Genomic DNA, 72,089 nt, shown 5'->3' with positions numbered 1-72,089 from the left:
GAAAAAGCCCAAAGGCAAGTGCTATCATTGCAAGCAACATGGGCATTACAAGAAACAATGCCCTGCCTATCTGAAAAAGTTGAATAAGCAAGGTAATTCAAATTTAAATGTCGTTAAAACTTGTTTAGCGGCTGTTTCTACCATATTTTGGTGTGTAGATTCGGGAGCCATTAATCACATCTACACTACTTTGCAGGGGTTTCAGGAAATGCAGCGGCTAAGTGAGAATGAAGTTTGCATTTTTCAAGCCAATGGCGAGCCAGCACCAGCTTTAATTTTGGAGATATTAGAGTTTCGTTTAGTAGTGATATAGTTTTAGTTTTAAAAGATGTTCTCTATGTACCTTCTATTAGAAGGAATTTGATTTCGGTTTCGAAAATAATGGATGCTGGTTATAATATTTATTTTGCTAATAACTCTGTTGTTATTAAGTTTAATAAACGTTTTATCTACACTACTGCTAGAGTACATGACTTTTTTATTCTTGATATATCTCCCCATGTGCTACAACAAACAAAAGAACTAAATAGCATTAATCTACCACATAAAAGAAAACGTATTTCTGAATTGAGTCAAACTTATTTGTGGCACTTACGTCTAGGTCATATAAATCTAAATAGGATTTCGAGATTGGTCTTTGATGAACCTTTGAGTTCATTGAAAGTGGAGTCACTACCAACATGCGAATCCTGTTTAGAAGGTAAAATGACCAAGAGACATTTCCCTTCAAAATGAAATAGAGCCAGTGATAAGCTAGAATTAATTCACTCTAATTTGTGTGGCCCTATGAATATACAAGCAAGATGTGGTTTTGAGTATTTTGTGACATTCACAGATGATTACTCAAAATATGGATATATTTATCTATTGTGACGTAAGTCTGAATGCTTTGAGAAATTCAAAGAATTTAAGATGGAAACGGAGAAACGACATGATAAGTATATCAAAACATTGCGATCTGATCGTGGTGGTGAATACCTTTCTGCGGAATTCATAAAATACTTATCAGATAATGGAATTACATCTCAATTATCTGCCCCAGGAACACCACAACAAAATGGTGTGGCAGAAAGAAGAGATAGGACCCTTATGGAAATTGTTAGATCAATGTTAAGTTATTCTGATTTGCCTTCTTCCTTTTGGAGATATGCTTTAGAAACAACAAACTACATTCTAAATTTGGTTCTTTCAAAGTCAGTACCTTCAACTCCAGTAGAATTGTGGATTGGGCGCAAGCCAAGTTTATGTCATATTCGGGTTTGGGGTTGTCCAGCACATGTGCTGAAAGGGAAAGCGGATAAATTGGAATCAAAGACAGAAGTATGTATTTTTATTGGATATCCAAAAGAAACTAAAGGCGTTTTGTTTTATTGTTCCAAAGAAAAGAAGGTAATTGTTACGACAAATACAGATTTTTAGAAGAGGACTATCTAACGAACCATATTCCTAGAAGTAAACTAGTTTTACAGGAATTAAATAATGGAGTAACTAAAGACTCATCTCTAGAACATATCCCGAAAGCCAATATTAACATACCACTGAATTATCGTAGTGGGAGAAATGTCAATAGGCAGTAGATTGCACAAGTGCAATTGCCTGACATCTCACTACCCCAAAGTAGTGGGAGTAATATTGAGCAACCTCAGATTATTGAGCAACCTCAGATTGTTGAACAACCTGAAATTGTTATGCAGCCTGCACTCCAGGAAGAAGTTAATAATATCCCAGCACCACAAGGTGTGGAGGATAACATTGAGGCTTCAGTTCTAGAAAATAATGTTGTGATTCAACAAAAATCAGCCTCCACCTGTAGTGACTAGTCGTAGTGGGAGAATTATTAGAAAACCTCTCCGGTTTGCGCTCTTGGGAGAATCTTATGAAAGAATCCCTGAAGAGCCTAATACAGAACCTATTAATTACGACGAAGCACTACAGGATACAAATGCTGATAAATAGTTTGATGCTATGAAATTTGAAATGGAGTCCATGTACTCCAATCAAGTTTCGGATCTTGTAGAACCACCTACTAGAGTCAAACCCATATGTTGTAGATGGATCTATAAGAAAAAAAGAGGATTGGATGGAAAAGTGCAAACTTTTAAAAGCTAGGCTTGTTGCAAAAGGGTTTACTCAAAAAGAAGGGATCGATTATGAGGAAACCTTTTCGCCGATAGCCATGCTTAAATCCATTAGGATTCTCTTATCCATTGCTACTCATTACGACTATGTGATCTGGAAAATGGATGTCAAGACCACTTTTCTAAATGGAAGTCTTGATGAGTGCATCTATATGGCACAACCAGTTGGTTTCATAAAAAGTGGCAATGATCACATGTTGTGTAAATTAAAGAAATCCATTTATGGATTGAAACAAGCTTCTAGGGAATGGAACACTTGTTTTGACGCATCTATTAAAACCTTCAATTTTGATCAATGTAAAAATGAGTCTTGTGTCTATAAGAAGTGGAATGGAGATAAAGTTACATTTTTGGTTTTGTATGTAGATGATATTTTGCTCATAGGAAATAATGTGAGCATGTTGAATTCAGTAAAGGAATGGTTGTCCTCACGTTTCGATATGAAAGACTTGGGACATACAGCACATATCCTTGGGATCAATCTTATGCGAGATCGCAAGCAAAGGATATTATGCTTGTCCCAAGCACTTTATATTGATACTATTCTCACCAGGTTTAGCATCCAAGATTCCAAGAAAGGGTTTCTCCCTTTTAGACATGGAATCTCTCTGTCAAAAGATCAGTCCCAAAAAACGACTGATGAGATAGAAAAGATGAAGGTGGTCCCTTATGCTTCTGCTGTAGGGAGTCTTATGTATGCTATGCTATATACTAGACCTGACATCTGCTTTGTTGTTGGCATGGTTAGTAGATTTCAGTCTAACCCTGGTCGAGAACACTGGACTGTTGTTAAGCATATAATCAAGTACTTGAAGAGGACTAGGGATTGTATGTTGGTGTATCACTCACGTGATCTTGCACCCATTGGCTATACTGATTCAGATTTCCAGTCAGATAGAGGTTCTAGAAAATCTACCTCAGGATATGTTTTTACCTTAGGAGGTGGAGCCATAAGTTGGAGGAGCATCAAGCAATCATGTGTTGCTGATTCCACCATGGAAGCCGAATATGTGGTTGCATCTGAGGTAGCTAAAGATGCTGTTTGGCTCAAGAACTTTCTGAAAGAGCTTAGTGTGGTTCCTTCGGTTCAAGCACCGATTGTACTTTATTGTGACAATAGTGGTGCAGTTGCAAACTCGAATGAACCAAGAAGCCATAAAAAGAGTAAGCATATTGAGCGTAAATATCACTTAATTCGGGACATAACTCAGAGAGGTAATGTAAGAGTGTTGAAGATTACGTCAGAGGACAATTTGGCAGACCCGTTTACAAAGAGCTTGACACAGAAGATTTTTGACAAGCATGTAGAAGGAATGGGTGTTAGAATAGTAGACGCATGGTTATGAGTCTAAGTGGAAGGAATGGGTGTTAGAGTAGTAGACGCATGGTTATGAGTCTAAGTGGGAGATTATTGGGATATACTATTAACCATGCGGTTTAGACATAGTATTATATTTTATTCTTTATGAAATAATTATTTATTTAAGTTATTCAATTCAATAAAATACTATTTTAAATAGATCATTTGTTACATGTGTGTCCTTTTAGTTATGTAGTAGACAATTTAGTGTATGGAGTCTTAGCTCATGCACAGAAGATTAAATTGTTGGTTCTCATAATTAATAAACCATGTTCACAATCAAAGATATTGTTGAACAAAATATCTTGATGATTGCAGCACAAGATTATCGTATAATTTATCTTGATTATGGGAGTAGTTTTACTCCAATTTCTTGTGCTAGTATACTCAGTGTATATTAAACGGACCAAGTAGAGAAAAGATGTTTTTGTACTGAATATATAAAATATTTTCTCTAATTCATTAAATGAGCTTATACTCCTAATCTTGATATAATTATTATGAACAACGTAATTTGTTTATTGTTTTGATTTATCAAAAGGCACGACTCTATTTAGAGTTAGCGTATGACTAATAGATTGGACAATAACGAATAACATTTGTGAATAATAATTAGTTGATAGAATCCATGACTCGGTTTTGAGTTTGATGATACCTCTTTATGTAAGCTTATAAGTTTTCATGTAAAAACCCGGCCGATGTATTTTGTATCCGTCAAATGAAATAGTTTAAGCGAAATTGTAAAGGATTTAATTAGTTGATTAAATTAAATTTTCAGTGATTTAATTTAATTAACTGATATTTGAGATCTTAACCGGGGGAGTTAAATAAGTGTTATTGAATTTTTGAGATCTTAACCGGGGGAGTTAAATAAGTGTTATTGAATTTTCGAAATTCATATTGAGGAGTTCAAATGCAGTTTTTTAGTGGAATAAATTGCAATTATTTATAATAAGAATTAATTCATGCTAATTTCGAATTAATGCTATAATTGGTAGCCTCTTATTATTTCTGTGGTCCCTGCTGTACCTAATAAAAACCTGGACAAAACTTGGGTAAAAAGTGACTTGGGAGAAAAGTCATCTAATAGAGTTGGAGTAGGATTCCACTTGTAGAAGGAGAATCCTACACGTTTTTGGAGCACAATTTCGGCCAAAAATAACTCTATTAAAGCAAGATTAATTTCACTCAATAACTCACCTTTTAGAGTTGTATTGTTCTAGCCCACCCAAATGCAAAATCATCCGAGGTTTTACTAGGCAAATAACAGAAGACTGCAGCCCTGTATTCTTGCTATTTGGAAGATTTGTGCAACTATTTCAAGAGGTTAGTGCTTCTAATCTTGTTATTATTGCGTTGTCTAGTTTACATGTATTTGATGCCTGAATTGTATGCTTGCTTCCGCTGCGCATGTTCTAATAGCAGCAACTTCATAACTTAGAGACTCACTATTCACCAACAAACAAAAGTGAGTTAAATCATACAAATCTTTTCTTACCACTTTCATTGTTCCATACAAGTCATGGAAACTTCTAGTCTTCCGAGGCACTTTACTTGAGCTCGAACTTGATTCCCCCACTTCTTGAACTTGTGATGGAGATATTGGAGGTGGTGTAATAGGCTGCTCCAAAGCTTCTTCATCATCTTCACTGTCAAAGAATAGACTAAAAAAGTAATCTTGCTCTTTTGATTTCCATTCCCGAGCACTATATTCATCAAATTCAACATCTCTATTTATGTTGACTTTGTCATTTTTTGAGTTATATAATTTATAATCTTTAGAATTTTGATCATTGCCAATGAAAACATACCTCTCGCTTTTGTCATCAAGCTTAGACCTCTTTATAAGAACTCTCAAGGTTGAAGATTTCGAGATTAAATATAGATCAAGGATACAGAAATTAAAAGGAGAATTTCAAAATTAAGGGGGATCGGTAAAAAGTAATTTTAAAATTCTGAAAAATAATTATTAAGCACATTTTAGTCTACCAAGATGGTCAAGTTCATTGCAAATTTTTAGATATTCTAGGTGCACGATCTTTGTACTTTCTAGGTGATAAATCTAATCTAAATATGATTCTAAAAGGTGAAATCATAATTTTTCTCCAAATGTTGCATAGAATGTGTTGGACTAAATATCTTGAACCTATAATGAAGGTTTTGTCTTTCTAGTGATTGAATTGCAGAAAACAGAGCAGTTGCTGGTTGTTTGACTTCGCTTATGAATACGTGTCTCAAACTTCCAGTGTAGGCATGTTTTTGGGATCATGCTCCCCAACTGTTACTATAAAATCAGGAATAAAACAACTCATTGTGAGAATTCTCCCCCATTAGACAATATATAACACACTGTGCAGAAAACTTTAGGTGAAGAATTGGTAGGGGCCGCGCGAACGCAGGCCTCCGCTGTAACAAATTATGACGTAGGCTCGACCACTTGGATCGACCATAAGCGGGCACCTCTCCAAAGTGCAATAAAAGTCACCAACCTAGGCCATGGGTCTTATTGATCACCCATTGACCCCGGCCAGGTAAGTATGTTTCCTTGAAGATCCTCCCTATGGTTTTATATCCCTCAAACTCCTGGATTTCCTTTGTATCAGCCGATATGGGACATCTAGTGCTTAATCTATCCTCCTTATATTCTCTCCGAAACAACTGAATATTGTTTATTTCTGGTATAATTAAGATGCTTATCCATATACTAATAATTTTATGTACAAACATACAAACCCCATGCTTTCCTTTCTTCCCTTCAATTTAATATAACTCAACAAGATATGAACCGGGCAGAATTAAATTAGATGGAGATTAATCTGGTTTTGTTTATAGGTACAAGTTAACTTTAATAGAAAACTTTTTGTAAGATTGTACTAATATAATTCCTAATATTGCACATGAAAAGGCTATTTTAACTCTGGTTGCTTCTGTATACTTTCCTAGTGTTAAACAAATACAAGAAAAAGATTAAAACTCCAGCCATCTTAAAAATTAACTATCTTTTCTCTTTTCAGTTCCCCTTATAGGTAGCATTTTTCGTAAAATGTCATACTCTCAGCTGGTAAAATTTTCTCCCTAGTTATAATATGAACAAATCAAGTGATCCATCTTCAATGACAAAGTCAAATGACTATTACTGTGCTGCATTAAGGGTGTTTATACCCATCCTAGGATTAGAAAGAAAAAAAAACATATGATTACTGCAATAGTCACTAAAACTCAAAAACTCTTAACAAAGAACAGAGTACGATATAATCACTATCCGACAGATTAGGGAATATCACGTGCACTTGTATCCCTATAAAACGTTAAAACTAGCTTAACCCAGGTAGAACCTTTTCGCCTAGGGGGATTCAGCTCATAGTTCCGGATAGAAATACTCCCAGTAGAACCTTTTCGCCTAGGAGGATCCAACTCATAGTTCCGGGTAGAAGTACTCTTCGCTCAGGTTGTTTTTACGCAGCTTAACCCAGGTAGAACCTTTTCGCCTAGGGGGATCCAACTCATAGTTCTAGGTAGAAGTACTCTCGCTCATGTTGTTTTTATGCAGCTTAAACCAGGTAGAATCTTTTTGCCTAGGGGGATCCAGCTCATAGTTCCGGGTAGAAGTACTCTTCGATCAAGTTGTTTTTATGCAACTTAACTCAGGTAGAACCTTTTCGCCTAGGCGGATCCAGCTCATAGTTCCGGATAGAAGTACTCTTCACTCAGGTTGTTTTTATGTAGCTTAACCCAGGTAGAACTTTTTCGCCTAGGGGGATCCAACTTATAGTTCCAGGTAGAAGTACTCTTCGCTCAGGTTGTTTTTACGCAGCTTAACCCAGGCAGAACCTTTTCGCCTAGGGGGATCCAACTCCTATTTTCGGGTAGAAGTACTTTTCGTCCAGACTTAGTTTTCATAACTTAACCCAGGTTGAACCTTTTCGCCCTAGGGGATCCAGCTCCTATTTCCGGGTACAAGTACTCTTCGCTCAGGCTTAGTTTTCATAGCTTAACCCAGGCAGAACCTTTTCGCCTAGGGGGATCCAGCTCCTATTTCTGGGTAGAAGTACTTTTCGCCCATGCTTAGTTTTCACAGCTTAACATAGGTAGAACCTTTTCGCTTAAGGGGATCCAGCTTATATTTTCGGGTAGAAATACTTTTGCCCAGCCTTAGTTTTCATAGCTTAACCCAGGTAGAACCTTTTCGCCTAGGGGGATCCAGCTCCTATTTCTGGGTAGAAGTACTTTTCGCCGATGCTTAGTTTTCACAGCTTAACCTAGATAGAACTTTTTCGCCTAAGGGATCTAAATCATATTTTCAGGTAGAAATATTTTTCGCCCAGGCTTTGTTTTTACGCAACTTAACCCAGGTAGAACCTTTTCGCCTAAGGGATCCAGCTCTTATTTCCGCATAGAAGTACTCTTCGCCCAGTATTCGTTTTTGTAGCTTAACCCGGGTAGAACCTTTTCGCCTAAGGGGATCTTGCTCCTATTTTTAGGTAGAAGTACTTTTCGCTCAGGCTTGCTTTTCGTAGTTTATCGCAGGTAGAACTTTTTCACTAAGAGGGATTCAACATTTTTTCCGTAATACAGGGTGCCAACCCCTGGTTACATTCTTTTTCCGTCATATAGTTTACCAACCCCTAATTACATTTCCTTACCAGTATAGGGTACTCCAATTCCTAGCTGTATTTTCCAACATAGGGTCTCCATTCCCTAGTTGATTTTATTTCAGACATAGTGCCACTACTCCCTAGTCTCCTTACCAATATAGGGTACACCAATCCCTAACTATTTTTTTTCCAACATAGGGTTCCCCACTCCTTAGTTGAGTCGAGTTTAAATGCAGGGTATACCACTCCCTGGTATCTTTGTTAATACGGGGTACACCATTCTTTAGCCATGTTTTTCCAACATAAGATACACAAATCCTTAGTTGAGACACCATTTAGACAATCGGGATACACCATTCCCGAAGAATCATGTTTTTCTAAGGTACACCAATCCCGACACTTTATTGCGTTTAATAAAGTAGTTTATAATTTTATTACAATAACTCACGAAATTTTCCTAGATAAAACTGGGGCAGAAATTTTTTATTCGTTTGTTTGTTTTGGTGCCTGAGCAGGTCTTACCTCAAGGTACAGGGTTCGAGATGACCAAAAGAAGTATCAAAATGGAGAAGCAGATGAAATAATGTGGATTGTTCAAGACATGACTGAAGTCACGAGCATTGCATTTTTTCGTTTTGATCAGAAGAAGTCGTAGAAGAATAAATTAGCACCTATAGCTAGCAAGCATCAAGGTTCAAATTAGAGTCTGCGTGGAGAACCAGTTAAGACTCAAGGACACGTTTTAGAAGACTCATAGATAGGAATCTTGTAACTCATAGCTGATAGGCTTGTTTAGTTTTTTTTTTGATGTAATAACAGACTTACGGACCGGAGCCTTGACGGAGCCTCACTCGACTTCTCAACTCATCATTTCACAATTCTCTTTGAATGACACGCGACCTGATTCCCCTATAACCCGTGATATGTAGTCTGTCCAAAACCAAGACTCGATTTCACCATTTCTCTTTTATCTTATCCTTATTTCTTCCATTTTAAATAAAGATATGTTCAAAAATTAGTCACATGACTCACCTTATCTTTGCCTGAAAACTCTTCATGTTTACAAACAAAGAGGGGCATGCTGTGAGTACCTAATTTTTGACCACGCTTATCATTTTTCCACTCATCTTACCAACTCCCTCACGTCACACAGTCATAACCTATTTTTCCCGTCATCCTCACATCACACACTCAATTCCCCCATGCTTTGTCCCCACTCCACTTTCCCTTGTCCCCCGTACTTATCCCCACACATGTTCCCCACTCTCCCCTCCTCATTCTCTCTGCTTAAAAAATACACACACAAACGGAAAAGAAAAAGGACAAGAGGAGGAGAGGGCAGAACCTCATAGAGCCGAAAAGCTTCATCAAAAGCCACCTTTAAACCAGCCCCTATTTTCTGGCCATAAAACACCATGAAAGCGGGTCAAAATCAGCAGTGAAATGCATCCAAAACACCCCCAAAAACGTCTTCAAATCAGCCACCAAAACATCACTAAAATGAACCCAAATCTCAGTCAAAACAACCTCTAAAACTCAGCTGAAAATCAGCACCAAATAGTCCCGAAACTCGGACAAAAACGCAGCAGCTATTGCCTATTTTTTCCCTCCCAAAACAGCCCAGAAATTACCCCTGAAAAGCCATGAAAATCGTCCTTAAACAGCTCCAAAAAATTAGCTGGTAAACATCGCAAAAACCATATCGGACAAGGTCCGTTTGAGCTTCTGTCGAGTTCCCGTCGTCGACGTCGAGAGTTCCAATTTTGGTTTGTATATGTGCCGTCATTGTTTAACTTGAAGGAGCTATTGCTTTGAGGTTCAATTTCTCACCCATTTCTCGTTAAGTTATAATGCTTCATATTCATGTGTTTCTTTCAAATTATTTTGGGATTGTTCTGCCATGCCTCTTAATCTTGAGTTGGTAACCATACTTGAATGTTTTAATAATTTAGTTTTGTGCTCAAATAAACCTAGGACTATCAGCTCTTTATTTTAGTGATATAACATGAGTTGAATAATTATCAAGGCAAGTGAATATTGTTTGTTGGTTGTTAATATGAGATTGGCGTTTGTGATAATTGTAGAACTGCGCGAGATTGGTTTTATTTGCTTTTAATTGAAATGGGCCGTAGGTAATAAAGGATGTGTTAGGTCTGATTTTTGAATACAAAGCTCACCCATTTTCCTCAGTTATTCCATAACTCCGGACATTCACATGAATAAACCGTGTTTAGCCATGTGTTCATACTCGTTCCTTGGTTTAAACACACGTGATAAAAAGACTTTGTGTGCTTACACGCTCCTAGGCCGAATTCATTAAAATTCGATTACTTATTAAGCGGTGATAGACAATAGTAATCTAAGACAAATAAATCACCGTTTATCCAAAATTAATTTAAGCCAAATGTGGTCAATAAAGCGACCGTGCTAGAACCAAAGGACTCGGGAATGCCTTACACCTTCTCCCCGGTCAACAGAATTCCTTACCTGATCTTTGTTTTTGCAGAACTATAAAAAATAGAATCAAACCTTCTTTTGACTAGGGATTCAAATAAAAAGTGACTTGGAACACCTAAAAATCAATTCCAAGTGGCGACTCTGTAAATAAAATAATTCCTACTCAAGTTTGTCACTTTAATTGGAAAAACTCTTTAACCCACAATCCATAACACACATTATCTTTTGGAGGGATAAAAAAGGGATGTGGCAAGCAGCTGGTAATTATTTAGTCAAGATGCGCACAAGCAAAGCTTGTTTGGACAAAATGGTTGTAGATCATTGCATCTCTTTTACCATCTTAGGTTGGCTTTACAAGTGAATTGAGTAGTGTTAAAGGAACTTGTATAACTGGAGCTATGACCTTGAAATCCAAGTAAAATGAAAGATGCTCCAGAAGAATAATATTCTTCTATTTATGAGTAAAATGGCTCTATAAATTAATCGATAATGTGAATTCAATTGTTGATTTCAGTATGTCCATTGTCGAAATTGTTATAGCTACTGTTTTCCTTAGAAAGTATTTTCAAACAACCAACATACTACTTATTTTCTCAAAAGTATTTTTCTAAAGATATTTTTCTCATACCAAATACACAAAGGAAAGATGATACACAATTTTCTTTGTTACTAGTTTTCTTTTGTACATACGTTTACACTTTACATTTAGTAAATTGTTAATGTGCAAACATCTATATTTAGTAATGTTATACTTTCTTCTAAAAAGGAAGTACTATTTTTGGACGGTAACAATAAAATAGACACTGTGTCATATTTTTTCAAGTTTTTTTTTTTGAAACAACGATCATCTTAATTATTCAAATCAAAATTTAAAGCATCTACAATAAAGGATGGAGGGCTAGCATTCCACTCCATCGAGCCTGACATAGAATCAGCCACTCGTGCTAATGCATGAGCAACCTGATTCGCAGACCTTCGAACAACAGACAGAAACTGAAAACTTTTTAAGAGGTTTTTACAATCAGAAATCACGTCAGATAAATACGAGTATGGAACGACAAATAAATAAACTTTCTAAGGACCCGTTTGGTTATAGATTTTGCCAAAATAAACTTGGGTTTTATTAGGCAAACACATGTTTGACCATAGATTTTGCCAAAATAAACTTGGGTTTTATTTGGCAAACACATGTTTGGCCATATATCCAGCTCAATAGCTGGTTTTTGGCCAAAATATTCACAACCACTAATAATATACATGTTTTTCCAAAATAAATTTGGGAAATATGTGTTGAAAACGTATGTGCAAACACATTTTCATCTTCAAACAAAATTTCACCCAACTCAAATTTTTCAAAACAAATTTGGGAATCTATGGCCAAACGCTAGCTAAGAAAGAGTAAACAATAAAACAAACAATTGTGACATTAAACTTTGGTCATTTTCATTCAGCAAAATAAAGCATGTCCGTAGTAATGATACACCACAGTTTTTGCAAAAAAATGTTTGGACTAATCTTGAATATTCAGTGAACAAAATTCATAATAAGATCAGCTTAAGCTTAACTGTTCAAAAAGGTTTGATTAGTTACATGCTGAGAAGCTGCTCGACAAAAAAGTCGCATATAAAATTAGCTTGCTGAACGCAGGACCTTTTACGAACATGCAGAAAATTCTTGTACAAGAATTGGATAGGGGCCTAATCAACTGCACCTAAGATCAGTAGGTGCTGCATTCAACTGCACCTAACTCACAACAATGTTTCTCTTCCAATCATGCAGATCTTTGTTCTATTTGGCATCAATGACTTGGTCATGCACCAATAGCAGTATTGCAAAAAAATTCTTCTTTGAAGGGTCATTTGTCTCATAAAAGATCTCTGTCTTGTACTATATATATATGTCCTTTATCAAGTCAGACTAGATCCCCTTTCCCCATTAGTACTGAGAAAACTGTATCCCCTTTTGAACTTGTACATATGAATATTTGGGATCCATATGGAAAAAGTACTTACAATGGTCATAGATTCTTTCTCACATTGTGGATGATTACTCTAGGATGACCTGGATTTATCTGATATGAATGAAAAGTGATGTGGTTGTTTTGATCATGGCCTTTCTTACTTTGTTAAAACTCAATTTTCAGCTTCTATTAAAGTCATCCGTTCAAATAATTGGTCTGGAGTTTTTCAATTCTCAATGTTCCAGTCTGTTCACATCTCTTGGTATAATTCATCAAAGTTCTTGTGTCTATACTCCGCAACAAGATGGTGTGGCGGAACGCAAGCATAGGCATTTACTTGAAATGGCAAGAGCTCTACGATTTTAAGCTCATGCTCCTTTAAAATTCTGGGTGACTGCATTTCGACTGTAGCTTTCTTAATTAACAGACTGCCCTCCTTAGTCCTTTCAGGAAAGTCCCCTTATGAATTATTTCATGGTGTTTCACCCTCCTTTGCTCACCTTAAGGTTTTTTGTTGCCTGTGCTATGCCATTAAACCAAAATTTTCAGATAAATTCTCCTCTAAAGTGATCCCTGCTATTTTCATGGGCTACTCAGACACAAAGAAAGGCTATAAGTTGTATAGTATTTCCACAAGTAACTTTTTTGTTAGTAGGGATATCTCTTTTCATGAGTCCAGTTTCCCCTTCAAATTCCCTAAATCCACCTTCCTGGAGCCTTAGAATCCATCCTGAGGAACTCCCCTTTCTCCAAGTTTAGCTTCTTCAAATGATACTTTCCCTGCTTGCCCTGTTTCTCCTTATTCTGGTCCAAACAGTCCTGGCTCTCCTTCATCAGAATACTCTCCTAGGGATTTTCCCTCTTCTCCTGTAGCTTCCTTTCCTTCTTCCCCTTCTCTTTCTCCTGTCTCTGATGTTCCTATTAGGAGGTCATCTAGGGAGTCAAAACCCCCTATCTGGCTTACTGATTATGTGCATTGCTCCACTACACCAAATCCTATATCTGCATCCTTATCCTATTCCTCCATTTCTCCTTCTTATAAAGCCTATCTGTCAGCCTTTTCTTATAAATGTCCTTGGCCTCTTACAACTTTCCAAGTCTGATGGTCAGGTAGCAATGTCACACTGATTTAAGAGGCCAAGGACATTTTGAATCACAACTTCAAAATGAAGGATTTGGGAGAACTGAGATTTTTCCTTGGATTTGAGTTTGCCAGATTTGATAAAGGTATAATTCTAGTAAACGTAGCAATAGGTACAACTATTGCAACGGTTTGTTGGCTAACGCAACAGTTTTGTTATAAACGTGTTCCAATAGGACCTTTACCCTTATGCCACGTTTGTAACTGTTGCAATGTAACCGTTGCAAAAATATTGTTCTCATAGGCCTGATTTCTAGTAGTGATACTCATGAACCAAAAGAAATATGCATGGAACTAATTTCAGAATGTGGTCTTGAGGGAGCTAAACGAGTCACAACACATTTGGAGCAAAATCAAAAGCTAACAAGTCAAGAGTATGATCAACAATTTGATATCTCTAGGGACAAGGAATTAGAAGACATAGGGGTATATCAAAGATGTTGATATCCAATTTTTCCCTATATATTTAAAATATGCATAAATACATTTAAAATAGCATATATATATATATATATATATATATATATATATATATATATATGCATATATGAGCATGCCCAAGGTTTTTATTATTTTTTCATAATTTTAAGGGGTTAAATTGATTCATTTTCTCCCCTTTTATTCATAAAATCCCCAATAATTATTTCCTAAATTATGGTTATGATGATTTATTTATTTAATTTCTATACTTATACCAAAATATGGCTAATATATTTTTCATGCATTTTTATAATTACATTTAGTATTTTTTAAGCTAAATTGCATATAATTGTAATGTTAGCACATTTTAAGGTATAATTATATTTTAAATGCATAAAATTGGTCCCTATATTTTTAAAATGATAATTATGTATTTTAAATCATTTTGGCACCTTAAGTTATTTTTCAGAAATTACCTATTATTTATTATAAATTAAAATAGGGAAGATTGGCTATTTAAATCATAGCCAGATTTGGTTTTCAATTTTAGCCTAATTCGGACCCCTCCCCAGCCCAATCTCCTATTAAATAACCCGACCCAGGCCCCAAACACTTCCTACCCGACCCAAATCCATCAGATCTTGGCCGTTGATCTAAAAGATCAACGACCCTCCTTTGTTCTTTCCTTTTTAATTTTAAAAGACCTCCTAACCCTAATCACTTTTCTAAATCCGTCGCCTTCAAATCCTCTCATCTTCTCTCTTCTCTCAACCTAACCCTAGACTCTGTCAATTGCCTTCCTTCTCCGGTCATCTCCGGCGACTACCTTTCAACCCCAAGCCCCCAATGGTTTCCCCCTCGCCTTGCTCATCATCTCTAAGGCCTTCAATGGTCTTGGGCCATGTCGATTTGGATCTAGGGTTTCTGTTTCTGTTACTCATGGCTTCTCCGGTGTGATTTTGGGCAAAATCACACCTTATATGTTACGATCGGTGAAATTTACAACAGGTTCTTTCGTTTCTATCTGGGTTCCCTTTGAAACCCTAAATCTCGTTTGAATCTCTTAGATCTGTGTTATTTTTAACGCTTTAAGTCTATTTCTTCCTATGATTTGCACTATTCTGAACTTCTTCTGAAAGATCCTCAACTTTAAACCGTTTTTACTTTCTTTACAAAATTAGGGTTTTCTCGGAGTTCTTTCTACACTTGTTTTAACCAATTTTCTTTATGATTAAACCTCTTTCCTTGCTTATTTTGACCAATCTTATGTTCTTACTGCTTTTAATTCACCTATGTCAAAAGCCCTAATTTCTAAGATTTTCTTTGCTTTGGTTGTGTGTGTTAGCCTGTTTACTTGATTCTTGTTAATCTTCCGTGGTTACCATGCTTCGAATGTGTTTTACTGAATCCTTAGCCTACTTATGTCACTTCTGTATGACTATGCTCATTTTGTTTATTCATCTCTTGCTTCTTTCTGTCACTATGGCTAACCTTGCCTGTTTGCTACGTCTGTTTGATCTTCTCTATTTATATGTTGAAAATACAGAATCATGACTCCCTCTTGATTGATTCTGATTTCTTTAATTGATGGTTTGATTGAAAGATTTTTTTTAAAAGCCGTAAAAGCTTTACCCTGTCTGTCTAAACTGACTGATTTCGTTACCATATTTGCTATGATACTTTATTTCTACTGAGTTGTGTCCTTAATTAAGGTTTTATGAATTTAGTCCTAATTGACTACTCTATACTTACTGAACCTTGACTTCTTCCTTATTTAGTCATGCACTGATTTTTCTTCTTGCCTTATATGATACTGAATCTTCCCGTTTGATTTGATTTCCTTAACTTAAGGGAGTACTTCCTTGATTCTCTAATTGATTGATTATGAGTTCTTCAATTATTATGCTACTATGATTCTTACCTTATTTCACTACCTATTTTTCAACTATAAATGCTCTAAGTCTTTCATTAACACAGACGAACATTTTTGTTTTCAAAAACTACCTCTCTTACTAAAAATTTCTGCTCTCCCCTCTCTATTGTGCTATTTGCTGCTATTAGCCGGCTGCAAGCCAAGGCTAATCATCTGTGCTCTCTTGTTCTTTCATTCTGCTTACTTCTCTCTTTACTAGTATGTCCTAGTTTAAATTTAAAGCCTCAACAACAACATGCTTCTCTTATTGTTTCAGTTTCTCTTATTTCTAGTCTGCTTCTACTTGTGGTTCTATTGTGAAACTTGTAATTAAGTTACATTATCAACATGTTATTATGTTCCCCTTCCCTTTAGATTAATGTATTCCCTTATATGTGTTTATGCCTTGTCAGTTGTCTTTTACTTACTGTGTACTTACCATCCTATGAATCCCAAATCCTATTACCCATTTCTATGTGTTCTTCTTGACTGGTTTATGATTTTCTCTCTTTACTAGTATGTCCTAGTTTAAATTTAAAGCCTCAACAACAACATGCTTCTCTTATTGTTTCAGTTTCTCTTATTTCTAGTCTGCTTCTACTTGTGGTTCTATTGTGAAACTTGTAATTAAGTTACATTATCAGCATGTTATTATGTTCCCTTTCCCTTTAGATTAATGTATTCCCTTATATGTGTTTATGCCTTGTCAGTTGTCTTTTACTTACTGTGTACTTACCATCCTATGAATCCCAAATCCTATTACCCATTTCTATGTGTTCTTCTTGACTGGTTTATGATTATGCTAGTATCAACTATTTCTGAGCATGTCCAAATCAGTCCTAAGACCCTTGCTGGGTTATTTGTTTGCAGTCAGATGTCTGTGTATCCTAAACACCTTGACCCCTGTGTGACTACTGAATTCATTTAGATTCTGTAAACTAGCTGTGTGTGATCCTATCCTAAAGTGCTTGAACTTTGTTTGCTACTCCAACCCTTTTTCAAACCATCTCTGTTGCTCTATTAATTGCTTTCAAAACAGACTTTCAAATCCAGTCTTTAATAAACCTCTTTCAACTTGTGTCCTGCACTTTCACTTCACTCTTAGTCAATAAGTTCTGCCCCCTCTAGTATGTGTACTGCCTTGGGATCCTCTTGAGAGCCCTCTGACATACTGAGGCTGGCCTTTCCACACTGCACTGGTTCAACTCTTGGTTGCTAAGTCTAGGTGTAAGCATTGCTCGGGGTCCTTGAGACCCTTAGGGAACTTTGATGCACCTAGACTCTGATTTATCTATGGGAATGAGGCTTGTGAGACCATTGAAGACTTTGGGAAACTTGGGCCTAATTGTAGGCTCCCTATAGAATAGCTTCTTGATTTCCATTTCTACTTATGTAATTCATTCATTTGCCTGTAATAATTTGTAAATAGATATTTGGGGTATTTAGTAAAAGGGTGGGTAGATGTATGCTTTAAAGAGTAATACGGGTAGAAATCCTGCACTTAGGACCTTATTTTTGAAATCTGCCTGCTTTATTCAATAGAAAACATGCTCATAGAGTTTTCCTCTTTTAAATCTGATTTCTTTGTCTCATAGAAATCATGCATAAAGGATCTCACTTCCAATTTCATTTGCATCAGGTAGAAATCATGTTCATAAGGTTCTGCATTTTGTCATGTTAGAGATCATGCTTATAGGTCCCAAACAATAGTGTTTAAATCAGTTCAAATATAGATGCCATACCTATAGGACTCAACTCCGATTCAGTTTTAATAAGTCTTTCTGTATGTTGCTGCAAATTATCTTAAATCAGTAATACGCCTAGATATCATGCCTACAGGGATCCCTACTCGCAATTCTATTTGGTAATTTAATTAGCCTAATGAATCAACTTCATTACACCTAGTTCATTTTTTAAAACTGGTCTTATTATGTGCGAAATATTTCCTGAAACAAGTTCTTTCAAAATTGCTTCAATCTCATTAGATATCATGCCTATAGGTATTAAAGGGGTCTATTTTGAAAACCTGTTTGTTCCTGCATTAACATAGACACAGTCTACTGCATATAGGCAAGCCTTAGGGCATTTTTAAAAAACTATATTTCCCTGAAGCTGCTTCTGTCGTTTAACGTTTCTGATTCTAACAAGCTTTTAAAGGAGTCCCTAGGCAATTACTAGGTTATAACTTCTGGGTATAAAAAGGTTTGTCTGTTTCTGCATATTCACTTAGATATCATGCTTTAGGACTTTGATTAATAAAAACCTTATCTGTGTTTGAGTCGTGCTGCTTGTATGTTTGTTTTTGAGGAGGAAACCTTGAGCCTCTTAATTGCTCCTATTATGTGAAAGTCCTAAGTGTTTTGACTGTCGCCTTAGAGTTTTCGCCTTTCTAAACCTTAGGGGTACGTCTAGAACTACATTTGGTAGAGGTCTAACTCCCTCTGGGACCATTAAGAAGGGACGGGTAGCAGCACACAATAGGTATCAATGACCAAACACTCGCTTTGCATGACCAATAAAGGGATGGGAAGGATAGACATGGGATGACTACGCATTAATGTCACATGTAGCCCCTCATCGAGTAGTGTTTACCGGACATTGCGTGGGGTGATCCTATAGGACAAACAACCTAGGACCCCTCGTTGCCAAATCCTTTCTCTATTCAAAACTTTTTGTCTTTTACAACTTGTTCTTACTACTTGAACTATCCAACGTGCTTTACTTGCAACTTATTTGATTCAACTGTTTATATGAACTAATTTTAAATATAAGTTCGGCAGGGACCTACAGTTGTGGACCAAGAGGGGTGCCTAACACCTTCCCCTCGAGGTTACTTCGAGCCCTTACCCTAATCTCTGGTAATGCAAACCAACCCAAGATTTAATCACTCTAGGTGCCCTAACGCACCATAATCCGTTAGGTGGCGACTCTTTGAATACCCAATTCTAAAAAGGAAAATGAGTCATTACACCCCGTGAATGTCGAAACTCGGACTTTCTCCGCGGAGGAAAAAAGGGGGCGTGACACCATGGCGACTCTGCTAGGGATATTTTTAGGCTCTTACCATAACGAACTTGCCTTTACAAATTAGTCCAAGCATGCTTATCCCGTACCTGATATTAGGCTATATAGATGAAATTTACACCTTAATATTATCATGCTTTATTGTTGTTTTATAGTCAAATTGATAACAAAGTACTCTAAATGGTGTTCTTTTGTTTCGCATGGAATATTCTAAGCGAGGAAGCACCATAGAGTGTTTTGGAGGCAATAATGTGAAGATAATGCCCACTCAAGAAGTACCCGAGCACAAAGAAGCAAAAAAGTGGACGGAGTAAATTCCACCGCGCCCGCGGTAGAACTGCGATGGAACCACGACAGATTAAGGATCGAGGCAGAATGTTCATCTTCCACCGCGGTCGAGCCGCGGTCTTGCCGCGACCGCGGTGCACTGTTCAAGCATCATGAAAATTGGGGACCAAAGTGTAAATTCGGGAAAACTTGTTCCAAACCCTTATAAGCTTTAGAAACTCGCCCAAGAATTTTTTTAAGCTTGTTTTTAGAATACTTTGGAGGCAAGAACAAGTGTGAGAAGATCAACCAAACATTAAAGTTTTTCTATCTCTTTTATTTTCTTACAATTACACATTATGAATAATTTAGTAGTTTCATCTTGTTTTGTCATGAGTAGCTAATCCGTAGTCTAGGGTTTTGATGGAACCTATTGAAGGATGAACTTCTTGTGATGTTAATATAATTTCCAGTTTAATCTCTATTTGTTCAACTACGTGTTTGTTATAGTTAATTGACAGGATCCTCAATTAGCTGTGCCTATTTAGTGTGCATAACTCGGGAGAGAGTGCATATTTAGGTAATTGTTGAACAACACCACTTCCAAAGTATATGAGGGATCAATAACTGCAGGTTTAAAGCAGGATTAGGGATAACGAAGCCTTGGGTACAATCTAAAATGAGCTGTAATAAACAAAGCCAGCTAGCGTATCTCGGGAGAGTGCGTCTAGTAAATTATCGCGATTACTCGGGAGAGATTTACGGTAATAGGAGTGCTCATGATTGATAGAGATGATTTGGTGAATATATATGAAACATAACCGGAAGGGATTCCATCAATAGGGGAAATCATAACCTTAGAACCTTCTCTTAATTGTTTACAACTTAATCATAGTTAGTTTTCAGTTGCTTATTTACTTTCATTCTTTGTTAGTAGAAATACCATCAATTGTTATTGACAACATTTGGGAAGTTGATTCTGGAGAATTTAGTAAGTCTAACGAAAGTAATTGATAGGTTAATTCCTTGTGGGTTCGACTCTGGGCTAAATACTCAGATTATATTTGCAACGTCCACGTGTTTTTTTTATAAGGCATAGTTGAGCGTGATCAAATTTTGGCACCGTTGCCAGGGAATTAACAGTGTTATCAATTACAATTGAAAGAAGTACAAAAATTCTTAGTGTAGTCAGTTTTATTTATACCCAATGTTTACATTGATATTTTAACGTTTGTTGACTTGGTTGTACAGGTGCATGCCTAGAAACTCATCGAGAACTGGTGAAGTATTTGAAGCATTATCAGATCCCGAGAAAGTTTTCAAGGCCTTGAATTGGGCCAACCAGAAAAGCAAACAACAACAAACAACTGAACAAATCGAACCAGACATGGGGGACAACGTGGTAGACCCGGTAGCGCCAATAGCACCTGTGGCACCTCTTGTGCCAGAGGCTGCTCTCTATGACTGGGCACAACTTACAGTTGAAAATCTGGCCACTGCGATTGTAGTCTCGAAGATACAGGCTAAATCATTCCAAGTCATGAATAACATGCTGCACTTGTTGCAAAACAAGGGACTATTTTCGGGGTCACAAGTTGAAGATCCGCAATAGCATTTGAAGAATTTCTTGTCAATCTGCAAAACCTAAAGGCAGCCCAACGTAACTCCGGAAGTAGTCAAGCTGTTATTGTTTCCATTCTCAATGACAGGAGCTGCCTAGACCTGGCTAAACTCACTCCCCATTAATTCCATAACAACTTGGGAGGAGTTAGTCAAGCAATTCCATAACAAGTTCCACCCACCCAACAAGACTGCTCAATAAATTGATGAAATTTTGAGTTTTAAACAGAGACCAATGGAGACACTGCATGAAACATGGGAGCGCTTCAAAGGGATGCTGGTTATATGTTTGCACCATGGTATTCCAGATCTGATGTTGGGGTAGCGGTTTTACATGGGATTGTCAGATAGCGTGAAGAACATAGTTGATGCTTCAACTGGTGGAGCATTTTTGAGCAAAATATGGAGAGAAGGCTAGAGTCTACTTGACAAGATGGCATAGAATTTGGGATGGACAACCAGGAATGCACCTGTCACCCCAGTGGTTCACTCAGTACCCTTAGATCCATCCAACTCTATGGCTGAAAATATGACCACCTTATTGACACAGATGAATATACTCACCAAAAAGGTGGAAGAGTCAGGGCAGAAGCAGCAGGTACACATTGTAGATACTACCAATGGGGACTTGTGCACATCTTGCATTAGTTAGCCAATTGGTAACCAGTGGAATGCAGAAAATGATCATCATCACTACCCTGAAGACATGAACTATGTGTCTAATTATGGAGTCCAGAAATAGGGTGGTCAGAATTAGGGCCAACAGAATCAGCCGTACAGGCTAGTCCAGCCACAGTTCTTAGATGGGTTTGCTAGACTTGAGGCAATGATGTAGCAGGTTATTGGGTCTAATGCAAAAATTAGTGAGAGAGTAGATGCACATGATTCAGCTATCAAGAATATTGAAGTGTAGATGGGCCAAATTTTGATGTCTCTGAACAATCGTCCTCATGGGACATTACCTATAGACACCCAGATAAATCCAAAAGATCAAGGCTCGAAGCAGCTGATGGCAGTGAGTCTACATAATGGCAGAGATTTGGATGTAGAGCAAGAGATGGCTCGAGAAACCAGACAGGCTGAGACACTCATACCAGTGCACATTGAGCTGGATGAGTCAACAAAACTAACAGAGGTGACAGTCCAGCCTGCCCAGGAAGAAAATAACATTCAGATTGAGACTGAGAAAGAAGCTGAGACAACCTAGGAACCAGTAGTTGAGGTGACAGCTGATAAAGATCAATCACAAATCATTGGGAAGAAGAAACCTCCTGCACCATTCCCTTAGAGGCTGGATAAGTACCAAAAAGAGGAGCAATACAAGAAATTCTTGGAGATGCTGAAACAAATCTAGGTAAATATTCCATTGATTGATGCTTTGAAAGAGATTCCTGGGTATGCAAAAATGATGAAGGACTTGATGTCCCGAAAATTTGATTTCCAAGACTTGGCCACAGTTACTCTTACTCAGACCTGTAGTGCAGTGGTGACTAGACCAATTATGGAGAAGCTATCTGACCTAGGGAGCTTTACACTTCCCTGCACTATTGGTAATTTTGCTTTTGCTAAGGCACTTTGTGATCTAGGGGCTAGCATTAATCTTATGCCCCGGGCGATTTATAAGAGGCTGGGGATTGGAAGAGCTAGACCCACCTCTATGTTATTGTAGCTGGCTGACATGACTGTAAAAAGACCCTCTGGCATCCTGGATGATGTGTTGATTTAGGTGGGGGAAATTTGTGTTCCCTGCAGATTTTGTGATTTTGGACTGCAAGGTGGATGAAGAAATTTCCATAATTTTGGGAAGGCCGTTTTTGGCCACTGGGAGAGCTCTCATTGATTGTGAGACTGGGGAGCTCAAGATGAGATTGAACGATGAAGAGATAACATTCAATGTGCAGAAATCTATGAGGCGACCAAGTGAATTCGCCAATTGCTCTCTTATTGATGCCGTGGATGTAATTGTCGAAACTGATGATGAGATGCTGACTATTGAGGACCCTCTTTCTGCATGCCTGATGAATTTAGATGAGGTGAATGGAGAAGAACTAGCAGAATGGGTGTTGGCACTAGAGGGCAGAGGGTTCTGGGACAGAATTCTTGAATTTGAGCCCTTGAACTTAGAAAATAGAGAAACTCCTCCAGCCAAGCCATCCATCGAAGAACCCCCAAAGCTATATTTGAAGCCACTGCCCGTCCATCTTAGGTATGAGTTCCTTGGACCTGACTCCACATTACCTGTTATTATCTCATCTAGTTTGTTAGATGTGCAAGCACAACAACTCTTGTTGGTACTCAAGGAGTGTAAGACTGCTATTGGGTGGACCATGACAGACATAAAGGGGATCAGCCCCGCCTACTGTATGCATAAAATTCTGCTGGAAGAGGGCCACAAACCTTCCAGGGAACACCAAAGAAGGCCGAACCCCAACATGAAGGAAATGGTGAAGAAAGAAGTGATAAAGTGGTTTGATGCGGAATCATTTTCGCAATATCAGATAGTAGCTGGGTTAGCCCGGTTCAATGTGTGCCTAAAAAGGGTGGCATGACAGTAGTCAAAAATGATAATAATGAACTGATCTCGATGAGAACCGTCACGGGCCGGAGAATTTGCATGAACTATAGAAATTTAAATCTAGCCACCCGGAAGGACCACTTCACACTTCCCTTCATTAATCAGATGCTAGAGAGACTGACAGAGAGGTCACACTTCTATTTTCTGGATGGGTATTCAGGTTACAATCAGATCTCCATTGCACCTGAGGATAGAGAAAAGACCTCTTTCACTTGCCCATATGGCATTTATGCCTTCCGGAGGATGCCATTTGGCCTATGCAATGCACCCGCCACATTCCAAAGGTGCATGATGGCCATATTCACTGACATGGTAGAAAACATAATGGAGGTATTCATGGATGATTTCTCAGTGGTGGGAAATTCATTCAATGAGTGCCTAATAAATCTGACGCGTGTGCTGAAAAGGTGTATTGAGACTAACCTGGTTCTTAATTGGGAGAAGTGCCATTTCATGGTATAAGAGGGCATAGTCTTGGGGCACCGGGTGTCAAGCAAAGGAATTGAGGTGGATCGTGCTAAAGTGGATATGATAGCAAAGCTGACCCCTCCAACTTCAGTCAAAGCAATCAGGAGCTTCCTCCGGCATGCCGGTTTCTACCGGAGATTCATAAGAGACATCTAAAAAATTGCCAAACCTCTCTGTAAGTTGTTAGAAAAAGATCACCCCTTCTTGTTTTCTGATGATTGTAGGGTATCATTTAAGGAGCTGAAGAAGAGGCTAGTCACAGAACCCATCATTGTTGCCCCCGACTAGGAGCAACCTTTCGAACTCATGTGTGACGCTAGTGACTATGCAGTGGGGCCAGTGCTGGGACAACGGAAAGACAAGCTACTGCATCCAATCTACTATGCTAGTAGAACGCTAAGTAGAGCCCAACTAAACTACACTGTGACTAAGAAGGAGATGTTGGCTGTGGTGTTTGCTTTCGACAAGTTCAAATCATACCTGATTGGCTCTAAGCTAATTGTATACACTGATCTTGCAACTCTCAGGTACTTGATTGAGAAGAAGGAGTCTAAGCCGCGCCTGATTCATTGGGTGTTGCTACTACAAGAATTCGACCTCGAAATTCGTGACCGTAAGGGCACAAAAAACCAAGTCGCTGATCATCTATCATGACTTGAGGGAGCTGAGAACTCAATTGAGGTTGAGGATATTCTGAAAACCTTTTCAGACAAGCAGCTGCTCGCTACTCGTCTTTAAGAAGTGCCATGGTATGCAGACTTTGCAAATTACCTGGCCAGCGGTATAGTTCCCTATGACCTTTCCTCTGTACAAAAGAAAAAGTTTTATCGTGACTGCCGCATGTATTATTGGGATGAACCTTACCTGTTTCGAATATGTGTTGACAATATGATCCAAAGGTGCGTCCCCGAGATAGAACAATCTTCTGTTTTACAGGCATGTCATGCATTAGCGTATGGAGGGCATTTTGGAGGAGTTAGGATAGCTGCGAAAGTGCTAGAGGCCGGCCACTTTTGGCCAACAGTGTTTAAACATGCGCACCAATGGGTGAAGGGATGCAATGAATGTCAGTGGATCGGGAACATTTCCCGTCGCCACGAGATGCCCATGAACCCGATTCAAGAGGTGGAAGTATTTGATGTCTGGGGGATTGACTTCATGGGACCCTTCGTCAGCTCCTTTGGCAATAAGTACATACTTGTTGCTGTGGATTACGTGTCCAAATGGGTAGAAGCTACAGCGTTTCCCACTAATGATGCAAGAGTGGTGGTGGGATTTTTGAAGAAGAACATATTCACCCGCTTTGGGACACCAAGAGCGATTATCAATGACGGAGGCACCCACTTCTATAATAGATCCTTCGAGAAGTTGCTATCAAAGTATGATGTATGCCACAAGGTGGCTTACCCATATCATCCCCAGACTAGTGGACATGTTGAAGTGTCCAACAGAGAGATAAAGAGTGTGCTAACCAAGACTGTGAACGCCACAAGAACTGATTGGGCGAAAAAGCTAGATGATGCACTCTGAGCTTATAGAACTGCTTTTAAAACACCAATTGGTATGTCACCATATAAGTTGGTATTTGGGAAGGCCTGCCACTTGCTAGTGGAACTTGAACACAAAGCTTGGTGGGCACTGAAACAGTTGAACCTAGACATTGAGGCTGCAGGCACAACACGAGTCACTGAATTGCATAAGCTTGACGAGTTCAGATATCTTGCTTTTGAGAGCACCAGATTGTACAAGGAAAGAATGAAGAGGTTGCACGACCAGAACATTGTTGAGAGACATTTCAAACCCGGGGACATGGTACTGCTCTATAACTCACGATTACGGATGTTCCCTGGTAAGCTTAAGTCACGATGGTCGGGTGCATTTCGAGTGGTCGAAGTATTCCCCTCAGGGGCTGTGGAGATTGCCTCGGAGAAAGACTCGCACACATTTAGAGTCAATGGGCAGTGATTGAAGATATATGTAGGTATGAGTGAGGCGAAAGAAGTGACAGAGATCCACCTGACGGAACCTCAGAGGTCGAACGAGCCTTAAATACGCTTGTCTGCGTCATGCCACGACGTGAAATCAGGCGCTGCGTGGGAGGCAACCCACGAATAAGGGTATACATGTAAGATTTGAATATTCTAGGCCATTTCAGTATATTAATCATAAGGACTGCATGAAAGTAATACCATTTGCCATGGTTATATGGAGTTGAACTGCTTACTTTGTAAAAATCAATTAATTGCTGATAATGGCTATTAGGTTGGTGAATAGCCATGCCCGTCTGCGTACTTTGGTTTCGATTTTAAACGGGTGGTGTTCATGACCCAATTATAATAGCTCTTAAACCATATAATTAACTAGGACTCCTCCTTTTATTTTAGAAACGAACTAATTAGAACACCATAGATTACTTTAGGTTTGCCCTTTAAAGATAGTAAAAATGAGATGAGCCTCGCTGAATAAACATATAAATGGCGGGGCCCTCGTTAAATGTATACATTAAATACTTAGATTCCGGGATGAGCCGTTTAGCGAATTTCACGGCCCCGTCCAAAATAACAACGTGTTAGTCTCTTTAGGCGCGTATTTTAATAACATTACCCCCCTAAACTCGGGTGCACATTTATGTGACCCAAATCCAAATTTCAACGAAAGTCAAAGTGTGTCGCTAACCACAGGTACATTGATTGTGACGTGGTTCGAGGTGCATTTCTACGACATTGCAAATTCCTTTTAAAAATAATGAATGAGGCGAGCCCCGACAAACAAAAATACACAAGTTGCGGGGCCCTCTACACGTGTTGGTAAAATTACTTAGACTTCGGGATGGGCCGTTTAGCAAAATTTCACGGCCCTACCCAAAATAATGATACGTTAGTCGCTTTAGGCGCGTATTTAATAATGTTATCTTCTTAAACTCGGGTGCACATTTATGTGACCCAAATCTAAATCTCAACAGAGTTGAAATGTGTCAATAACCACGGGTGCATTGATGTGACGTGGTTCAAGATGTATTTTCACGATGTTGCAATTCTCGGTAAAAATAATAATAATAAAAGCGGTACATAGTTAAAATCTGCACATAGATTCAACATATTAAAAATTAGATAAATGAGCCGAATATGACAGTTGAGCGACCGTGCTAGAACCATGGAACTCGGGAATGCCTAACACCTTCTCCCGGGTTAACAAAATTCCTTACTCGGATTTCTGGTTCGCGGACTGTAATACAGATTCAATATTTTCCTCGATTCGGGATTCAACCGGTGACTTAGGACACCATAAATCTCCCAAGTGGCGACTCTGAATCTTTAAATAAAATCCCATTTCGATTGTCCTTTAATTGGAAAAACTCCCTTTTACGCCCCCTGCGGGGTGTAGCTGAAAAAGGAGGTGTGACAGCTTTGGCGACTCTGCTGGGGATTTAACCCAGAATCTCTAGTTCAGGGTTCAAGAATTCGAGCTTAGATGAATTATTATATTTGGCTTTGTTTATTATCTGATTTTTACTTGTTTGGGCCTAAGGTGCTAAATGTTGCTTTTACCGCTTTGATACTATCTGAACTGTATATAAACTGTGTCGAAACCCTTCTCTTCTTAGCTCTGGGGATGATCTTGCTGGTCGAGACTCCCTATTCTGTTAGTGTCAATACCTGAAATAAGAAAGAGGCCGAACAAGTTACTAAGCCGGATGACCTTTTGGTTCCCGGTACATAGCCCCCTCCTCGACTCGAGTTGTCCGCTCGGGTACACAGTCTAGAACAAGTACCCAGGTTATGGACCTAGAATAACTCAGCTTCATGCCGGATCCCTAGTAGGAACGTGTGTTTGCATCACGTGCATTTGACTTTGGAGGCTCAACACATGGGTTGGGTCTGTCTAGGACAGGTGTACCAAAAATGGAAATGACCATCCTGATGCATCTTACTTGCTACCTGTGCATTTATTTGCTTCGGACTTGCATGTTGACCGACTTTTTGAGGAAAGCGAAATAGCAGTATGAGGGTTAAGGAGGGTTAATCGTCTGTTTTTGAAAAAAACCAATGTTCAAATAGTGTCGAAACTCTGCCGAATTATTTTTGAAAGTAAAGAAAAAAAAGAGAAAAAAAAGAAAAAAGAAAATAGTTTTATTTGCCAATGAAAAGAGTCTGTTTTTCAAAAAAAGAGTTTGTTTTATCGACCCGAACTACGCCGGTTTGATTCTCACAGGGTGCGGGATACGTAGGCAACCCTCATCGGGTCCAACCTCCCCTTTTGCAAACATAGCCAAAAAATGTCAAATTTTAATTGTCAACATAAGTAAGTCGGGTGATGCCGTTTTTGGCACGAATAGCCGAGTTTTCCCGAAAGGGACGCCGAAAGGCTGACTTTGCATAAACGGCCACTTTTAGTCATTTTTGGATTTTTGAACCGGTTGACTCACCCAGCTTTAAAATCTTCGTTCCCGAAGTGCTGAAAAGCCGTGTGCGGAACCGGGTCTTCCTTTTAATCTGTGAAAATTAAAAAAAATAATAAAAAAATAGTCAATTTGTTGAGTCAAATAAATTTTATTTCTTAATCACCTTAATAAATGTGCAGGATGAGCACGATGCAAAATGAACCTTTTTCAATAATGACTAAAATCTCTTTCAAGTTGCGGCTATGATGGGATGATTTAGGTGGTGAAGGGCAAGATGAGGTCAAGAAATATCTAAAAGGTCTTATGGGTTTGTTGGAAATCCAGCCTTGGGTGGATGTCATAAGAGCTTTGGTCACCTGCTGGGACCCGACACACAATGTCTTCCACTTCTCCGATTTCGAACTTACTCCGACTTTGGAGGAAATAGCCGGATACATCGGAAATGCTGAAGTTCCATTGAGGCAAAAATACCTAGTTGCTCCAAGAGCTGTCACTGTGCATCAGTTTTTAGATTCGTTAAAGATACCCAGGACGGTCCATAACTCAGATTTGGCCGCAGGTTTTTGCAATCCGTGCTTCATATACGACAGATATGGTCATGTCAGAGGATTCAACAACCCGGGTAACAAGTTATGCAGCAAAAGTAATCGTCAGAAATGGGACGAGCATAGACGAGTGGCATTTATGATAACCTTTTTGGGCCTTTTGGTATTTCCAAGGAAAGACGGAAACATTGATCTGAAAATAGCCGGGGTCGTCAGTACTTTGCTCACTCAAGATAGAAGCTCTCTTGCTCCTATGATAGTATCTGATATCTTCCGAGCTATCACATCCTGTAAAGCTAGAGAGAACTTTTTCGAGGGGTGTAACTTGTTGCTACAAATATGGATGACTGACATCTCTGCCACCGTTCCCAGCTCTTGAGTTATGGTTCCTCGAAGAAAACTTGCATAGAAGAGTTCTACACAAGAATCAAGGGGGTCATTCTACCCGAGGGAGTTACAGCGTGGACATCATTCTTTCGGACCCTCACCGCCAGCCAAATACAGTGGATACTCGGATGGTTGCCTGTGGATGAAATCATATATATGCCAGCCACTGGGCCCCATTTCCTTTTGATGGGACTCCGGAGTATTCAGCCGTATGCCCCGTATCGAGTCTTGAGACAGTTTGGGAGATGCCAAATAGTTCCGAGAGATGAAGATCTTAGTGGCCAAGTAGTCGAGATCGGGCCCAACGAACAATTTCCTGAAGCAGCAGTCCGACAAATTTGGAGCGAGTGTCAATACTTAACATCCAATACATGTGTACGCGATCGGTCCAAATGTGAAGTTTTGCCGGGATACCTTGCTTGGTTTAGGAAAGAAATCGAGTTTGGGAGACCAGCCAAAAGGCCCCATCTCCAGGAGTTCGTCCAGGCGTCGCAAAAACAGTGGGATTGGTTGGTTGAAGAAGAGAGTTACAGGGCAGAAATAGGCAAGCTGAGGCAACAGATCAGAGACCTGAAATTTGAAAATAGTCTGCAAGTTGATACCGATCGGGGAGAAAAGAGCAAATTGGCCCAAGAAAACGAGGCGCTGAAAGCCCAAATCCGACAGATGAGGAGAGATGCTGACAAATAAAAAAGGAGTCGGTCGGATGAGCGGTTGATAAAAGGGTTAAAGAGGGAAATTGGTGAGTGTCGGGATGATTTGAAGAAATCTGAGGATACCATAGCACAACTCCAAGCACAAGGAGCAAAGAGAACGAAAGAGCGCACACAGTACTTACAGCGGGCAATGAAAGATTATGAAAATACCATTGTCAGTCTAAAAAGGAAGGCGACCACCTTAGAGAGCAAGGTGGCTCAACAAGCCAAGGCTTTTGAAACCGAGAGTAAACACTGCTGTAATCTGATGGCCTCGATGGAAGATGAAATACAACAGTTACGGAAACAACATCTGCATGATTCTCGGGTTTTGAAGGCTAGAGGGGATCAGATAGAACGCCTACTCCTAGAGAAAGACCGAACCAGGAACAAAATTCTGACTATTGCTCGTGCTATCACCAGGAAATGTCGGGAGTGTGAAAACATGACCCGTACTACCTTCTTCTCGGCGGTGACGATATTCGTGAAGCACTTCATGTATGAATTGGAGTAGCTGGAGAGGAACCTTGCACCTAAACCCGCGGCGAGGCCGAATGATGCCCCGCGGGCACCCAAATTTAAAACTTTAATGTGTTCATAGATTAAATCTGCATTTTTCTTTCTTTCCTAGAGTCTGTTGTCTGTTAGAGTCTTTCTTTCGCATCAGAGTCTGTCAATAGTTATCGAGTTCGTACTTGGTTTGGTTTCGAGTTTGTTATTTTCCTTTCCAAAAAAAGCGTCGGGTTTGTAATAGAATATTTATTAATGAAAAATCGAAGTTATTATCTTTGCTTTTCGAACTTATAGGGCAGAACTATGCCCGGTTTGATTCATGCGGGGACATGATACGTAGGCAATCTCTATAGGATTCGACCACTACTAAAAAAAAAGAAGGGAAAATGAAAAATGAATAAAGAAGGATAGAATAAATGAGCTTAAAAAGGGGCACAATTATGAGAGGCCGGAATGACGCATGCAACCGAAGCAAATGCATGATAGAAATGGTTAATTGCCTAGATGCATTGCATCCCAACGTGTAATCGCATATGTGTTAAACTCTGAAAACTAACAAGTTTGTTGATTTCCAGAGAATTCAAGTAGTTAGTTTATATAGAGGATACTGGCACCTTACCATTACCAAACCAGATCGAAGGGACCAATACCGGAAACCATGTCTATTCCAGATGTTGACACTAGTGTTGAAGTAGAAGAGTTGGACGTCTACAAAATGAAAGAAGAGATGCTCAAGCTCAAGCAACAGATGGCCGAAATGTATCAGGCCTGGTCCAAAGGGCAATCACCGCCAGCTTACCCTGCCAACCCGGCTCTTACCCCACCACTAGCTTAGTCTTAGGATCCTCCCGCCACCGATCCAGGTTTTCCCATTTATCAGCACTACCACGACACTACTTCTCATACGCCACAGGCTCCACCACCAAAATCAGTTCCATACCCTCCTCCGCCAATCACCCCTGTCTTTGTGACATCTCTACCAACTGCACTCCATAAATCCCCGAGTGAACCTTTGTTCCAAGCACATGACAACCAGTATTATCTCCCGGATCTTACCTTCAAAGCGCCTGGAGCTTATCCATATGATCCCCATTCCGACCTACCGGAGAAAGCAGAAAAATTGGCCAGAAATCCTGAATAGGAAGAGATGTTCAGAAATATAAAAAGCATAGAGCAATCCTTCAGGGATATGAGAAGGCTAAGAGGTTAGGTAAGCGTGGCTTACAAAGATCTATGTTTATTACCGAATGTACAACTACCGGCAGGGTTCAAAATGCCCAAGTTCGACTTGTACAACGAACACGGTGATCCGGTGGCTCATCTGAGAGGTTTTTATAGCAAGATGAGGGGAGCGGGCGGAAGAGATGAATTACTGATGGCGTATTTCAGCCAAAGTTTGAGTGGATCAGCGTTAGAATGGTACACCAGGCAAGATCATAATAGGTGGTACACATGGGACGATTTGGCCCAAGCATTCGCTTGTCACTTTCAATATAATCTTGAGATCATTCTGGACCGACTGTCCTTGACCAAACTGGAAAAGAAGCACAGTGAAAGCTTTAGAGAGTATGGTTTCCAGTGGAGGTAGCAAGCAGCAAGGGTAGACCCCACAATGAAAGAAAGCGAGATGGTCGATTACTTTTGCAGGCTCTGGAGCCGACTTACTTTGGCCATTTGGTGTCCGCAATTGGCAAATCTTTTAATAAGGTTGTAAAAATGGGAGGCATGGTCAAGGAGGGGATTAAGTCCAACAAAATCATGAGCTATTCAGTGATCAAGGCCACCACTCAGGCCATCCAAAACGGCACTGGGGGTGTACTTGGGAAGAAGAAGAAAGAAGATGTTACGATTGTTGAGTCCGGAGCCTGGTTCGGATCTATAGGCCCGTCACCCTACTATAGCCAACCACGACCCTACCACCAAAATTACCCCAACATTCCTCCACAACATTACTATCCACTGCCAGATCCCAATTTTTCCGTCCATCATGCACAAACCTATACCCAAACTCCGGCACATGCGCCATGGCATACGTCGGCTCCACAAAATCCATACCTAGCTCCACAAAACACATATACACCCCCAATGGCCTACAGAAATCCCCCGGGGACAGGTTTTTGATGAAACCCAGCCCTCAAGAATGAGAGGTCACAGAAGCAAAAGACTTTCACTCCACTAGGGGAATCATATACCAGTCTTTTCCACAGATTGAGGTAGTTGGGCATGTTAAGTCCAGTTGAGCCCAAAATGCCAAATCCTCCTCCTAGAAATCTTGACCATTCAGTGAGTTGTGAGTACTATTCAGGGGCCCTAGGGCATGATACAGAGAAATGTTGGAAGCTGAAAACAGCTGTGTAAGAGCTTATCGATACTCATCGGATCGAGGTTCAAGTACCAGAAGCACCAAATATTAATCAGAATCCACTGCCAGCTCACCATGAGACACACATGATTGAGTTGATACACAAAGAGGGGGAGCCCAGGAAGCCCTCACAGACGGTAATGATGATCCGTTCCAGCGAATCCAGCTCAAAGGAAAAGGTAACCAGTGGGAAGTCCGTGGTCCAGTTGATAGGGGTAGATGATAAGCCAGTTGTGGTAGCCAAGAGAGGGTCGTCAAACATTGTTGCAGTGAAATTAGAGAAAGCTAAAGTGGTAGTGCCAGGGGTTGCAAGTAAACCTATTGTGGTTGTGAAGGGTGCTCGCCTAGAGCCTGTCATTATAAGACCGGTAACTCAACTTCCAGTGATCAACAATAAAGCTGTTCCTTGGAATTATAAACGAGCGATGGTGATATACAAAGGGAAAGAAGTCAAAGGAGATGTGTGTGAAGCCCAAGGTCTAACTCGTTCGGGGAGGTGTTTTGCTCCCGCAGAGTTAAAAAGAGCCAATCCAGTACCAACAAAGAATCCAGTTACCGAGGAAGAGGCGAAAGAATTTTTAAAGAAAATGAAGGCACAAGATTACTCCATTATGGAGCAGTTGAGAAAGACCTCGACACAAATCTCATTGTTATCTTTGTTGATCCATTCAGATGAGCATCGCCAGGTATTGATGAAAATTTTGAACGAAGCCCACGTCCCGGATAAGATCTCTGTGAACCATCTGGAGAAAATAGCAAACAAGATTTTTGAGGTCAACAGGGTCACTTTTTCAGACGATGAGTTGCCTGTTGAAGGTACAGAACATAATAGGGCCCTCTATTTGACTGTGAAGTGTGAAGACTCGGTAGTCACTCGAGTACTGATTGATAATGGTTCCAGTGCAAATATCTATCCGTTGACCACCTTGAACAAACTAAAGGTCGATGGTGACAGAATTCACAAGAACAACATCTATGTTCGAGGGTTTGATGGTGGTGGTACAGACACAATGGGTGACATCGTACTTGAACTAACAATTGGTCCGGTCGAGTTCATCACGGAGTTTCAAGTGTTAGACGTGGCAGTGTCATATAACCTTCTGTTGGGGCAACCCTGGATCCACGCCGCCAAAGCAGTGCCTTCTACATTACATCAGATGGTCAAATTCGAATGGGATAGGCAAGAGATTGTAGTATATGGGGAAGACAATACCAGCGGCGTGAGTGATGCCATCGTACCCTTCATAGAGACTGACGATGACAAAGGGCCGTGGGTCTACCAGGTTTTCAATACGGTTTTAGTAGAAAAAGTTCCCGAGGGTGAAAGCATCCCACTTCCCAAAATAGCAGCTGCAACTGTCATGGTAGCGTCGGAGATGTTGAAAAACAGGTTTGTGCCAGGTAAAGGTTTAGGGGCTGACCTTCAAGGTATTGTTCAGCCGGTTTCTTTGCCCAAAAATCTGGATACCTTTTTTTTGGGGTTCAATCCTACAGTGGCGGATGTGAGACGGGCTCTCAAATTGAAGAAAAGAGTCTGGGTCCTTCCCAAGCCAGTCCCGCGCCTGTCCAGATCTTTTGTCAAGCCAAGCATCAAAAAGCAATTGCTATCCAAAGTTACAGGGCCTTGGATTGGTGCAGATAGAGACTTAAATGAAGGCTTTGAAAGATTATTCACCGAAATCAACATGGTAGAAGCTGGGGAGGGGTCCAGCAAGGCGGATGTGCAGTTTGTGGGGCCAAAGGCAAGAATTAACAATTGGATGGCTACTCCTTTTCCCATTCGGAGGGAGTCTTGGTAGTTGGCTCTGATTTTCTTTCCTGTTGTCTGGATTATTCCAGGGTTGTAGTCCAGATTTCTTTTATTTTGTTGTATTCATCAAAGTGTGAAACCTTGTTATCCCGTAATTCAATAAAATAAAAAAGTTTCTTCTTCATTCCTTATTTTATTTTAATTTTGTTTTCTTCTTTTCTTTTTCTATACAGTTCTCTTTATACTGGTCTTAATGACATGACGTGCATAAGGAATTCTCAGCCCAGTCTTAAAAATCAATCTGATTCCGAAATGATAGTTCAAGAAGTAGATTGCGATTACGAATCAGCATATGATGATGAGGACGAAGCCTTCACAGAAATTAGTAAGGAGTTAATTCACTTCGAAGAAAAAACCAAACCCAATTTGAATGGCATAGAAGCCGTCAATTAGGGGACACAGACAACGTCCGAGAGACTAAAATAAGTGTCCACCTCGAGCCAAAAATCCAGGAGGAGTTAATTAAAGCACTAATTGAGTACAAGGATGTTTTTGCGTGGTCATATGACGACATGCCAGGTTTAAGCACTGATTTAGTGGTCCACAAATTGCCCACTGATCCAGCATTCCCACCCATCAAGCAAAAGTTGAGGAAATTCAAAACTGATATGGGTGTGAAGATTAAAGAAGAAGTTACCAAACAGTTGGATGCAAAAGTTATCCAGGTCATCCGATATCCTGTTTGGTTGGCTAATGCTGTTCCTGTGCCGAAGAAGGATGGCAAGATCAGAGTATGCATCGATTACCGCAATCTCAATAAAGCAAGTCCGAAGGATAACTTCCCACTACCCAACATCCATATTTTGATCGATAATTGTACCAAGCGTGAGATCAGATATTTTGTAGATTTCTATGTCGGGTATCATCAGATTCTAATGGATGAAGAGGATGCAGAGAAGGCGGTATTCATCACACCCTGGGGAACTTATTGCTACCGGGTAATGCCATTTGGTTTAAAGAATGTTGGGGCAACTTATATGAGGGCAATGACTACTATGTTTCATGATATGATACACAAGGAGATTGAAGTATATGTAGATGATGTGATCATAAAATCAAAGCATCAGGCCGACCACGTCGAGGATTTGAGGAAATTCTTCCAAAGACTTCGGAGGTACGATATTAAGCTCAACCTGGCCAAATGTGCATTTGGTGTTCCATCTGGAAAGCTATTGGGATTCATCGTTAGTCGGCGAGGCATTGAGTTGGACCCGTCAAAGATCAAATCCATCCAAGATTTTCCACCGCCGAAGAACAAGACGGAAGTAATGAGTATGTTGGGAAGGTTGAATTATATCAGCAGGTTTATTGCTCAACTCACAGCAACTTATAAACCCATTTTCGGTTACTGAAGAAAGATTTTTTGTAGAATGGACGACAGAATGTCAGGAAGCATTTGACCAAATTAAGGGATATTTATCAAATCCACCTGTGTTGGTTCCACCTGAGCCGGGAAGACCGTTAATTCTTTATCTAACGGTCCTGGAGAATTCGTTTGGTTGCGTACTGGGGCAACACGACATTACAGGAAGGAAGGATCAAGCTATCTATTATCTCAGCAAGAAGTTTACAGTATATGAGGTTAAGTACACTCAACTTGAGAAGACATGTTGCGCCCTAACTTGGGTGGCCCAGAAATTGAAGCATTATCTGTCATCATATACTACTTATCTCATTTCACGCTTGGATCCACTGAAGTATATTTTCCAGAAGCCTATGCCTACATGGAGATTGGCGAAATGGCAGATTCGACATCATCTATGTGACGAGGACAACCATGAAGGCCCAAACATTGGCGGATCACTTGGCTGAGAATCCTGTTGATGAAGAGTACGAGCCATTAAGGACGTATTTTCCTGATAAAGAAGTGATGCATATAGATGAGTTGAAATTATCTGAGGAACCAGGTTGGAAGATCTTCTTTGATGGAGCCGCAAATGCAAAAGGAGTTGGAATAGGAGCGGTACTTATTTCTGAAATAGGACATCATTATCCTATTACGGCTCAGTTACGTTTCTATTGTACCAACAACATGGCTGAGTATGAGGCATGCATTTTGGGTCTACGGCTAGCTGCAGACATGGATGTCCAGGACGTCTTGGTCTTGGGAGACTCGGACCTCCTGGTGCATCAGATTCAGGGTGAATGGGAAACAAGGGATTTGAAGCTCATACCATATCGACAATGTTTGCACGATCTGAGCAAGCGATTTCAATCAGTGGAGTTCAGACACATCCCAAAAGTTCATAATGAGGTTGTTGATGCTTTGGCCACTTTGGCATCGATGTTGCATCACCCAGACAAAATTCATGTTGACCCATTGCATATTCAGGTTCGTGATCAGCATGCTTATTGCAACATGATAGAGGAAGAAAGGGATGGCGAACCATGGTTTTATGATGTCAAGGAATACCTCAGGATGGGGATATACCTGGAACAGGCCACCGGAGATCAAAAGAGAGCCATTCGGCGATTGGCAAATGGATTCTTCCTCAGTGGAGGAGTGTTGTACAAAAGAACCCCAGATTTGGGATTACTGAGATGTATAGATGCTAGTCAAGCCACGACAGTTATGACAGAGGTACATGCTGGAGTTTGTGGGCCACATAAAAGCGGATATATGTTGGCGAAGAAGATTCTTCGAGCAGGGTACTATTGGCTCACTATGGAGCGTGATTGTATCAATTGCATACGAAAATGCCATCAGTGTCAGATACACGGAGATTTGATTCATTCTCCACCAACAGAATTGCATACAATGTCAGCACCATGGCCATTTGTTGCTTGGGGCATGGATGTCATTGGACCTATTGAGCCGGCAGCTACCAATGGTCATAGGTTCATTCTGGTGACCATCGATTATTTCACTAAGTGGGTTGAAGCTAAAACTTTAAAGTCTGTAACCAAGAAGGCAGTGGTAGACTTTGTTCATTCCCATATCATCTGTAGATTTGGGATCCCAAAAGTGATCATCATGGACAATGGTGCTAATCTTAACAGCGGTTTGATGAAAGAAGTATGTCAACAGTTCAAGATTACACACCGCAATTCCACACCATATCGCCCCAAGGCGAATGGAGAGGTCGAGGCGGCCAACAAAAACATAAAGAAGATACTGAGGAAGATGATAGAAGGATCCAGACAATGGCATGAGAAATTACCATTTGCATTGTTGGGTTATCGCACTACTGTTCGTACTTCAGTAGGGGCAACTCCTTATTTGTTGGTATATGGAACTGAAGCAGTAATACCAGCGGAAGTTGAAATTCCATCCCTTTGGATTGTCGCTGAAGCTGAGATTGATGATGACGAGTGGGTCAAAGCCCGATTAGAGCAGTTGAGCTTGATTGATGAAAAAAGATTGGTAGCAGTATGCCATGGCCAACTATATCAAAGGAGAATGGCAAGAGCCTACAACAAGAAGGTGCGCCCCAGGAAATTTGAAGTAGGGCAGCAGGTGTTGAAACGAATCCTGCCAAATCAGGCCGAAGCAAAAGGCAAGTTCGCCCCGAATTGGCAAGGGCCATTTATTGTAACTAGAGTGTTGTCCAATGGCGCTTTATGTTTCATAGATATCGAAGGGAAATGCATCGACATGGCTATCAATTCAGACGCAGTTAAGAGATATTATGTATGATTTCTTTTGATTGTAATTGATGTTTTTTTGTACTTGGCATTTATCGGAGAATGAAATGACAGAGGCAATTCTTTCTTTTATCCAAACACTTTAACCTTTGCTTCCCCTTTTGAGCCTTATTTATTCTTCCATACCCCTCTTTGGAATCAATAATAAAAATGAAAGAAAAGAGAAGACGAAATAATGATAATAAAGACAGAAGAAAAGTCACAAGAAAAACAAAGGAATTGGGAACTACGTTTTGCCTGATTCCTCAAAGAGGATACGTAGGCTCCTCACGGCTCAGTCATAGTGTAACAAAAAACAAAAAATTCCCAAGCAAGAAAAACTGGGGCAGAAGTTGTGTTTATAATTTTGGGAAAGAAAGTTGATTCCAAGAGTTGTAATGTTTTACCCATCAAAATTATCTTGAACCTTTTACCCTTTTTCTTTTAGCCATGCACAAAACCCATATTGATGTCCAAAAAAGACATCCCGATCAGTATCCGAGAAGTGCCAAGTCACGCAAACGGAAGTCGGGGATAACACTCTGATCCCCAGCAGAGAAGAGGATCATAAACTGGAAATGAATTGGTAACCGAAAGAATCCCCAGCAGAGAGAGTCATATCGGCAGCACTCCAATCCCCAGCTGAAAAATAAAATAAAATGAGAGAGTCTTATCGGTGAAAACCTTCACAAGCACCATAAGGCGACGGAAGATGAGAGAAATAAAACGAGAGAGTCTTATCGGTGAAAACCTTCACAGGCATCATAAGACAATGAGAGTTGAGAGAAACGAGAGAGTCTTATTAGTGAAAACCCCTCGAAGGGCACTATGAGGCGACAAGACAAGATTGACGGAAAGGATTCGCATTTGGCAAAGAGTTGAGTGTTTGTTTATCCTCAGCGAGATGAGGCCGTCCGAAAGATTGATTGATACAAATAGACTGGGTTGATTAATCCGGAATGCACGACATGATCGTTGGTATCGGTTATATCATTCAGATAAGTTCTTTTCTTTCCTTTTTCCCAGCATTTGTTTAGAAAGATTTCCTCTTTTTCTATCTTTTGAAATCATCACTTTTTCATTTCTTGGTCTAAAGACTTTATCCCCCCAGCAGTTTGTTTTTGAAAAGGATTTTCTGAGCTTACTACCAGTTGCCAAAGCGGTGCAAAGCAAAATGCGAATAGGACAAGCCAAAGATAAGGCGACACAACAAAAGAAGTTTGTCGCGAGACCAAATGATGAAGGGTTCTAGATTCTGAGAGGACTGAATTTCCAGGGGAAGTGGGAGAAAAACAGAAAAAACAACGGTTGAAAGGTTATGGATCAAATTCCAAGAGGATCCCCAACAAATTTAAGATGCAGGAACAACTCCGACAGATTATCGACCAAGTTCCGCGATGATTGTACAACACAGAGCGGAAAGGAAGAGAAAAGAAAAACCATCCCCGGCAGGAATATCATCCTCAGCAAATAATATCATCCCCGACAAGTTTTGTAATAAAACGCAAAGCAGGGAAAGGAAAAAGGGAAAAACCATCCCCAGAAGGAGTGGCACGACCACTCACCACGTTTTAAACTAATAATTTTTTCTTTGTTTCGAAGCAGGGAAAGGAAATGTATTGACAGCGGGAAGACATGGCCACAAAGAAGATTATCAAATTGGGGCAGAAAATTTTCTCTCATGGCGAAAATTTTCTCGAAAATCAGATAGCCACTTGGGGAAGAGGGAAGATAACACAAGTTTTGGAGGAAGTGAAATCCCCAACAGTATACAAGAGAAGGCGATACAAAATTTAAAGAAAGCAATCTTGGAAGAAGCAAGATAACCCGAGTTTTAAGGGTAGTGGTCCGTGAATCAGTGTCATCCCCACCATTGTTAAAGGGAGGAAAGTAACTAGTCTTAAAGAAGGAGGATAATTCCCCAGCAGTGTTATTCCCGGCAGGTTTCAGGGAAGTGAAAGCACCAACTTTAAAGAAAGTAGTTTTTGAAGAAGGAAAATAACATATTTGTGAATAAAATATCGGTGTTATCCCCAGCAGTTTTCAGAGGAATAAAACACCAGTTTAGAGGGAAGCAGTTCTGAAAGAAGATGATTCAAGTTAAAGGAGTCAGGAGACCGCCTGGAGAATGGAGGTGTTATATTTTTAAGAAGCAGTTGAAGTCAGGTGCCCGCCTGGAGAATGGAAGTGTTATATTTTTAAGAAGTTGTTGAAGTCAGGAGCCCGCCTGGAGAATGGAGGTGTTATATTTTTAAGAAGTTGTTGAATTCAGGAGCCCGCCTGGAGAATGGAGGTGTTATATTTTTAAGAAGTAGTTGAAGTCAGGAGCCCGCCTGGAGAATGGAGGTGTTATATATTTAAGAAGTAGTTGAAGTCAGGAGCCCGCCTAGAGAATGGAGGTGTTATAGTTTAAGAAGTAGTTGAAGTCAGGAGCCCGCCTGGAGAATGGAGGTGTTATGTTTTATAAAATAGTTGAAGTCAAGAGCCCGCCTGGAGAATGGAGGTGTTATGTTTTAAGAAATAGTTGAAGTCAGGAGCCGGCCTGGAGAATGGAGGTGTTACAGTTTAAGAAGTAGTTGAAGTCAGGAGCCCGCCTGGAGAGTGGAGGTGTTATGCTTTAAGAAATAGTTGAAGTCAGGAGCCCGCCTGGAGAATGGAGGTGTTACAGTTTAAGAAGTAGTTGAAGTCAGGAGCCCGCCTGGAGAATGGAGGTGTTATATTTTAAGGTTTATTGAAGTCAGGAGCCCGCCTGGAGAATGGAGGTGTTATGTTTTTAAGAATTAGTTGAAGTCAGGAGCCCGCCTGGAGAATGGAGGTGTTGTGTTATAATGGTGGAAGTCAGGAGCCCGCCTGGAGAATGGAGGTGTTATAGTTTAAGAAGTAGTTGAAGTCAGGAGCCCGCCTGGAGAATGGAGGCATTATCTTTTGAATTATAGTTGAAGTTAGGAGCCCGCCTAGAGAATGGAGGTTGTTATATTTTTAAGTCATTGGCGAAGTCAGGAGCCCGCCTGGAGAATGAAGGTGTTATATTTTTAAGAAGTTGTTGAAGTCAGGAGCCCGCTCGGAGAGCGAAGGGTTACGACAAAGATCCCCAACATAAGTTAAAGTTCAGAAGTCGGAAGGAAGGCAACACTAGTCAGAAGAAGGCGGATCAAGCTTCGAAGGAAAAATAATTCAAAGCTCACAAAAGGGAAATAAGCAGTCAAGAGAAGACTACGAGTCAAGACAGAAATAAAGAAACATCAGAGGAAACACCAGTCACCGAGACATCAAAGCAACAAGAGACACAAGAGCACGACTGAAGATCTAGATAAGATTTTGTAAGTCATAGACTATAGTTTAGTCTAGCTTCTTGTTTTCTTTCAGCATGGTGTAATAAGGAGGTCGGAAAGCAGTAATAATAGCATGCAACGGCAGCAAAATAACAGCTCCATGGTAGTCCCAGCTACTGAAACTTCCCAAACTATATTGACCTGATTCCCTTTTAGCCATGTAGGAAACCTTTGAAGTAAAGGTCCGGTCAAGTCTTTCAAAATGCTTCGCACGGAGTAGCCTAACCAAAAGAAAACCCTAAACACCCGCCCCCTCTTCTTCTCCTTCTCCAAACAACCCCTCAAGCTCCCACGCCCATGGCTGCTTTTCTTCTTCATCTTCACCAGCGAACGACCATAGTCAGCCCCCGTCCCCATCGTCCCTCACGTCCAGCAGCAACCAAGCGACGAACAGCAGACCTGGCGGCAAGCAGTGCTGCTGCTGCTGCTTTACCTATCCGTGAACGACCCTCTCTGCTGCTGCTGCTTCACCCCTCGACCAAAACGACCCTCCTGAGGTTTCTTCTTCTTCTTCGAACCCACGACCCCCCTGCCCCTCCAGTTCCAGCTCCCATGTACATGGCTTCCCTCCTCCTCTCATCAAGCAAATAACCACCGTCGACTCCATAAGTTTGTCGACCACGCTGTCGATACACCCAGCGACTGACGACGATAGTAGCATGTTTGAGATGGAATCATTGCGGCAAAGTGATTTAACAGAGACGATGCTGACGAGGACTATGGGGAGGGCGTGTTGTTTGAGCTACGAATGTATGCCAGGAGGATGAATCGACTGACGACGTGATGGATCTGTTTGGCGAAAAGGATTTGGATTTGATTTCGATGCTTAGCGGTTTGCTTGTTTCACGTCCTGTTAACTCTCCCTTGTCACATAAGCACGCTCTTTAGAAATGTACTGAGCATGCTAAGCTATGGCTTTCGAAGTCTGATCATAGAAGAGCATGTGGAGGTTGTTCCTGTCGACGTACCACAAGTGGAAACACCAAATGTGCAGTATGGGCAGAAGGAGGAGGATGTTGCAAGTTCTGAAGCAGTTGAAAGTAACGAAATTCACGCTAGCAATGTGGAACTGCAACATGGGGAGCAGGGTGACAACATGTCTGAACAATTTGCTGAACTAGAAGAAGTCGCACCTGAGGCGGAAAGTGTTGATAATTTGAAGGACGCAGTGTAGCTGAAAGAATTGGGAAATCTTACTTCCTAAAGAACTGGGAAATCCATTTTTGGCCACAATAAAGGTCCATTTACTTTTTTTTTCTTCTTCATCTTGTCTTTTGGTTAAACTGATATCAATGAGCTTCGTGTTTTCATGATCGAACGTAGTGAGCAGCAGTACAAGTTCATGAATCTGTCGTTCTTCTTGTTTGTTCTAATTATCTTGCCTCGTTCTAGTTTCTGTCTTTCTTGGTTATGTTATGTTGTTTTTTTTTCTTGTCGTTGTTCATCAGTTCTTGCATATGAAGTCAGTTTGTTTTCATTCAGTATATTGACAGTGTTCATTTGTTCTTGTTTAGGTTTAATCTAGAAGTGTGTTAGTTTAATCACTGAATCTTTATTTTGATGATATTTGGTCTGAATTGAGTTTCAAGCTTAAATTGTGATTTGAGTTTGATGAATCTTAATGTCATTGATTGGGAGTTAGTTTCATGTGTTAAAATTAGTCAATTGTTAGGATTTCTCAATTAAGATTGGTTATAGCTGCTATAGTTTGGTTAATTGATTAGGAGGATTGGATATAGCTGATGGGGTAGAATGGTAATTTCAATAGTTTTAGGGGAATTTTTGGGATTTTAAAGTTTTACAAATGATTAATTTGAGTGCTCTGTCCACTAAGCACTAATAATATTAAAATAATACATTGTTTAATACATAGTGGGGGACAAGACATATGGTAGTGGGAACTAATACATTTGTTTAATATAGTGGGAGATAAGACATTTGCTAGTGGGGAACAAGGCAGAGTGGGAAACAAGGCATGCAAGTGTGGGGAACAAAACATAATGGTATGAAAAGCTTAAAAAGGATTGATTAAAATATGTTGCTCATACCTATTTTGGGTTATAAATAGGGCCATTTCAAGACAGAAAACGGGGCTGGTTTTTGGCAGAGGAAAAAAAAATCAGTTCTCTTTCAGTCTTTTTTTTGAGTGAGTCTAGGCTGGATTTTTAACATTTAAAAGTTCAGTAATCTGAGAGTAAAAAACAGGCTGGTTATTTCTGGGATTTCACTGAGGTTTTAAGTGGTTGTTGAGTTTGTTATTTCTGGTCTGCGTTGGTTAGTGTTGGTGCTGTTTCATTGAGTATGCTAGAACCCTGTTGGTTTTCAAATCTGTCACTGGGTGTTCTGTTTACTAGCTGTTGCTGGTTATTGCTGCTGCTGACTTCTTCTTCTGCTTCTTATATTTCAAACATCCAGGTACATATCCTGTAACCTTCAAGCTTGTGAACACGAAATGAAATGCTGCTTGAGATGATTTCTGACTTCTCATGTTTTGTGTTAGTTCAAAAGTGTAGTGCAATCATGTTTATTCGAATTTCATACCATTTGTATAATGGGACTGTTTGAGGTCGTGTAGGATTCTTAACTCATTTGATTTGTGTGAAGAATTGAAAAACCAGTTTTAATCTGGTTTACTCCTTAATTCGTGTTGTAGTTAAATCTGATATTTGGCCTATGATAGTTTAACATGAAAGGTTTGTAATAGTTAGTAGTAAAAATCTGATTCTCGAATTGTAAATGATACAGCTTGTAATTAATTTTGAAATAAGGGTAGACATGTAAGATTTGAGCATTCTAAGCCATTTCAGTATATTAATCATAAGGACTGCATGAAAGTAATACCATTTGTCATGGTTATATGGAGTTGAACTGCTTACTTTGTAAAAATCAATTAATTGCTGATAGTGGCTATTAGGTTGGTGAATAGCCATGCCCGTCTGCGTACTTAGGTTTCGATTTTAAACGGGTGGTGTTCATGACCCAATTATAATAGCTCTTAAACCATATAATTAACTAGGACTCCTCCTTTTATTTTAGAAACGAACTAAGTAGAACACTATAGATTACTTTAGGTTTGCCCTTTAAAGATAGTAAAAATGAGATGAGCCTCGCTGAATAAACATATAAATGGCGGGGCCCTCGTTAAATGTATACATTAAATACTTAGATTCCGGGACGGACCGTTTAGCGAATTTCACGGCCCCGTCCAAAATAACAACGTGTTAGTCTCTTTAGGCGCGTATTTTAATAACATTACCTCCCTAAACTCGGGTGCACATTTATGTGACCCAAATCCAAATCTCAACGAAAGTCGAAGTGTGTCGCTAACCACGGGTACATTGATTGTGATGTGGTTAGAGGTGCATTTCCACGACGTTGCAAATTCCTTTTAAAAATAATGAATGAGACGAGCCCCAACAAACAAAAATACACAAGCTGCGGGGCCCTCTACACGTGTTGGTAAAATTACTTACACTTCGGGATGGGCCGTTTAGCAAAATTTCACGGCCCTACCCAAAATAATGATACGTTAGTCACTTTAGGCGCGTATTTAATAATGTTATCTTCTTAAACTCGGTTGCACATTTATGTGACCCAAATCCAAATCTCAACAGAGTTGAAATGTGTCAATAACCACGAGTGCATTGATGTGACGTGGTTCGAGATGTATTTTCACGATGTTGCAATTCTCGGTAAAAATAATAATAATAAAAGCGGTACACAGTTAAAATCTGCACATAGATTCAACATATTAAAAATCAGATAAATGAGCCGAATATGACAGTTGAGCGACCGTGCTAGAACCACAGAACTCGAGAATGCCTAACATCTTCTCCCGGGTTAACAGAATTCCTTACTCAGATTTCTGGTTCGCGGACTGTAATACAGAGTCAATATTTTCCTCGATTCGGGATTCAACCGGTGACTTGGGACACCATAAATCTCCCAAGTGGCGACTCTGAATCTTTAAATAAAATCCCATTTCGATTGTCCTTTAATTGGAAAAACTCCCTTTTACGCCCCCTGTGGGGTGTAGCTAAAAAAGGAGGTGTGACACCCCATATACATGGAAACTATACCACATTCTACCCAGCCAATTTTCTTTGCACCGAAATCCTCCAAAAAATACCTGCTCATTAAGAACATAGCCGAAGAACTCAAGAAATTAACAACCCGAGTTCAAGGTGTTGAAGGCGATACAGGTATAGAAGGTTTGAACTATGAAGATCTGTGCATACAGCCCGATGTGGAACTGCCAGATGGGTACAAACCTCCCAAGTTCAAAATGTTCGATGGTACAGGTGATCCCAAGTTTCACCTAAGGACTTACTGTGATAAACTGGTCGGGGTTGGAAAAGATGAAAAGATTCGAATGAAGCTCTTTATGAGGAGCCTTACCGGGGACGCGTTGTCTTGGTATATCAGGCATAATCCCAAGAAATGGTCAAATTGGGTAAGCATGGCGTCAGATTTCATGGACCGATTCAGGTTCAACTCAAAAAATGCACCTGATGTCTTCTACATTCAGAACCTCAAGAAAAAACCTACTGAGACTTTCCGCGAGTATGCTACTCGTTGGAGGTCAGAAGCATCCAAAGTTAGGCCTGCTTTGGACGAAGAACATATGAATAAATTCTTCGTCAGAGCACATGATCCACAATATTATGAGAGACTGATGGTCATCGAAAATCATAAATTCTCTGATATCATCAAGCTCGGGGAAAAGATCAAGGAAGGAATCAAGAGCGGGATGGTAACAAATTTCGAAGCACTGCAAGCCGCAAATAAGGCACTCCAATTAGGGGGCATATGGAAGAAAAGAGATGTTGGGGGCAGTAATGGAGGCCCAGGGCCCAAAAACTCCACTCACATATTAAACACCTCCATCCACCTATCAAACACCTCCACCCACATATCAAGCATCGCCACCTACATATCAACCTTTATCTCCCAGATATTCCCAACCAGCCATTGTCCATCACACATATAATTCCCAACCATCCCACTTCCAGTCACCACCAACTTGCCAAGATTATCCATGACCAAGACCCAATTTCCACCACAAGCCACCCAGACAATATACCGCCATTGCTGAACCCATCGACCAATTGTATGAAAGGTTAAAGGTCGCAGGATACGTCACTCCTATTCCCGCTGTGGCACTAGAAAATCCATCCCAATGGGTCGATCCGAACAAAACCTGTGCATACCACTTCGGTAAAAAAGGGCACACCACTGCTGAGTGCCGAACACTGAAGGACAAGATCCAAACGCTAATTGACAACAAGGTCATACAAGCGAAGGAATCCACACCTAATGTCCGCAATAATCCCCTCCCTGATCATAGAGGTGACGATATACATGTTATAGAAACAAATGAGGAATGGGACCCTGAGGGGTCGATCGGGTTTATCCGAGAAGGCGATGACTTTAAAGTTTCAGTTACTCTTACTCCTATCGTGGTTCAGACTCAGGCACCTATTGATGTCGAGGTCACTGCATCAGCTCCGTTTGAGGTGGAAGTAGCTCCGCCCGCAACCACCTCCCCTCCATTTGAAGTAGAAGTGGTCACACCTTTTTTGTGACGGTGTCAACCACACCCCCATTCAACTCAAAAGCGATACCCTGGGATTATGTCACCGAGGCTCGGCGAAAAGGGAAGACTAAGATAGAGAAATCTGACACCACACAAGGGATGACTAGAACTGGAAAAGTCTACACACCTGAACACTTGGGAGGTTCAAGTAAGGATGCCACTGCTAGGCAGCTTGTCATTGAGATCAGACCGGATGACTTGTGGAGGAAAGTACAGGCGAAAGAGTATTCTGTTGTTGATCACCTGAATAAAGTCCCTACTCAGATATCTATCCTATCACTAGAACAGAATTCAGAGGCACACAAGAACGCCTTGATGAAAGTACTGAGCGTGGCTTATGTACCTAATAATATCACTGGTACAGAAATGGCCAACATGGTCGGTCAGACGTTGGAGAGCCATAAGATTATCTTCCATGAAGATGAGTTGCCGCCCGAAGGTCTGAATCACAATCGGGCATTGCATATCACGGTACAATTTGAAGACAAGTTTATTGCCAGGGTCCTGGTTGATGGAGGTTCTAGTCTGAATATTTGTTCACTGGATACCCTGAAAAGGTTGGACAAAGGTTTCCATGAAATACGGACTGGAAGCATGAATGTGAAGGCTTTCGATGGGCCCCAAAGGGCCACGATCGGGGAAATCAAACTTTGCCTGCAGATGGGACCGACTTGGTTCGACGTTGAATTCCAAGTGCTTGACATACCAACATCATATAATATTTTGTTGGGCCGCCCCATGGATCCATGCAGCTGGAGTCGTGCCCTCCAAACTACATCAAGTCGTAAAATTCGAATGGAACCGTCAGGAGGTGATCATTCATGGAGATGAGAGTAACCCCATCTACACCAGTCAAACCATTTCGGCCATTGGACATAGAAGAAGGCTAGGAGGGGAAACCTATCATTATATTGAACGGGTCAACGCCATCGAGAAAGATAAGTGGTGGATCAACAAAATAGAAAGAATACTATCATGGTCCGAATATAAACCCGACAAAGGGTTGGGAAAGAACCTCCAAGGTATCATTAAGCCGATACGGCTGAAAAACCATGGTACCACTTTTGGGCTCGGATACCAGTATACATGGCAAGAGTACAGGGAGTGGTCACCTCCATGGCATGGACTGTATTACCCTCTTGAGCAACTAGTGCCCCATTTGGAACAAGTTTTCCATCAGGCGAACACAATAGGGGGAACTGCTAAAGAAGAAGCATTAGTTGGGTTGAAGGATGTGTTCTTGGAAGATGAGGATATGGACTACAGTGCCATAATTGAGGAGGAGGAGGAAGAAGGCCTCTCCATTCAGACTGTGGCAAAGGGAGCTATTCTCAGAAACTGAACCACCACACCATCCCGAGCCGGCCGAGTCCCTAGGTAGCTTGGCAGAATTTATAGCTGTTATAGGGATTTAAATTTTTCAACAACTTTGTTTTAAGATTTCTTTGCTTCAAATAAATGCTCGATCCACTGAGCCAAGCCTTATTTGAACAATTTTCTCAGTTTTAATCAAACGTGTTTATCCTTTATCATTATTCATTACTATTTTTATACTTTTTCCTTCTACAACGTTATTATTACTTTTTCTGATGAACCAGTGACTGTGACATGTAATGAGGCAACGCAACACGAGAATAGTGACTTAGAGGAAGAAGATGAGATACCCGAGGAAATTATCAGAGAAGTTGAGAATTTTGAGAACAAGCCTAAATCCAACTTGGACGAAACAGAAGCAGTAAATTTGGGAGACGCCGAGACCGTAAAAAAGACTCCCATCGGCATTCATTTGTCACCAACAGAGGAGGAAGAGTACATCCATTTTCTAAAGGAATATAAGGATATCTTCACATGGTCGTATGACGATATGACCAGTTTTAGCACATCTATATTGGCTCACAAGTTTCCTACCAATCCCATGTGTCCGCCAGTCAAGCAAAAACTCAGAAAATTCAAACAAGACATGAGTCTGAAAATCAAGGAGGAAGTTACCAAACAAATCAAAGCCAAGGTTCTCAGGGTGGTTGAGTACTCGACATGGCTAGCTAACATTGTGCCAGTTCCGAAGAAAGATGGGAAGGTCCGAGTATCTGTTGATTATCGGGATTTAAACAGAGCAAGTCCCAAAGATGACTTCCCACTGCCAAATATACATATCCTGATCGATAACTGCGCCAAGCATGGACTCCAATCCTTTGTAGATTGCTTCGCAGGTTATCACCAGATCTGGATGGATGAAGAAGATGCCGAGAAGACAACTTTTATTACACCTTGAGGTGTATACTATTACAAGATGATGCCGTTCGGTCTAAAGAATGTTGGGGCCACTTACATGAGGGCCATGACGACCATCTTCCATGATATGATACACAAGGAAATAGAGGTATATGTGGACGACGTCATTATCAAATCCAAAAGGGCTGCGGATCACATAGCAGACTTGAGAAAATTCTTCGACAAGCTCAGGAGGTACAATTTGAAGTTGAACCTCGCGAAGTGTGCATTTGGGGTTCCTGCAGAAATGTTATTGGGATTCATTGTCATTCGCCGAGGGATCGAGCTAGATCTGACTAAAGTCAAAGATATTCAGGAGTTACCATCACCCAAAAGCAAGAAGGACGTGATGAGCTTCCTGGGATGGCTCAACTACATCAGCCAATTCATAGCACAGTCCACAGTAATATTGTTGATACCCTATTTTTCCCTGTATATTTTTTTTATAAATTCCAAATACTTTCAAAATAGCATATGTATGCATATATAAGTGTGTCCAAATGTTTTAGTATTTTTTCTAATTTTTTAAAGATTTTTAAATCAATTTATTGCCCTATTTTAGCAGTACAAAAACCAATAGTTATTCCTCAAATTATTATTTTTGTGATTAACTTATTTTATTCTCATATTTATACTAAAATATAGTTAAGGTAATTTTTACACATTTTTACAAATTTATTTAGTATTTTTTAAAGCTAAATTGCATATAATTGCAATTTTAGCCTATTTTAAGATTTAATTGCGTTTATAATTTCAAAATTGATTCAGAATTTTTAGTTTAATATTTGTGTATTATTAATTAATTTAGTACCTTCAATTTGTTTCTAGAAATCATTTTGCTATTTTTTATAAAAATAAAGAGGAAAAAGTGGCTATTTAATACTAGCCCTACCTATTTAAATTTTAGCCCAAGTCGACCCCCCAATTAACCCCAATTTCAATTTTAAATGGACTAGCCCAATTCCTAAACTACCCGCCTCTGATCCAATTAAGTTCAACCCGCCCGACCCCCCATTAAATCCAGGCCGTTGATCAAAATGATCAACGGCCACAATCCCTCCTTTCCTTTTTTAATCCACCAACACCCCTTAACCCTAAATCATTTCACCTAACCCGCCGCCTCTGAAACCCTCCCCTCTCTCAAAACACTCTCGAACCTTCTCTAACCCTAGCCGCCTCCCATCACTTCTACCTTGAAACACACCGGGATCCATGACTTCTCAGGCTATGGAAGTCTTATACCCACCCCCTCTTGCTCCCACGCGCCTGATACCTGAAGATTCGAGGCCTAACCATGAAGGGTTGAACACAGACCTCTGTCGATTCGAGGTTCCAGGGTCATCTTCGGCTTTGCTCCAGCGTACCAAGGTTATCCGAGCCTGTTTCTGACCTCTCCGACTCAGATCGGTGGCCTTTCAAAGCCTTTCTCACTTCTAGGTTTCTTCTGAAGCCCTAACCCTTCGTGGTTTTTCTTCGATTTCTTTAGATCCGTTGTGTATCTGTGCTCTCCTTGAGTTTTCAAACGATTTCCCTAACTTTACTTTCGAAAATAATTTTATTTTTTTAAAAAAATCTTTCTTTCCGATCTAGGGTTTTCTGAAAAAATATTTAAGTGTTTCTCTGACTTTCTTTCCCTTTTCTTTTGTGTATTTGCCTCTACTATTCTCCTATGTTTTTTATCTACCACGTTCTCGTATATTCTCCTACTGTGTTCTGTTCTTGTATGTTCTTCTACTGATTTTTTATACTCCGTTCTTGTATGTTCTTTTTATTGTGTTTTATATATTCCATGCTTGTATGTTCTTCTACCATGTTTTCCGTACTGTGTTCTCATATGCTTTTCTATTATGTTCTTGTATTTTTCTTCTACTATGTTCCATCATGTTTCTTCTACTGTACTTTCCTTCTAAGTTCTTAAGCTTCCTTACTTTCCTTCTACTAAGCCCTGTTTAAGTTTCTTCTGAAAAACTTCTTAAGCATGTTCACTGTTCCTATCAGTGTTTCTCCTATATTTTTTCTTTGAGTGCTTCTACTATGTTCTGCCTGTTACCTTGATATCATGCTTTCTCATGAGTGTTGCTGTTGATAGAAGCATGCAAGAGGTTTCAGTTCTTCTCTGAAACCTCTGAGCCTGCTTCGACCACTTGTCTTCTCATCTCTGTACTTGATTCAAGGCGGAAACCCTAAAATTTGGGGTTCTGCCAGGTTTGATCATATATTTGATTGAACTAGGGTTTTATTTTAGAACCCCTAACTCTTTGAGTCTTTGAATTGAGTTTGGACTTTGTTTTCATATGATTCTAACCTTTTTACTAAAACTCTTCTACACTGATTTTTCCTATTGATTTTACAGTGACATGAAAGTTTTCTTTCATACTTAACATGCTCACATGCTCTTTATATATGATGAATTTCCCTCTAAATGGTTATCAAATTTGCAATTAGTTCAAGATTCCTTCTGAATATAGCTTGATTGATTTCTTTCCATTGGTTACTGATTTTCTCTGTGACGCGACCTAAGTGAAACCCTTCTTCATCTTTTCTGACTTGGTTCATTCATACAAAATCTCAGACCCTTTTGATTTACTGGTTGTTAACTGATCTTCTTACCTTATTTTCACAAACCGTGTATTTTAAAACCCTATCCTTAACTAACTTTTATGTATTCACCCCTAATTGCCTACTTTGCACAAAGTGTTTGATTAATTTCTTTCCTTAATTGGTTTATACCCGTCTGACTCTAAATCCCTTAATTAAGGGAGGTCTTGTGTAATTGATTGACAATCAGTCCTTCTAATATTTTCTTACCTTGTTTACTTATGACTTTCACACTATAAAAGGCATGACCTTTCTTCACAAACGGACACTTCACAATTGACAATCTCTCCTGAATTCTCACTCTCACATAATAGAATTCTTCCTTCTTGGCTGCATTCTGACTTTCACAAGACTACTGCTTTTCCCTATTTGTTTCTTTGAAACTGGTATGTCCTAATTTAACTTCAGCATCACCACAATGTGTTTACTTACAGCTTTCTGCATCTATGTCTACTTTACTACTTCTGCAGAGTTAAATACTTAAACTAGCATGTTGATTTCTCTTTGCTTGCTTCTGCTATGAATCCCTATTCCCTATTTCCCTTTATGTGCTTTGAGTTACAGTTTAAAACATAGCAATATGCAAGTTATTATCTATGGTTTGAACTTGATACCTTAGGGGATCCTAACCTCTAAACAATGTGTTCTAGTAGGCTTATGGGTGTGCCAGCATCTCCCATTGTTGGGTTATGCCCACTAACTTACATTTTACCTCTAGCAACTCCCCATTCCCTATATCCCTATGTGTACTGTTTCCCTTCCCCTTTCCTCCTTTCAAAATTCTGCACTTGCACTCTTTCTTAGTTCCTAAGTTCTGCCCCCCTCTTGTGAGCCTTGCCTTGGGACCTTGAGTTCCCTCTGAACTTGGACACCTGAGGACTGGCCCTTCCACACTGCACTATGGCTTAATATGGTGATACATTTGGGTGTAAGTACTGCCCGGAGTTCTTATGAAACTCTTAGGGAACTCTGACACACCCAAATGGGAGAAAGGCTTTGAAACATGATCTTTGGAGTTGGTTTACTTCATACTTCAGACAGGAAGTCTGAATCAGGCTCTCCTTGGTTGTAATTTTCAATTTCTGATGTATTTTCTTTATTTTATTTGGACTGTAATGACTTTGTAATAAAATATTGGGAATGGCTAGTAAAAGGGGGGGGGGAATAATTATGTATGTAAAAGGGGTAGATATCCTGCTCATAGGGAATTTCTAATTTCTGCATATCACATAGATATCCCGCCTATAGGAATTCTGCACTTTCAGATGTAGATACTATGCCGATAAGGAATTCTGCATTCATATGGATATCCTGCCTATAGTTAAATTTCTGCATCTCTCATATAGATATCATGCTCATAGTTAACTGGAAATCTGAATCCTGCATATGCAACTGTCACTAGGCAAACCTTTTTACAGGGCTTAAATAACTAACTGCATTTAGATATCATGTTCATAGGTTTAAACGAAGTACAACATTTAGATGCTATGCCTATAGGAGTTCTGCACTCTTGCTATGTCTGTAAAAGTATTTAAAATCAACAACGCCTAGAAAGCATGCCTATAGGAATTAATAACCAAGTCTGAAATGTCTCACTCGCCTACAAATCTAAAATCATTGTCCAACGTTTGCAGAATTTATGATCTTTTGTCAAAACTCGTCTTTCTTGAATAACTGACAACCTTTTCTAAAACCAGTATACTTCATTTTTTCTGAAAACAGTAGATATCATCCATATAGGAGCTTTATCCAACACCTAGGCAAGCCATAGGATAAACTTGTAAACTGAATCAGATTTTATCAACTACAACCAGTAGGCAGGCCTGATTCGGGCTTATTATCTGAAATATGCAATAAATCAGTCTGCCCCAACTTTTAATCAGACCCTAATTAGTACATGTAAGACATGCTAAACTATATGCTTTTCTTTGATTTAAGGAGGTCTGTTTGAGCCTTATTTGTTTATGTGCTTCCCCATACTTGCTATATATATGTTTTTGCTTGTCGCCTTAGTATTTTTACCTTTGAAACCACAAATAAGCCCAGCTTCTCCTCCCTTTTTAGGATTAGTAGTCCCAAGTACCTCCGGGGCTAATAGGATCGGGGCGGGTAATTGCATGCAATGAGTAAACGAGACCGTTCCGCGCTTTAATAGCTTAACGAGGTGGGAAGGGTATATATGGATATGATGACCACGCGATAATGTAACTTGTAACCCCTCATCGAGGAGCAATTATTGGGCATTGTGTGGGGTGATCCATATTATTAATAAACCTAGGTACCCCCTTCCTCTTCTTTTATTGCTTTCTTCTAATCTTTTCAAACTGTCTCTTTAAAGAAGAAATCAACTTTTCTTAATTTCTTTTCTTGCATTTGTCATTTGTAACCCTTATGTGAAAATCCCCTCTTATATGAAGTCTTACTTGCCTATATGCTCCTTGTATTTAAAGTCATAACAATAGTCTGGCCAGGAACCACACTAGTGGATCTCGAGGGGTGCCTAATACCTTCCCCTTGGGATAATTTCAAGCCCTTACCCAAACTCTGGTTGCACAAGTCAAACCTTTCTTAGTGTCCTAATGCACTTAAATCATTAGGTGGCGACTCTTCAATCTAAAACCCAATTCTCGAAAGGGAATGAGTTGTCTTCCCAAATGTCATAAACCCGGACTTCGGAAGAAAAAAGGGGGCGCGACAGCATGGAGACTCTGCTGGGGATGACTTTTAGGCTTTTACCATTTCAAGCTATTACTGTTATTTACATTTCTCATGTTCTTTATTCGTTTAATATATTTAAGCATTTAATTCCCTATTCTACTGCAAAAACTAATTTGTCTCTTGTTTCTTTCAGTGTTTTCCTTTACTGCACTCCTTTATTTCTGTTTTAAATTATTGTAATTATTACTTTATGAACATGCAAATACGTGACAACTTGTTTTAATTATTGCATAAACATGTTTTAAACATCATATTCCACTCGTGCCAAACAAATACCATAGCAACGCTTATAATGAGTGGTTGTGCTCTTCCAATATTATCACCCTTTAAATCCGGCAAAGGCGTATTTGTGGTAAAACCAGTCGATCAACGGTATAGTCGACGGTTCCGTGCCTTTCCCTTTTGAGTTGTCCGCTCAAGGGTACCAGTCTAAAAACCCCATAGAAACCTTACTCTGTTTAATTGTGCATGCATCATGGTCAAACCTAGCCGAGTCAGTTATGTTGTCTGCATAATGACTCTTTAAGATAGCCTTATCCAAAGTCCATTGGGTTTCCCTAAAACCCAAACGGACATCACACGTTCTGTGCATTTATTTGAAGAACTAAATGCTTTATGCTAATTGTTGATGTTAAATAGTCGAGTCTGGTGGTGGTAAGGGCCTAACCTTGTTTGTTTTGCAGCAAATGATGAACGAGGTCCCCAGTTTTGGTATGGTTAGCACGCCCCCATTCTTGCTAGACTGGTGGAGGAGGCTCCCATCAAATGACCAAGTCAATGAGTGGAAATAGAGGGTCGCCAAAGCTAGCAAAAAGTTGGAATATCTGGAATACAACCTGCTAGAATTGGAAGGAAAAGGGAGGAAGTGAGTCACCGACTGCCAAAACGCTGAGGGAAATGAAGGAGAACACCTGGAAAAGCCATTTTTACTGGTGAACCTACGCAACATGGAGGATTTGATCAATGAGAGCATTCAACCTAAGGAAGGTCCTTCTGGGACCAAGTAGATATGAGCTTGCTCTTTTGCTTCAAGAAATATAATAAGGCCCATGGCCATTAGTGACATTTCATTCCTTGTTATTTAGTGTCGTTTTAGGATTCTTCTACTTTTATCAATAAAATGAGGCATTTAGCATTCTATATTCTCCAAATCAATTTGCCGCTAGGCCTACCTCGGGCACGATGAGGCTCACAAATTAGGACATGATTTATATTCCTGCACTATGTGTTTAAATATCGCAACGTATTTTCCTTATAATCCTCACTGACTTGTTACCTCTTTGTTTTTACTTTTTGTTATTTATTCCCCTCCCTAAAGGTTAGTACGTGCACTCTGGCATCGTCATTATATTCCACAAGATCAAAGGGCCCTCCACCAACTCCTCTTCCTAGTTCTATCAGAAGCAGGAACAAAGGAAAGATGGTTGATTTGAACAACACCAGAAAGGAAAACTCAACTGAACGGGTAGAGGTTACTCATGGTGCTCAAGTCTCCAAAGAAAGTGCATCCTAACTCGAGCAAAAGTTGTTGAAATTTCAAAAGGAGCTTGATCAGGTTCGGAATCTGGCAAACTTGTTATTTTCCCTCACCACTCCATACACCAACCCCACACCTCCACAAAATACCCCGAAACCACAAAACCATCCCGCTCCTCACCACCACTGCAACACTTGCCACACCTCCAACAATACTCCACTGCTCATCCCAGAACCTTTGAACTCCACAAATGACCATTTCCACGCCCACCATAACACCCCCATCTACGTGGAGACCATGCCACACTCCACCCAACCTGTCTCAAGTACACCCGAGTCTAATGATAAAGACTCACTCATCAGGAACCTGGCTCGGAACTCAAGAAATTGACTAGTCGAATTCAGGGTGTCGAAGAAAGTAAGGGGATCGAAGGGTTGAACTACGACGATCTTTGCATACAACCGGATGTCGAACTAGCCGATGGGTACAAACCTCCTAAGTTCGAAATGTTTGATGGTACAGGGGATCCGAGAATCTACTTGAGAACATACTGCGGCAAGCTGGTAGGAGTAGGGAAAGACGAAAGGATTCACATGAAGCTTTTCATGAGGAGTCTAAAGGGAGACACTCTGTCTTGGTACATTAGCCAAGACCCGAAGAAATGGTCGAACTGGTGAGTAAGGCGTCTGACTTTATGGACAGGTTCAACTTCAACACAAAAAATGCGCCAGATGTGTTCTACATCTAGAATTTAAAGAAGAAGCCCACAGAAACATTCTGCGAGTATGCTACTCGTTGGAGATCAGAAGCCGCTAAGGTCAGACCGGCTTTAGAAGAAGAACAAATGAACAAGTTTTTCGTCCGAGCTCAAGATCCACAGTACTATGAAAGGCTGATGTTGATTGAGAGCCAGAAATTTTCCGACATCATCAAGCTAGGGGAAAGGATCGAGGAAGGCATCAAAAGTGGTATGGATACACACTTTGAAGCTTTGAAAGCTACCAATAAGGCTTTACAGTCTGGTGGTATGTCCAAGAAAAGGGACATAGGTGCCGTAATGGTTGCACAAAGAGCCAAATCCCCTATCAAATACCAAGCCTATTCGATACCTCCACTCACATATCAGCCTACCCCAAATTACCAAGCACCCTCACCCTCTTACCAAACTCTACCACCTATTTACCTATCACCCCTACCTCCTACATATCGACCTACTTCACCCAAATACTCCCAACCTGCACATGCCTACCAAGCCTACAATGCTCATCCATCCCACTATCAATCACCTCCCACACGTCAAAACTTTCCTAGACCTCGATCAAATTTTGACTGCAGACCTCCCAAATAGTATACCACCATTGCTGAACCAATTGACCAGCTGTACGAAATGCTCAAAGCCTCTAGTTGTATCACCCCTATCCCTGCTATACCCCCTGAAAACCCTTCTCAATGGGTCAACTCAAATAAATCCTGTGCATACCATTCTGGCATGAAAGGGCTTACCATTGACGAATGTCGCTCTCTGAAAGACAAGATCCAGACTCTGATTGATAACAAGATCATTGTGGGAAATGAGCCTACTCCGAATGTCCACAACAACCCTCTGTCGGACCATAAGGGTGGAGGTGTTCATATGATTGAAATAGAGGATGATTGGGATCCCAAAGGATCGATCGGTTTAATCACAGAAGGTGACGAACCGAAAAAACCAATAGTCACCCTTAATCCGATTGTAGTCCAGACTCAGTCTTCTGGAGACACTAAGGTAAACATGTTTGTGCCACTTGAGTTCGAAGCAACTGCAAAGACACAAACACCAATCGAGGTCGAATTCGTGACTCCAGCAAATGCACCTCCACCATTTGAAGTTGCAGTTTTACCTCCCAAAGAACATGCTCCGTTCAGAGTGGAGATGTCCACACCGATCCCAGTGGCGATGTCTGCCATAACACCATTCCATACAAATGCCATACCTTGGGATTACACAGCCAAGGCGAGAAGGAAAGGGAAAGCCAAATTCGGGGAAACAGTTGCGGTACAGGGTATGACAAGAACCGACAGGGTTTATACTCCGGAGCATTTAGCTGAGTTGAGTAAGAAGGCCACTGAAACCGAGCCCGATGATCCCTGGAGAAAGATACAAGCCAAGGAATACTCAATCATTGATCAGCTGAACAAAATACCGGCACAGATTTCTATCCTAGCTTTGCTGCAAAGTTCCGACGTACATAAGAATGCCTTGTTGAAGGTGTTGAGTGAGACATATGTACCAAGCAACATCACCGGAGGAGAAATGGAAAACATGGTAGGGAAGGTATTGGAAAGTCACAAGATCACTTTTCATGAAGATGAGCTGCCACTAGAAGGGTTGAGTCATAATAAAGCGTTGCACATCACCGTGCAATGTGAAGATTATTTATCACTAGGGTCCTGATTGATGGAGGGTCCAACCTCAATATTTGTCCATTGGTAACACTCAGAACATTGGGAAATGGTCTGCATAAGATCAAGGATGGGGCCATCAATGTCAAAGCTTTCGACGATTCCCAAAGATCCACCATTGGGGAAATCAGCCTGTGTTTGCAAATAAGGCCTACTTGGTTCGACGTTGATTTTCAAGTTATAGACGTGGCAACATCTTACAACTTGCTGTTAGGACGGCCGTGGATTCATTCCGCTGGGACCGTAGCGTCAACACTGCATCAGGCGGTGAAATTTGAGTGGAACCACCAAGAGGTGATCATTCACGGTGACGGTAGCAATCCCATTTATAGTCACCAAACTATCCCAGCGATTGGAGGAAGTAGAAAGATAGGCGGGGAAACCTATCACCACATCGAGCTGGCCAACGCCGTTGACAAAGATAAATGGTGGGACAACAAAATAGAAAGCATATTGAACTGGAGCGGATATGAGCCTGGCAAGGGACTTGGCAAGAACCTCCAAGGAATCGCCAAGCCAATCAAATTGAAGAAACATGGTACCACTTTTGGTCTGGGATATGAGTATACTTGGGAGGAATTCAACAACTGGTCGCCACCATGGCACGGCCTATATTACCCGCTGGAGCAGCCAATACCACATTTGGAGTAGACTTTTCAGCCGACCAATGTTATCTATGGGTCAAAAGAAGAGGAAGCACTGGTAGCCGTGATGAATTTGTTCCTAGAAGAAGATGATATGGATTGTTGTGTCATTTTCAAGGAGAAGGGGGAGGAAGGCCCTTTCATACAGGCCGTAAGCCAAGGAGCACGCCTCAACAATTGGACCATCAGAACCACCAGAGCTCGAAAAGCCTTGGGGTACCAAGGCTGAACAAAGCATCATGCACTATCTTTTATTTTACTAGTTGATTTTCCTTTTATTTTTGAATTTTTGCAATAAGATCTTCCAATGTTCAAAACGGTTATGAAATTTATCAAAGCATTTCGGTTTCCTTACATATCTTACTCTTATTATTTTCTCTCATTACTTTACTTATACAACATTACTATTACCTATCTTGATGAACCAATGGCTGTGACATGCAACGAGACAATGCAATAAACATACATAAATTCAGAGGAAGATGATATACCGGAGGAGATTGTTAAAGAGGCTGAAAATTTTGAGAACAGACCTAAGTCCAACCTGGATGAGACCGAGATTGTTAACCTGGGAGATGCAGAAAATATCAAGGAAACTCGGATCAGCGTTCATTTGTCACCGTCAGAAAAGGAAGAATACACAGAATTTCTGAAGGAATATGAGGACATATTCGCCTAGTCATATGATTACATGACTGGTTTGAGCACATCTATTGTGGCCCACAAACTGCCAACTGATCCGACATGTCCACCGGTAAAACAGAAGCTCAGAAAGTTTAAACCCGACATGAGTCTGAAAATCAAGGAAGAAGCCACTAAGCAGGTCAAAGCTAAGGTTCTCAGGGTAGTAGAATATATGACATGGTTAGCCAATATTGTGCCGGTGCCGAAGAAGGATGGGAAGGTCAGAGTCTGTGTCAACTACCAGGATCCCAATCGGTCCAGTCCAAAGGACGACTTCCCCTTGCCGAACATACATATCCTGATCAAGAAATTTGCCAAGCATGAGTTGCAATTATTTGTAGATTGCTTCGCTGGATATCATCATATCTGGATGGACGAAGAAGATGCTGAGAAAACGACTTTGATTACGCCGTGGGGGATGTACTGCTATAAGATGATTCCATTCGGGTTAAAGAATGTAGGGGCCACCTACATGAGGGCCATGACTACTATCTTCCATGATATGATACACAAGGATATTGAGGTATATGTAGATGATGTCATCATAAAGTCTAAGAAAGCCACTGACCACATGGAAGATTTGAGGAAGTTCTTCAACAGACTGAAAAGATACAACCTGAAACTGAATCCCACGAAATATGCATTTGGGGTTCCTGCCGGAAAACTACTTGGGTTCATTGTGAGTCGCCGAGGGATAGAACTGGATCCATCCAAGGTCAAAGCTAATCAAGAACTGCCACCGCCAAAGAACAAGAAAGACGTAATGAGCTTCGTAGGAAGACTTAACTACATCAACCAGTTCATAGCACAATCTACGGTCATCTGTAAGCCAATCTTTAAGATGTTAAAGAAAGACGCCGCTACCACATGGACTGATGATTGCCAAAAAGCTTTCGACAGAATCAAGGAATACCTATCAACACCACCAGCCTTAGTTCTGCCTGAGCCGAGTAGACCTTTATTACTCTACCTTACAGTATTGGATGGAGCGTTCGGTTGTGTTCAGGGGTAGCATGATGAAACGGGGAGGAAGGAGCAAGCCATCTATTACATTAGTAAGAAATTCACCCTATACCAGGCTCGGTATTCTCTGTTAGAGCGCATCTATTGTGCTTTGACTTGGATAGCTCAGAAGTTGAGGTACTACTTCTGTGCCTATACTACATATCTCATATCAAGAATGGATCACGTGAAGTACATCTTTCAGAAACCCATGCCCACTGGCAAGCTGGCCAAGTGGCAAATCCTGTTGAGAGAATTTGACATTATCTACGTGACTAAGAAAGCAATCAAAGGACATGCACTAGTAGATCACCTTGCTAAAAATCCCGTGGACGGAAAATATGAACCCCTGAAAACATATTTTCCTGATGAAGAGGTATCATTTATAGGAGAAGACATTGCAGAATCCTATGATGGTTGGAGAATGTTTTTCGATGGAGCAGCAAATTTCAAAAGAGTTGGCATAGGAGCAGTCCTAGTATCAGAAACTGGTCAGCATTATCCAGTATCTGCCAAGCTCAGGTTCCCGTGCACTAACAACATGGCGGAATACGAAGCCTGCATCTTAGGGCTCAAGATGACCATTGACATGAACATCCAAGAGTTGCTAGTAATTGGGGATTCAGACTTGCTTATACATCAGGTCCGAGAAGAATGGGCGACCAAGAACGGCAAGATACTCCCTTATCTGCATCATGTACGGGAGTTGAGAAAGAGGTTCACAAAGACAGAAATCCAGCATGTTCCCAGGGTCCAGAATGAATTCGCCAATTCACTGGCTACCCTATCATCCATGATACAACATCCAGACAAGAATTTCATTGATCCCATTCCGGTAAAGATCCATGATCAGACCGCTTACTGTGCTTACGTCGAAGAAGCAGATGGAAAGCCTTGGTTTCATGATATCAAGGAATACTTGGCAAAAGGAGAATACCCAGAACTCGCAAACACTACTCAGAAGCGCACGCTTCGGAGGTTATCCAACAATTTCTTTCACAGCGGAGGAATCCTGTATAGGAGGACTCCTGATTTGGGATTACTAAGGTGTGTCGACGCAAAGGAAGCATCCAGGCTATTAGAGGAAATTCATGCAGGGACCTGCGGTCCACATATGAAGGGATTTATTTTAGCAAAGAAAATACTCTGAGCTGGTTACTTTTGGATAACTATGGAAACAGACTGCATCCAATATGTCCGAAAGTGCCACCACTACCAGATACATGCAGACATGATAAAGGTACCTCCAAATAAGCTTAATGTAACAAGCTCGTCGTGGCCGTTCGCCGCCTGGGGAATGGATGTTATCGGACTAATCGAACCCGCCGCATCAAACAGGCACAGGTTTATCCTAGTAGTGATTGATTATTTAACCAAATGGGTTGAAGCATCATCTTACAAGGCAGTGACTAAGAAAGTCGTGGCGGATTTCATCCACGATCGTATCGTGTGTCAGTTCTGAATTCCAGAGTCAATCATTACTGATAATGGCTCTAACCTCAACAATGATTTGATGAAATCCATGTGTGAAACCTTCAAGATCAAACACAAGAATTCTATAGCCTACAAACCTCAGATAAACGGATCCGTAGAGGCCACCAACAAGAATATCAATAAGATACTAAGGAAAATGATAGAGAAGCATAAGCAGTGGCACGAGAAGCTATCGTTTGCTTTTTTGGGATACCGCACCATAGTCTGCACATCGACAGGAGCAACCCCCTATATGATGGTCTACGGTATAGAGGCAGTCATTCCCGTTGAAGTAGAAATTCCTTCCTTAAGGATCATACAGGAAGCAGAGCTTGATGACGCAGAGTGGGTGAAGAGTCGTTACGAGCAACTAGCTCTTATAGATGAAAAGATAATGAATGCAGTTTGCCACGGTCAGTTCTATCAGAATAGAATGTCCAGAGCCTTCAACAAAAGAGTCAAGCCGAGACAATTCACACCGTGACAGCTGGTGTTAAAGAAAATTTTTCCCCATCAAGATGAAGCCAAAGGGAAATTCTCTCCCAACTGGCAGGATCCCTACATGGTTCACCGGGTTCTGACAGGAGGAGCCCTCATACTTGCGGAAATGGATGGAGAAGTTTGGCCAAAACCGATCAATTCAGACGCAGTCAAGCAATACTATGTGTAATCTTTATGCTTTCCTTATATGATGTAATTTGAACTATGCCCGACCTGATTCCCATTTAAGAGGGGATACGTAGGCAGCCCTATGGGTTCGGTCACAATTCAATAAAATTTCTATTTCCCCCCACTATTAGAAACTAGGGTAGAATTTTGAGGAGGACCCTCAAAATTTCGAAGTCGATTCCAGCCATTTATCATTAACAGCCGTCATAAGCAACAACCCAGTAAACTGGGGCAGAATTTTGAGGAGAACCCTCAAAATTTCGGAGCAAGAGAAGTTGCAATGTCTTGAACCACGTCGCAGTCGCCGGTTCATCTAAAGAAAACTATTGTTAATTATGTACTTATGTTATGCTTTTACTAAATCATGCATGTTTATTACTAAAATTGCCTTGTTTAGCAATGCTACCCCAATGATATATGTTTTATACCATCGGATCAAAGCCGAGCAGGTCAAGCAAAGCCAACGGTGATACGAACTAACTTTTTCCCTTTACAAACTCACGATTGGATACAGGCACTTGAGTTGCAAGATCATCAAATATACTATACGCTCACTCACAAAGTTTAGGAATACAACTCTCCGAACCATTGCACTTGCTCGCAACTGCTATCCGCACAACAGTATCCCCAGTAGGCACAATATCCCTAGCAATCACAATACTGCAAACCTCTATCTACTAAGAAAACTCTATTGCCATTTGCCGTTTTTACTTCCTGCATAAGGCTACCATTCTGCCTTCCGAGACTAAGCTCTATCTCCATCTACATTCTATGCATTGCATAAGGCTACCATTCGGCCTTCCGAGGTTAAGCTCTACCTCCATCTGCATTCTCTACATTGCATAAGGCTACCATTCTGCCTTCCGAGGTTAAGCTCTACCTCCATCTTCATTCTCTGCATTGCATAAGGCTACCATTCTGCCTTCCGAGGTTAAGCTCTACCTCCATCTGCATTCTCTGCATTGCATAAGGCTACCATTCTGCCTTCCGAGACTAAGATCTGTCTCCATCTGCATTCTCTGCATTGCATAAAGCTACCATTCTGCCTTCCAAGACTAAGCTCTGTCTCCATCTGCATTCTTTGCATTGCATAAGGCTACCATTCTGCCTTCCGAGGTTAAGCTCTACCTCCATCTGCATTCTCTGCAGTGTATAAGGCTACCATTCTGCCTTTCGAGGTTAAGCTCTACCTCCATCTGCATTCTCTGCATTGCATAAGGCTACCATTTTGCCTTTCAAGGTTGATCTCTACCTCCATCTTGCATGGCTGAAATATTGACACTTCATTTATATCTTGCATGGTTGAAAGATCGCCACTTTATTTACATTTTGCATGGCTGAAAGATCGCCACTTTATTTATATCTTGCATGACTGAAAGATCGCCACTTCATTTACATCTTGCATCGGCTGAAAGATCACCACTTCATTTACATCTTGCATCGGCTAAAAGATTGCCACTTTATTTACATCTTGCATGGCTGAAAGATCGCCACCATATTTACATTTGCATTGGTTGAAAGATCGCCACCTTATTGACATTTGCACTGGCTGAAAGATTGCTCCATTATTTACATTTGCACTGGCTGGAAGATCGCCACCTACTGCATCTCATAGGCTGAAAGATCGCCAAATCATCCAAAGGCATCATTGTTCGGAGGCATCATTCTCATGGCCCGAGAGCACCATTTCATGGCCTGAGGACCCCTTTTATCTTTTGCATATCATTATTCAAAGGTGTCATAGTTCGGAGGCATCATTCTCATTGGCTGAGAGCACCATTTCATGGCCTGCGAATCCTTATTATACACTTCATGGACCAGGACATCATGGTCTGAGGACGTCATCCTAACCATCTAAAGACAACATTTCATGGTCCGACGGGAACTTGCATCATGTTTAAATTTCCACACAACATATTGTTCATCTGCAGGTAAACCAGCGAGCAATGTCCATCTCAGCAGGAGCAATCCCGCTGCAGTTCCCGCAACCCTATTAGACTTTAACCATCCATCCTAACCCAAATATTGCGTCCGTCTTGGAAAATCTCCATCGGCATATTTCGTCGACGGATCCTGAACTACATATGGCCTGATTCCTGTAAGACCAGGGATATGTAGGCAACTCAGGAGCCAGAGCTCGGTCAAATTCTTCAAACCATTCTGTTCGGTCAAAGTTGGCCATCATATCTTTATCTAATAACTCTTTCATCCTTTCCGGGTAAAGAGGGGCAGCTGTTCATACCCAATATTTCCATGCATATTTTTTTTATAAATGCAAAATACTTTCCAAATAACATATGTATGCATATATAAGTGTATCCAAATATTTTAGTATTTTTCCTAATTTTTTAAAGATTTTTAAATCAATTTATTGCCCTATTTTAGCAGTTCAAAAACCAATAATTATTCTTCAAATTATCATTTTGGTGATTAACTTATTTTATTCTCATATTTATACCAAAATATAGTTAAAGTAATTTTTACACATTTTTAAAAATTTATTTAGTGTTTTTAAAGCTAAATTGCATATAATTGCAATTTTAGCCTATTTTAAGATTTAATTGCGTTTATAATTACAAAATTGATCCCGGTATTTTTAATTTAATATTTGTTTATTATTAATTAATTTAGTACCTTCAATTTGTTTCCAAGAATCATTTTGCTATTTTTTATAAAAATAAAGAGGAAAAAATGGCTATTTAATAATAGCCCTACCTATTTAAATTTTAGGCCAAATCGACCTCCCAATTAACCCCAATTTCAATTTCAAATGGACCGGACCAATTCCTAAACTATCCGCCCCTGATCCAATTAAGTTCAACCCGCCCGTCCCCCCATTAAATCTAGGTCGTTGATCAAAATGATCAACGGCCACAATCCCTCCTTTCCTTTTTTAATCCACCAACACCCCTTAACCCTAAATCATTTCACCTAACCAGCCACCTCTGAAACCCTCCCCTCTCTCAAAACACTCTCGAACCTTCTCTAACCCTAGCCGCCTCCCATCACTTCTACCTTGAAACCCACCGGGATCCATGGCTTCTCAAGCTATGGAAGTCTTATACCCACCTCCTCTTGCTCCCACGTGCCTGATACCTGAAGATTCGAGGCCTAACCATAAAGGGTTGAACACAGACCTCTGTCGATTCGAGGTTAAATGGTCATCTCTGGCCTTGCTCCGGCGTTCCAAGGTTATCTGAGCCCGTTTCTGACCTCTCCGACTTAGATCGATGGCCTTTCAAAGCCTTTCTCACTTCTAGGGTTCTTCTGAAGCCCTAACCCTTCAAGGTTTTTCTCCGATTTCTTTAGATCCGTTGTGTATCTGTGCTCCCCTTGAGTTTTCAAACGATTTCCCTAACTTTTCTTTCAAAAATTATTTTTTTTAAAAAAAATAAATCTTTTTTTCCGATCTAGGGTTTTCTGAAAAAATGTTTAAGTGTTTTTCTGACTTTCTTTCCCTTTTCTTTTGTGTATTTGCTTCTACTGTGCTCCTATGTTTTTTATCTACCACGTTCTCGTATGTTCTCCTTCTGTGTTCTGTTCTTGTATGTTCTTCTACTGAGTTTTTATACTCCGTTCTTGTATGTTCTTTTTACTGTGTTTTATATACTCCATGCTTGTATGTTCTTCTACCATGTTTTCCGTACTGTGTTCTCATATGCTTTTCTATTATTTTCTTGTATTTTTCTTCTACTATGTTCCAGCATGTTTCTCCTACTGTACTTTCTTGCTAAGTTCTTATGCTTCCTTACTTTCCTTCTACTAAGCCCTGTTTAAGTTTCTTTTAAAAAACTTCTTAAGCATGTTCACTGTTCCTATCAGTGTTTCTCCTCTATTTTTTCTTTGAGTGCTTCTACTGTGTTCTGCCTGTTACCTTGATATCATGCTTTCTCATGAGTGTTGCAGTTGATAGAAGCATGCAAGAGGTTTCAGTTCTTCTCTGAAACCTCTGAGCCTACTTCGACCACTTGCTTCTCATCTCTGCACTTGATTCAAGGCGGAAACCCTAAAATTTGGGGGTTCTTCCATGTTTGATCATATATTTGATTGAATTAGGGTTTTATTTTAGAACCCCTAACTCTTCGAGTCTTTGAATTGAGTTTGGACTTTGTTTTTCATATGATTCTGACCTTTTTACTAAAACTCTTCTACACTGGTTTTTCCTATTGATTTTACAGTGACATGAAAGTTTTCTTTCATACTTAACATGCTCACATGCTCTTTATATATGATGAATTTCCCTCTAAATGGTTTTCAAATTTACAATTAGTTCAAGCTTCCTTCTGAATATAGCCTGATTGATTTCTTTCCATTGGTTACTGATTTTCTCTGTGACGCGACCTAAGTGAAACCCTTCTTCATCTTTTCTGACTTGGTTCATTCATACAAAATCTCATACCCTTTTGATTTACTGGTTGTTAACTGATCTTCTTACCTTATTTTCACAAACCGTGTATTTTAAAACCATGTCCTTAAATAACTTTTATGTATTCACACCTAATTGCCTACTTTGCACAAAGTATTTGATTAATTTCTTTCCTTAATTGGTTTATACCCGTTTGAATCTGAATCCCTTAATTAAGGGAGGTCTTGTGTAATTGATTGACAATCAGTCCTTCAAGTATTTTCTTACCTTGTTTCCTCATGACTTTCACACTATAAAAGGCACGACCTTTCTTCACAAATGGACACTTCACAATTGACAATCTCTCCTGAATTCTCACTCTCACATAATAGAATTCTTCCTTCTTGGCTGCATTCTGACTTTCACCAGACTACTGCTTTTCCCTATTTGTTTCTTTGAAACTTTTATGTCCTAATTTAACTTCAGCATCACCACAATGTGTTTACTTACACCTTTTTGCATCTATGTCTACTTTACTACTTCTGCAGAGTTAAATACTTAAACTAGCATGTTGATTTCCTTTTGCTTGGTTCTCCTATGAATCCCTATTCCCTATTTCCCTTTATGTGCTTTGAGTTACAGTTTAAAACATGACAATATGCAAGTTATTGTCTATGGTTTGAACTTGATCCCTTAGGGGATCCTAACCTCTAAACAATGTGTTCTAGTAGGCTTATGGGTGTGCCAACATCTCCCATTGTTGGGTTATGCCCACTAACCTGCTTTTTACTTCTTGCAACTCCCCGTTCCCTATATCCCTATGTGTACTGTTTCCCTTCCCCTTTTCCCCTTTTAGAATTCTGTACTTGCACTCTCTCTTAGTTTCTAAGTTCTGCCCCCCTCTTGTGAGCCTTGCCTTGGGACCTTGAGTTCCCTCTGAACTTGAACACCTAAGGGCTGGCCCTTCCACACTGCACTATGGCTTAATATGTCAATACATTTGGGTGTAAGCACTGCCCGGAGTTCTTATGAAACTCTTAGGGAACTCTAACACACCCAAATGGGAGAAAGGCTTTAAAACATGATCTTTGGAGTTGGTTTACTTCATACTTTAGACAGGAAGTCTGAATCGGGCTCTCCTTGGTTGTAATTTTCAATTTGTGATGTATTTTATTTATTTTATTTGGATTGTAATAACTTTGTAATAAACTATTGGGGATGGCTAGTGAAAAGGGGGGAATGGGGGTAATTATGTATGTAAAAGGTGTAGATATCCTGCTCATAGGGAATTTCTAATTTCTGCATATCACATAGATATCCTGCCTATAGGAATTCTGCACTTTCATATATAGATACTATGCCTATAAGGAATTCTACATTCATATGGATATCCTGCTTATAGTTAAATTTCTGCATCTCTCATATAGATATCATGCTCATAGATAACTGGAAATCCGAATTCTGCATATGCAACTGTCACTAGGCAAACCTTTTTATAGGGCTTAAATAACTAACTGCATTTAGATATCATGTTCATAGGCTTAAACGAAGTACAACATTTAGATGTCATGCCTATAGGAATTCTGCACTCTTGCTATGTCTGTAAAAGTGTTTAAAATCAACAACGCCTAGAAAGCATACCTATAGGAATTAATAACCAAGTCTGAAACGTCTCACTCGCCTACAAATCTAAAATCATTGTCTAACGTCTGCAGAATTTATGATCTTTTATCAAAACTCGTCTTTCCTAAATAATTGAAAACCTTTTCTAAAATCAGTATACTTCATCTTTTCTGAAAACAATAGATATCATGCCTATAGGAGCTTTGTCCAACACCTAGGCAAGCCATAGGATAAACTTGTAAACTGAATAAGATTTTATCAACTACAACCAGCAGACAGGCCTGATTCGGGCTTCTTATCTGAAATATGCAATAAATCAGTCTGTCCCAACTTTTAATCAGACCCTAATTAGTATGTGTAAGACATGCTAAACTATATGATTTTCTTTGATTTAAGGAGGTCTGTTTGAGCCTTATTTGTTTATGTGCTTCCCCATACTTGCTATATATATGTTTTTGCTTGTCGCCTTAGCATTTTTCCCTTTGAAACCACAAATAGGCCCAGCTTCTCCTACCTTTTTAGGATTAGTAGTCCCAACTACCTTCAGGGCTGATAGGATCGGGGCGGGTAATAGCATGCAATGAGTAAATGAGACCGTTCCGCGGTTTAATAGCTTAACGGGGTGGGAAGATATATATGTATATGATGACCACGCGATAATGTCACGTGTAACCCCTCATCGAGGAGCGATTACCGGGCATTGTGTGGGGTGATCAATATTATTAATAAACCTAGGACCCCCCCTCCTCTTCTTTTATTACTTTCTTCTAATCTTTTCAAACTGTCTCTTTAAAGAAGAAATCAACTTTTCTTAATTTCTTTTCTTGCCTTTGTTTATTTGTAACCCTTATGTGAAAATCCCCTCTTATATGAAGTCGTACTTGCCTATATGCTCCTTGTATTTAAAGTCATAACAATAGTCTGGCCGGGAACCACACTAGTGGATTTCGAGGGGTGCCTAACACCTTTCCCTTGGGATAATTTCAAGCCCTTACCCAAACTCTGGTTGCACAAGTCAAACCATTCTTCGTGTCCTAATGCACTTAAATCATTAGGTGGCGACTCTTCAATCTTAAACCCAATTCTCGAAAGGGAATGAGTTGTCTTCCCAAATGTCATAAACCCGAACTCCGCGAGGAAAAATTGGGCGCGACAAATATGTGAGCCCATCTTCAAGATGCTAAGAAAGGATGCCGAGACGAGTTGGACTGAGGATTGTCAGAAAGCTTTTGACAAGATCAAGGAATACCTGTCCTCACCGCCAATTTTTGTCCTGCCAGAACTAGGACAACCTTTGCTATTTTATCTATCCCTGTTAGATGGAGCCTTCAGATGTGTTTTGGGACAACATGATGATACAGGAAGAAAGGAGCAAGCCATATGTTACCTGAGTAAGAAATTCACACCCTACGAAGCACGGTATTCTCTGCTTGAACGCACTTGCTGTGCTTTGACCTGGATAACCCAGAAGTTTAGGCATTATTTCTACGCCTACACTACATACCTCATATCTAGGATGGATCTGAAGTACATATTTCAGAAGCCCATGCCTACAGGGAAGTTGTCTAAATGGCAGATACTGCCGAGTGAGTTCGACATTGTCTATGTAACTCAAAAGGTAGTCAAGGGACAAGCATTGGCAGATCACCTCGGTGAAAATCCGGTGGGAAGAGAATATGAACCCTTGAAAATGTATTTTCCTAATGAAGAATGATCATTCGTGGGAGAAGACATTACAGAATCATATGACGGTTGGAGAATGTTCTTTGACGGAGCCACAAATTTCAAAGGAGTAGGCATTGGAGTAGTTTTGGTATCAGAACGGGTCAGCATTATCTGGCATCTGCTAAACTTAGATTTCCCTGCACCAACAACATGTCAGAATATGAGGCCTGTATACTAAGGCTCAACATGGTAGTCGACATGAACATTCAGGAATTGTTGGTGATTGGTGATTCAGATTTGCTTGTGCACCAGGTACAAGGAGAATGGGCTACCAAGAATTCCAAGATATTGCCATATCTGCACCATGTGTAGGAATTGAAAAGGAGGTTCACAAAGATAGAATTCCGACATGTGACCAGAATTTAGAATGAGTTCACCGACGCATTAGCCATGTTGTCATCAATGATACATCATCCAGATAAGAACTATATTGATCCCATTCTGGTGAGAATCCATAATCAACCGACATATTGTGCTCATGTCGAGGAAGAAACAAATGGAAAGCCTTGGTTCTATGACATTAGGGAGTACTTATCAAAAGGAGAATATCCAGGGCACGCAAATCACATTAAAAAACACACGCTCCGGAGATTGTCAAATAACTTCTTCCACAATGGAGGGAACTTGTACAGAAGAACACCGGATTTGGGTTTGCTAAGGTGTGTCGACATAAAGGAAGCTTCTAAGCTACTTGAGGATGTGCATACTGGGACCTGCGGTCCGCACATGAATGGTTTTGTTTTGGCCAAGAGGATACTCAGGGCAGGTTACTTTTGGATGACCATGGAGACGAATTGTATTCAGCATGTCCACAAATGCTTTCAATGTCAAGTACATGCCGACATGATAAAAGTGCCACCAAACGAACTCAATGCAACATGATAACCTTGGCCATTCATCGCCTGGGGAATGGATGTTATTGGTCTGATTGAGCCCGCGGCTCCAAACGGACACCGGTTTATTCTGGTAGCCATTGATTACTACACAAAATGGGTAAATGTTGCATTTACAAAGCTTTAACCAAGAAAATCGTCGCATATTTTGTCAAGGATCGTATTGTGTGCCAATTCGGAGTTCCTGAGTCCATTATTACCGACAATGCCGCCAACCTCAACAGTGACCTAATGAAAGCTATATGTGAAGCTTTCAAAATCAAGCATAAGAATTCCACAGCCTACAGACCTTAGATGAATGGACCAGTAGAAGCCGCCAACA

General features: G+C 40.3%; 2 protein-coding genes, 1 long non-coding RNA gene and 1 other non-coding gene across 4 annotated transcripts in view; 3 read left to right on the top strand and 1 right to left on the bottom strand.

Annotated features, from left to right (window-relative positions):
- Window positions 1-406, top strand: part of LOC104241568 (uncharacterized vacuolar membrane protein YML018C-like) — an 11,109-nt gene extending 10,703 nt beyond the window's left edge. The window contains exon 5 of the mRNA XM_070155360.1: window positions 197-406. Coding sequence (XP_070011461.1) covers window positions 197-313 — 117 coding nt within the window. The 3' untranslated portion in view covers window positions 314-406. The remainder of the gene's footprint in view (window positions 1-196) is intronic.
- A 5,470-nt stretch (window positions 407-5,876) lies between these two features.
- Window positions 5,877-6,037, bottom strand: LOC138876712 (U1 spliceosomal RNA). The gene has a single exon (XR_011402051.1). It is a non-coding gene; the product is annotated as a U1 spliceosomal RNA (small nuclear RNA).
- A 3,375-nt stretch (window positions 6,038-9,412) lies between these two features.
- LOC104216386 (uncharacterized) lies at window positions 9,413-12,655 on the top strand. The gene is made up of 2 exons (XR_708465.2): window positions 9,413-9,909; window positions 12,198-12,655. It is a non-coding gene; the product is annotated as an uncharacterized lncRNA (long non-coding RNA).
- Window positions 12,656-45,673: 33,018 nt separating this feature from the next.
- LOC138876116 (uncharacterized) lies at window positions 45,674-47,192 on the top strand. Its single transcript, XM_070155012.1, has 2 exons — window positions 45,674-46,360; window positions 47,076-47,192. The coding sequence occupies exons 1-2, from the start codon at window positions 45,674-45,676 to the stop codon at window positions 47,190-47,192; spliced, it is 804 nt and encodes a 267-aa protein (XP_070011113.1).
- Window positions 47,193-72,089: the final 24,897 nt, after the last annotated feature.

Source organism: Nicotiana sylvestris, chromosome 8 (genome assembly GCF_000393655.2).
Source record: "Nicotiana sylvestris chromosome 8, ASM39365v2, whole genome shotgun sequence".
Lineage (NCBI taxonomy): Eukaryota > Viridiplantae > Streptophyta > Magnoliopsida > Solanales > Solanaceae > Nicotiana > Nicotiana sylvestris.
Note: the sequence above shows the minus strand (reverse complement) of the source record. Positions and strands in the feature narration are given on the sequence as shown.

What these genes read in the sequence shown, in the direction of transcription:
- LOC138876116 (XM_070155012.1), top strand. Translation starts at nt 45,674, where the DNA reads ATGGAAACTATACCACATTCTACCCAGCCAATTTTCTTTGCACCGAAA. An exon ending in AAGGAATCAAGAGCGGGATG is followed by an intron (nt 46,361 to 47,075) that starts GTAACAAATTTC and finishes ATCGTGGTTCAG; the next exon opens with ACTCAGGCACCTATTGATGT.